This window comes from Melanerpes formicivorus, unplaced genomic scaffold, assembly GCF_026170545.1.
Source record: "Melanerpes formicivorus ecotype bairdi unplaced genomic scaffold, bMelFor1.0.p_v2 SCAF_27, whole genome shotgun sequence".
Taxonomy (NCBI): Eukaryota; Metazoa; Chordata; class Aves; order Piciformes; family Picidae; genus Melanerpes; species Melanerpes formicivorus.
This window is the reverse complement of record NW_027142379.1, coordinates 9,884,363-9,941,599: the sequence shown is the minus strand read 5'-3', so window position 1 is coordinate 9,941,599 and position 57,237 is coordinate 9,884,363. Positions and strand designations below refer to the sequence as shown.

The 57,237-nt window shown below is 40.8% G+C and overlaps 2 protein-coding genes across 4 annotated transcripts; one reads left to right on the top strand and one right to left on the bottom strand.

Annotated features, from left to right (window-relative positions):
* Nucleotides 1–1,372: 1,372 nt before the first annotated feature.
* Nucleotides 1,373–19,827, bottom strand: ABCE1 (ATP binding cassette subfamily E member 1). The gene is made up of 18 exons (XM_068154071.1): nucleotides 19,679–19,827; nucleotides 15,546–15,710; nucleotides 14,642–14,727; nucleotides 14,047–14,144; nucleotides 13,548–13,665; nucleotides 12,512–12,649; nucleotides 11,310–11,379; nucleotides 9,830–9,926; nucleotides 8,901–8,990; nucleotides 7,189–7,310; nucleotides 5,210–5,431; nucleotides 4,665–4,724; nucleotides 4,523–4,581; nucleotides 3,748–3,858; nucleotides 3,518–3,660; nucleotides 3,297–3,419; nucleotides 2,148–2,259; nucleotides 1,373–1,901 (listed from the first exon to the last, which is right to left on the bottom strand). Exons 2-18 carry the CDS (start codon nucleotides 15,646–15,648, stop codon nucleotides 1,854–1,856), a joined length of 1,800 nt encoding a protein of 599 aa, XP_068010172.1. The 5' UTR covers nucleotides 15,649–15,710; nucleotides 19,679–19,827; the 3' UTR covers nucleotides 1,373–1,853.
* Nucleotides 19,828–19,968: 141 nt separating this feature from the next.
* Nucleotides 19,969–52,735, top strand: ANAPC10 (anaphase promoting complex subunit 10). 3 transcript variants are annotated; one of them, XR_010989281.1, is made up of 6 exons: nucleotides 19,969–20,383; nucleotides 22,435–22,551; nucleotides 23,401–23,491; nucleotides 24,269–24,389; nucleotides 43,656–43,787; nucleotides 52,261–52,341. XR_010989281.1 is itself a non-coding variant. In XM_068154064.1 (5 exons), exons 2-5 carry the CDS (start codon nucleotides 22,437–22,439, stop codon nucleotides 52,489–52,491), a joined length of 558 nt encoding a protein of 185 aa, XP_068010165.1. In that variant the 5' UTR covers nucleotides 19,972–20,201; nucleotides 22,435–22,436; the 3' UTR covers nucleotides 52,492–52,735. The 3 variants fall into 3 exon arrangements, 2 of the variants coding, with proteins under 2 accessions (XP_068010165.1, XP_068010164.1); XM_068154064.1 differs by lacking the exon at nucleotides 43,656–43,787 and having other exon boundaries at nucleotides 19,972–20,201; nucleotides 52,261–52,735; XM_068154063.1 differs by lacking the exon at nucleotides 43,656–43,787 and having other exon boundaries at nucleotides 19,972–20,383; nucleotides 52,261–52,735.
* Nucleotides 52,736–57,237: the final 4,502 nt, after the last annotated feature.

Below are 57,237 nucleotides of genomic sequence, written 5' to 3'. Positions count from 1 at the left end.
TCACTGTATTTCAGTTAACTTTTGCTCTGAATATGTGGTGGTGTGAGGCTGTGTGCATTACCTGCATGGAATACCTTGGCTTAGTCCAGGTGAATTTCTGTTGTCAGTTAGTGTGGTAGAGCATAAGGGCTTGACTTGAATTTCTGTTGTCAGTTAGTGTGGTAGAGCATAAGGGCTTGACTTGATCTTGGAGGTCTTTTTCAACCTCAATAATTCTAACATGTCACTGTCAAGGTTATAACATACCCAAATTACTAACCCAGACAAACCACTGCCTTCTGTAACTTGGGGCAAAGATACAAGCAACAAAGCTCTGGTTTCCTGTATCTGTTTTTGGCTGCCAGTGAAGGCAGAACAGACACCTGCTGCATGGAAGACACCATTCCTTATTTTTAAGACACAGAGCTGAAACTTCTTTTCACATTCAAAACTTACATGTTTCCTACACCTCTGTGTAGGAGCCCTTAACTGTAAATGCTTTCCCCTATGTCTCACTGAAGGCCCTTTCTTTATATGGAAATTGATTTTTAACAAGCTATTTAATTTTTGCCTGTAGTACTGATCAAAGCCTGTACTCCAGGCAAAAGTACTACTTGTGTCTTAACCCTGTAAAGAGCTCAGCAAATTACAGAAAGAGGGTGGTGGCCTGGATTCTCACACCTGCTAGTAAGGCTAAGTTGTCTCAGTTTCCCCACCTTAAAGAACTGGTTACCTTTGTCTAAACCACAGCACTGTTGGTGGAAGTGGCATGTGTGTCCCTGGAAAAGGTAAGTTTTGTAGGCTGTTTAATGCTTGATCTTGAAATGCTTGGAAAAAGAGGTGATCCTCATCACAAAGTAGAGGCAGAGTATGGCTTTGGCATATTCCAAAGCAGAACTCGTGCTCTGAAGTGCACTGTGTACAGCTATCAGTCCGGTGCAGGCTGTTCGGTGTGTGCTATCTTTGTCTCTGTGGGGCTCTACTGCATCCAGGAGGGGTTTGTTTTCATGTTGTGGAACAGATGGCTTTGCTACTCAGACACCTACTTCTGTAGTATACTGGTGAGCTTGTAGAAAAACCAACTGTAAAACCCAGCCATTAACCTGTCTTCGCTACACAACTGTATGTAAGAGAAGATTGAAAGGATGATCTCTTATTCTTTAAGACTTCATTAAATGAATTATTCTCAATTTTTCTCCTGCAGCTTGGTCAAAGAAGACAGAAAGGGACAGATGCTTGCAAAAGGTGTAGACCCCTTCCTTTATCTCACCATATAGTCTGTACTCCAGCTTTGGTGTTTTCCTTTCTGCAGAATGAGCTGTGTGTGACAACACCCTAGACATGCTTCTGCATTAGTCATTCCACGAAGTTTTGCACTGTGGCAGAGAAGAGCTGTAAGTTAGGAGGATATTTATTTATGAAACCCTCATCCAGAGAAATTAAACCTTTTTAAGACAGGAGTTGTTAGTGTAGCTTGACATTCTTGGTCACCATCCCTCTTCAGACAGAAAAGAGTTTCAAAGATGTTTAAAATGAAGTGCAGCCAATAGTTGGTACACAAATAAGATATATTGAATTGAAAACCTCCTTTAAACTTTGAAAAAGTTGGAGACTCCGTTTGCACAATTTTGAGGTGGTCTAGTTGGAAGTTACTACACTGAAAACTGGCTTGTGTCACCAAACTATAGAAAGTGGCAGTTTTTCTTGGGCTAGGATTTGGACTGCTACTGGTCTCAGATGTTACAGGCAGCAAGAGATTTTAAGCTCCCAAAGATTAAGTGTTCTAAAACCTGATTGAGCCTTCTCATCCACAAATGTTTAGATTCCAATAAGCATTTCTAGGTGCCAGTTATAAAGATGCTCAGATTTGGTATTTAGTCATCCAGGAAAAAGTAGTTTCCACTCTTCTTTTGTTCCACATCCTTGGGAAGAGAAAAAAGGTCAGTGTTACTTCAGGTGGTCTTTGCCAGACTTAACTATCTTGTAGTTCAGCTATGTTTATCTAGAATAGTTTCTACTTTCATCCTTACTCTCATTAGTTTCACATGCTGTTTTCCAGCACAGCAAAACTACCAGGTTAGTTTTCATTTTGTTCCTTACTCTAAAACCTGGCTTTACCTTAAACAGCCATTGCTTCTTTACTGTAAAGGTGTTGCTTCTCCTCTTACCTTGATTGAGTTGAGTTTGTTTATTCTTGGTCTGTAATTGTTGGGGTCTCTTCTAAAAGTGATTTCAAGTTGAGATAAAAACTTATTCATTCCAGCCAAAAGGGTCTGAGGACTGTGAAGAGAGAAGAGAGAAATTCTTTTGACTACAGACAGCTTTGATCTCCATCTTAAGCTTCCTCAGGTCTGCTAACAGAAGTGAGCTGTGTTTGAGGTAGCAGGATGGGCTACATTTTCAGTCAGAGCATGTCTCAGACAAGAGTCATAACAACTGCTCCTTTCAGCAGTGTCTCAGGGTGGCATTACAAGTCTTCAGACTGCTACCTTGACATTCTTTCACTGTTGTATCTACAGCTGCTGGCACACGATGTTGCTTACATCCAAAAGAAAAAACTGGAGTTGTACCACTAGAAAGCTCTATAAAAGATCAAAATCTATACTGATGCTGAGACATAGTTATGTGATTGTGATCTGACAATTCAAACAAGTGAAGGAATCCCATCAAAACCAGGCTAGCAGTGTTGTAAAACAGTGCTTGACCCATGTGTTCACTTCATCTGGCATGCATTAAGTTCCTGGTCATTACCCTGTCCTAACAGTCTTGTTTCTCAAGGCTGCTCCTCCAAGTCTGTAACTTACATGAAATTACTCACAGGCACAAAAGCAGACACAAGGGTGACTCATCAACAGTCTGTTATTTATTACTGTCAAGCCCTGCACTTCACAAGAGCTGCACCCAGCTACCTTCAGTCCACTGCTTGCTTTTGATGCAGCTGAAAGTTATTTTCATAAGCAGACTATACAATTGGTCCTTTTCTTTCACTCCTTACAATCAATATTATTTATTCATTCTCTGACTGTCATTTAATTGGTATGCAGTTGCTTAAGACCAGTTTAAGCCAGGAGCTAGTCTATTTTGTGAGAGCTTAGGTAAATTGTCCAACTCTGCCTCAGCTCTGTGCCTAGGCAGTCTCTTAAGCCTGGGTCAATCCTATTTTGCCTTGCTTCAAAACAAAAGCTAGAATTCTCAGGACGCTCCTGGATTGCTTTCAATGCAGCTTAGATTTCCAGAGGCAGGGATGTGTCACCTCCTTAATTTACATCTATGTTGCCTTCCTCTACCTTGCCTGCTCATCCAAACGAGTCTCTTACCTGTTGGCAAGTGTGTTCTTGGAAGGGATACCATCAAAAACAATCACACGATCGGCAAGATAGGTGGCCATGATAAAATCATGTTCTACCACAAAAGCTGTTTTTTTAGCATGGAGAATGAAACTGAAATAGAAATCAAACAAGGAAATGAGAGAGCTGAAAGTAATGTTACTGTAAACCCCGTGCAAGCTCCATCTGTTTTCCCCCCAGGTGTACTTTACCGCTTGATGACTCGAGCGGCCATCAGACGTTGCTCAGAGTCCAGGTACGCCGACGGTTCGTCGATCAGGTAGACATCTGCAGGCTTCCCAAGACAGAGAGCTAATGCAACGCGCTGCAACTCACCACCAGACAATGTCTGAACCTAGTGGGGCAGGAGGAACAAAGCCACATTTAGTTCAGGTAGAGAACTCAAGAACAGTTAGGATGTTGTCTCTCAGGCAATTAGTACCTCCTGGTCAATGATATTTTCTATTTGAAGAGGTTTCATCACATCAGTTACAAACTGGGGGTGCGTGTAGGCATCTCTGATCTTCTCGTGCAGCAGCTGACGCACGCTTCCCTGGGAGAAGGAAAAACGCTGCTCAGTTTTGGGCACCATACCACCAGAAAACAAAAACAAACAGAATGTCCAGTTCTGGGCCCCTTAGTTTAAGAAGGACATTGAGACACTTGAACGTGTCCAGAGAAGGGCAATGAGGCTGGGGAGAGGCCTTGAACACAAGCCCTGTGAGGAGAGGCTGAGGGAGCTGGGATTATTTAGCCTGGAGAAGAGGAGGCTCAGGGGTGACCTCATTGTCCTCTACAACTACCTGAAGGGTGGTTGTAGCCAGGAAGGGGTTGGTCTCTTCTCCCAGGCAACCAGCACCAGAACAAGGGGACACAGTCTCAAGCTGCACCAGGGGAAGTTTAGGCTCGAGGTGAGAAGAAAGTTCTTCACCGAGCGAGTCATTCGTCATTGGAATGTGCTGCCCAGGGAGGTGGTGGAGTCACCATCCCTGGAGGTGTTCAAGAGAGGATTGGACTTGGCACTTGGTGCCATGGTCTAGTCATGGGTCTGTGGTGACAGGTTGGACTCGATGATCCTCAAGGTCTCTTCCAACCTTGGTGATACTGTGATATTGTGTGAATAAAGCTTTTTGTTCTGGGAATAAAGACATTCTACCTGTGTATCAAGAACATGCTTTGGGTAGCAAACACAATACTTGAACAAGGCTTAAACGTACCGTAGATTTAGGACTGATCTTCTGTGGTTTGTAGCTGACATTTAGAACTGGGACCTCACCTGTACAAAGATAATGTTTATGATGAAAACAAGGGCCTTCCCACTATCTTACAAATGGCTTTCAGCTAAGGTTTAAGCATTACCTCCTTCATCAGGTGTCAGTCTTCCTGCAAGCATTCGGATGAAGGTAGTTTTGCCAGTTCCTGAAACAAAGTAATATGTAATTTGCATTTTAGGCTTTGTAGTAAAGTCAGACCTCAAACAATTAAGTCACTGACAGAAGGAAAAAAGACTTAATACAGAACGCATTTTAAAAATGAGACTGATTTGAGAATTCCTACATTCACTTCCATCAAATAGCACTTGGAATTACTTGCCTTTTCACATGGAAGAGATATCTAAAGCTACAATGTGCTAAACCTGAGACTAAGCTCATCAGGTCAAACATCATCCTGCCAATCTAAGCTCTTAAAATGGGGTAATAGACACAATGGCATCATCAGCCTTCAGTAACTTCAAGTGCCTGCCATTTAAAGAGCAAGCTCATGGTGTGAGATCTTCAGTAGGAAACAGGCAGTTCACCTTTACTCAAATCCAGTCACACTGAAGCCTGAGTCCCAGACTGAAATAGGGATTTAGAAGCACATTTTGGGCTGTGGAAGCAGTTTCCCATAAGAGCTGCACTTACCATTTTCCCCTAACATCACCATAATTTCAGAGTCAGTGAATTCTCCAGCTACTATGGACAGTTCAAATTCTCCCATCTTTTTTTTCATTCCTGGGTATTTGTACATACACATCTTCTTCACTTCTTCCTCATTAGCTGTCTCAGCCACCTTAAACACCAGAGATGCATCTCGAAACCTTAGATTTTCTGTTGGAACGTAGCCATCTAAGAAAATGTTTATGCCTATGAAGGGAAAGGAGAGTAAAAAAAAAGTAATAGAAGAGTTTACAACAGAGCAAGCCAAGGTGAATTTCCACTCTTGGCTGGAAATTCCAATCAGATACAGAGAATATTAGATTTGAAAGGGCTGTTCACTCTGGAGAAGAGAAGGCTCTGAGGTGACCTCATTGTGGCCTTCCAGTATCTGAAGGGGGCCTACAGGAAGCTGGGGAAGGACTGCTCCGGATCTCAGGTAGTGATAGGACTAGGGGGAATGGAATGAAGCTGGGGGTGGGGAGATTCAGGCTGGAGGTGAGGAGGAGGTTCTTCCCCATGAGAGTGGTGAAGCCCTGGAATGGGCTGTCCAGGGAGATGGTCGGGGCCCCATCCCTGGAGGTGTTTAAGCTCAGGTTGGAGGAGGCTCTGGGCAGCCTGATGTAGTGTGGGGTGTCCCTGCCCATGGCAGGGGGGTTGGAACTAGATGATCCTTGTGGTCCCTTCCAACCCTGAATGATACTATGATACTATGTTAAAAGAAGCAACTAAGCCTCCAATTTGAAAGCTTATACATTGTGCAAAAAAGTCTTACTAACATTACTGAAAGGCTACAGCTCTTCCTGAAAATCCAGCATTGATTATGTATGTAGAGTTTAAAACTACTGCAGTGGGACCCATTCTCACACTGATTATAGTAGTACAAGTGTGGGTGGTTCAGCGGAACTCTGCAGCCCTCTGTAACTGCGCAAACAGTGGCGTCGGAGTGGCTGGAGAGCTCCCAAACAGAGAGGGACCTGGGGGTGCTGATCGACAGCCGCCTGAATATGAGCCAGCAGTGTGCCCAGGTGGCCAAGAGGGCCAAGGGCATCCTGGCCTGCATTAGGAATAGTGTGGCCAGCAGGAGCAGGGAGGTCATTGTGCCCCTGTACTCTGCATTAGTTAGGTCACACCTTGAGTCCTGTGTCCAGTTCTGGGCCCCTCAGTTTAAGAAGGACATCGAAACACTTGAGCGTGTCCAGAGAAGGGCAACAAGGCTGGGGAGAGGCCTTGAACACAAGCACTATGAGGAGAGGCTGAGGGAGCTGGGATTGTTTAGCCTGGAGAAGAGGAGGCTGAGGAGTGACCTCATTGCCCTCTACAACTACCTGAAAGGTGGTTGTAGCCAGGAAGGGGTTGGTCTCTTCTCCCAGGCAAGCAGCAACAGGACAAGGGGACACAGTCTCAAGCTGCGCCAGGGGAGGTTTAGACTCAAGGTGAGGAGGAAGTTCTTCACCGAGCGAGTCATTCCTCATTGGAATGTGCTGCCCGGGGAGGTGGTGGAGTCATCGACCCTGGAGGCGTTCAAGAGGAGATTGGACGTGGCACTTGGTGCCATGGTCTAGTCATGAGGTCTGTGTTGATAGGTTGGACTCGATGATCCTCAAGGTCCTTTCCAACCTTAGTTATACTGTGATACTGTGAAACTGTCCCCTGCCCTGGCTCTAATATTGAAAGACTCTTTGGAGTAACTCCACTGTTTACAAAACACTTGGAAGTATCAAAACTATATCCACAGAAGGAGACAAAGAACATTTCATCAATTAAGACTTTTGCGTTGAGATATAAATTTAGGATCATGGAAAGCAGAGATTCTGCAGAAAATAAACCAGTAGGTTTTTAGTTACTGTAAGTGTGACAGGAAGACAACATGTTCATGTAATAGACAAACAGCATCTTGGTACCTCCTTTTCCTTCCACAGAATTTTTGGGGGTATATTTATAAAGAGCAATATGGCAAGAATTACCTTCTCTTACGCTGAAAGGCATAGTAACAACACCATAAGCACTTGGCACACCATACAGGCAGCAGATAAAGTCAGAGAGATAATCTAATACACTTAGATCATGCTCTACAACAATAATGTACCTGAAAAAGAGCCAGAGAGATGCTTTTACATGTCAATACAACACACTTCTTTCTTACTCTAGTCTTGCATAAGCAAAAGCTATCAACGTGGGGTTTGTGTAATGTGGTTTTTAAGCTTCAGACTAAATGAAGACAGTTCAAATCTCTGATAAGCATTTCTTTTAAGCTGTCTAATAGACATTGTGAATGACAAGTTGAAAGTCCATCTTTGGTGTAAATTGGCAGCTTATCTACAGTAAGTGGAAGGACATTGACTGATTGGAGAAAAAAAATTATTTAGCACATCTGAAAACAAACCAACAACCAAAACCAACCAACCAACACCCCAAACCACCACCACCCAAAGCCTAACAACCAAAACAACTCTGAGAAGGGGATGGAAGAGCAACGTTCACACAGTCTCAAGCTGCGCCAGGGGAGGTTCAGACTCGAGGTGAGGAGGAAGTTCGGCATTGGAATGGGTTGCCCAGGGAGGTGGTTGAGTCATCGACCCTGGAGGCGTTCAAGGGGAGATTGGACGTGGCACTTGGTGCCATGGTCTAGTCATGGGGTCTGTGGTGTCAGGTTGGACTCGATGATCCTCGAGGTCCTTTCCAACCTAAGTGATACTGTGATACAAAAATGTTCACTGGCTGGAAAGCAGCCCTGAGGAGAGAGACTTGGGGGTGCTGGTGGACAAGAAGCTCACCAGGAGCTCTCAGTGTGCACTTGCAGCCCACAAAGCCAATCAGATCCTGGGCTGCATCAGGAGAAGTGTGGCCAGCAGGTCAAGGGAGGTGATCCTCCCCCTCTACTCAGCCCTGGTGAGACCCCACCTGGAGTACTGCCTCCAGTTCTGGAGCCCCTATTACAAGAGGGATATGGACATGCTGGAAGGTGTCCAGAGAAGGGCCACAAGGATGAGTAGAGGGCTGGAGCACCTCTCCTATGAGGACAGACTGAAGGAGTTGGGGTTGTTCAGTCTGGAGAAGAGAAGGCTCTGAGGTGACCTAATAGTGGCCTTCCAGTATCTGAAGGGGGCCTACAGGAAGGCTGGGGAGGGACTGCTCAGGATCGCAGGTAGTGATAGGACTAGGGGGAATGGAATGAAGCTGGAGGTGGGGAGATTCAGGCTGGATGTGAGGAGGAAGTTCTTCCCCATGAGAGTGGTGAAGCCCTGGAATGGGTTGTCCAGGGAGGTGGTCGGGGCCCCGTCCCTGGAGGTGTTTAAGACCAGATTGGTTGAGGCTCTGGCCAGGCTGATGTAGTGTGGGGTGTCCCTGCCCATGGCAGGGGGGTTGGAACTAGATGATCCTTGTGGTCCCTTCCAACCCTGAATAATACTATGATACTATGAAAAAATAAGCACCTGCATTTTCACATTTCACTGCCTTATTACAAACTTTCCCCCAAAGCTGACACAGCAGAGAAACCACTGGAAATGTGTTTCTAAAATGCAAACAATTGAATTTTAGCACCTTAGAATGTTTTCTGTTCATGTACCATACTGAGATGTCAGCTCTTTTTGGGGAGATGAACTGGGTGTTGCTTCCCTCTGTAAACAGCCACTTGTTATCACAGTCCAGCAAAACATTTGAAGTTTGCATTTACCTGTCAGGGTTTATTAGGGATCGAATAGTAATGGCAGCCTTCAAGCGCTGCTTGACATCCAGGTAGCTTGAAGGTTCATCAAACATGAAGCTAGCCCCAATAGAAAGAATGAAGTCTTAGTGAATGCAAGCTTTCCACATGTTCACACCTAATACTAACATTACAAACTTAAGATACACAGAAACAAACAAACAAAAAGTGTTTATATTGACAAAAAGGTAAACATGAGAATTATGTACTGACACAGCCATGAACCTCTGATGGCTGTCACATGAAATCATTAAATGGTGCAAGTCAAGAACTTGCCAAAAGCTCTGATAAACTTATCAAATGCTAGGAGAAATCAGCAGTTAGGGATCAGGTGCCCTCAGTTCTGATGCAGCTTAAATTTAACATGAACTGAGAAGTGCAAAAATACTTTATAAGACTGGAAGAAGGAAGTCTTCCAAGTGAGGGAAGAACCAGCACCAGAACAAGGGGACACAGTCTCAAGCTGCGCCAGGGGAGGTTTGGACTCAAGGTGAGGAGGAAGTTCTTCACCGAGCGAGTCATTCGCCATTGGAATGTGCTGCCCAGGGAGGTGGTGGAGTCATCAACCCTGGAGGCATTCAAGAGGAGATTGGACGTGGCACTTGGTGCCATGGTCTAGTCATGGGGTCTGTGTTGATAGGTTGGACTCGATGATCCTCGAAGTCCTTTCCAACCTCAGTTATACTGTGATACTGTGAACCTATCCCAAACCCACACTACCACCAAAAAAGAGGGGGTGGGGTGGTGTGGTAAAAAAATCACAACCTAAACAAAAACTTGAAGGTTTTTTTGCTTAAATGTTTCATAAGTATTACTTCTTACAATAAATATGAACTAAAGGGCCACATTCTGAGACAGACTACTGGAAGCAATGTGTAGTGGAAGTAAAGGAAGCATACATATCAGCCTTCTGAATGCACACCACTGCGCAAGCAAATCTCTGAAGCTCTCCTCCTGAAAGGTCCTCAACGTTTCTTTCTTTCAGATGGGTTAAGTCTGCAAGTAAGTGTTTGACTTTAGATATGACACAACAACACAACCATTTGTATTTTTAATACCTACAGAAACATGCACAGTCACAGCAGACACCCTACACAGAGGACAACCAGAAGGTACTGTAACTGCTCAGTTTATACAGAAGCAGCATAATTCTATCAGTGGGTCTGCACGTTACAGCTTCTCTGCAGCATTAGCTGGCTAATTAGCATGGCTGCTGCTTATCATGCAGAAGGATTACATCTCCATTTTATTTTCTACCATGTACTTGGTAAAGATTTCTGGTCCTAAAAAGAAACTATATCAGTCTTAAAAGTGTTTCTTACCACACCAGGCTGAAGAAGTCTGATTTTCAGGGAAATCAAGTTCCCTAAACCTTACAGCAAGTGTGCAAAGCCAGTATTTTCTCATCCAAATAAACATGTCAAGAACATACTCTTTGACTAATAGGTGGGACCCAAAGACTGTGTTCTTGGTGGTGGTTGCTCTCTACAACTACCTGAAGGGAGGTTGTAGCCGGGCCTTAAGGGGTTGGTCTCTTCTCCCAGGCAACCAGCACCAGAACAAGAGTCTCAAGCTCAAGAGAACAAGACCAGAACAGTCTCAAGCTGCGCCAGGGGAAGTTTAGGCTGGAGGTGAGGAAAAAGCTCTTCACTGAGAGAGTTGTTAGCCATTGGAATGTGCTGCCCAGGGAGGTAGTAGAGTCACCATCCCTGGAGGTGTTCAAAAAGGGATTGGACGTGGCACATGGTTTAATAGCCATGAGGTCTTGGGTGACAGGTTGGACTTGAAGATCTTTGAGGTCTTTTCCAACCTTATTGATTCTATGATAATGCAGTTCCACCTTCATGACCCAGATCTACCAAAAAGAAGCCAGCTGTTACTTTAGCTGAATTCGAAACACTTACAAAACCCACCAGGGCTGGACTATGCAGACATTAACTGCATTGTTCTCAGAAGTTGCTATTGCTCCCATTACAGATTTTTACTGGGGGAAGAATAAAGGGAAGAATAAAAAATGGTTTTCTGGTACCTGGGCAATGTTTTCTATAGGCAATGGCTCTCACAAAAGAGGCAGAGAAGATTTTGCTTGAGTTGAAAGCAAGCAAGAGGCAAGAGCAACAGATAGCAACTGGAGTTTGTCCAGATTTAACGATGAACACTTTCTACCGTGAAACAGAAACTGCATTAGGTACTGTTAGCTATCAAATAATTTGCCTTTGCCACTACAAGGTGTTTTTTTTTGTCCCAGGCTTTAAACTACTATTATTATTTTTTCTTTTTTTAATTGGTATAAATGACATCTACTATCACATTAATATTAACTTCATTTCAGTAAACAGCAATTTCTGAAATCAAGTTGGACTTCCCCAAATTACTTACCAAGCTGCTGACATACAACAGTTTGTGTCTTGGTTTCATCCTTCCTATCCAGAATTGATCCCACTGTTCCCTGCATGAGAAATAAAGCCCCACAATGTCAGGATCAGTCCTGGGACCTGTCTTGTTCAACATCTTTGTGGGTGACATGGACAGTGGCATTGAATGTACTCTCAGCAAGTTTGCTGATGACACCAAGCTGTGTGGTGCAGCAGACACGCTGGAGGGAAGGGAGGCCATCCAGAGGGACCTTGACAGGCTGGAGAGGTGGGCACAAGCCAACCTCATGAAGTTCAATAAGAGCAAGGGCAGGGTCCTGCATCTGGGTCGAGGTAATCCCAGGCACAAATCCAGGCTGGGCAGTAACTGGCTGGAAAGCAGCCCTGAGGAGAGAGACTTGGGGGTGCTGGTGGACAAGAAGCTCACCAGGAGCTCTCAGTGCGCACTTGCAGCCTGCAAAGCCAATCAGATCCTGGGCTGCATCAGGAGAAGTGTGGCCAGCAGGGCAAGGGAGGTGATCCTCCCCCTCTACTCAACTCTGGTGAGACCCCACCTGGAGTACTGCCTCCAGTTCTGGAGCCCCTATTACAAGAGGGATGTGGAGGTGCTGGAAGGTGTCCAGAGAAGGGCCACAAGGATGATCAGAGGGCTGGAGTACCTCTCCTATGAGGACAGACTGAAGGAGTTGGGGCTGTTCAGTCTGCAGAAGAGAAGGCTCCGAGGTGACCTCATTGTGGCCTTCCAGTATCTGAAGGGGGCCTACAGGAAGGCTGGGGAGGGACTTCTCAGGATCTCAGGTAGTGATAGGACTAGGGGGAATGGAATGAAGCTGGAGGTGGGGAGATTCAGGCTGGATGTGAGGAGGAAGTTCTTCCCCATGAGAGTGGTGAAGCCCTGGAATGGGTTGTCCAGGGAGGTGGTTGGGGCCCTGTCCCTGGAGGTGTTTAAGACCAGGCTGGATGAGGCTCTGGGCAGCCTGATCTAGTGTGGGGTGTCCCTGCCCATGGCAGGGGCGTTGGGACTAGATGATCCTTGTGGTCCCTTCCAACCCTGACTGATACTATGATACTATGATTTCACCATTACAAATGTCAGGCAAAAGTGGATTTTTGTCATTAAGTTATGCTGCTAAATAAAATCTTTAAGCACAATGGAATATTACAGGAGAAGCTTCCAGCTTTATCTCACCTCATGAAATTTCTCACCTTTGCAGCTTTAGGAATCTGGTCCACATATTGAGGTTTAATGATAGCTTTCAGGTCATCTTCCAGAATCTTGGTAAAATAGTTTTGCAACTCAGATCCTCGGAAATAAGTCAAAATTTCTTGCCAGTCAGGTGGATCCTGTGACAAAATTAAAGTCAGCAGTTACTTACACCATTCAAAAACACCATAAAAATTAGCTACTTTTACAGTACAGCAACTAGAATATACTTGCAAGATTAAAAAAACTAGCCTGGATAAAAGCTAGTTACCCAACTTCTGTTGCTTCTGCACTTTCCATTGAAAAAAAACCCCAAACACTCACAACAAGCTAAACAACCCAAAACAGAACAACTATAAAAAGGTAAAATGGAAGGCAGAAGGTGAGGCACCATTTTTTTTTTCCCTAGATGCACTGCCACTAGACCTTTCAAGAAAAAGCATTTTAAATTTGCTCCTATGACATCCAAACCTGTGCTAAGACAGTTCAGAAGCTACAAGTGGAACGACTTCCTGGGGAAAATGATAGAATGGATTAGTGTTAACCACACTCATTTGCTATCTCATGCAGCTAATCCCAAAGGAAAAGACTGAACTGATAAAATCCAGTTGCACAAAAGATGCAACACAATTTGGGCATTTCCTCTGATTCTAGCCAAAATGTCAAAGGATACAGAAGGACAAGACAAAGCTGGGGGGTGGGGGGAGGGGGAAGGATCTGTTCCAAGCAATCACACAAGAAAAAGTCCCAACCTGGCCAGGTCTGTTTCATGCAGTGACACAGCTGAATTTCCAACCCAAAAAAATAGAGGAGACACTTCCTAAGCTTTAGAGAAGAATCAAGGTGGAAGATTCAGTTCATACCACGTGTTGCTGTGGTCACAGTGATTTGGCTCTTCAAAGGAAAGTCTGATTTTGGACTTCCCAGAAGTGCCAGTGTCCTCACAAATTCTATTGTGCTCACAGAGAGAAAAACTCAGCTCAGAAATAGAACCACATTTCTCTATAATGCCAACTCTATTTTACTGCTGATACATACATCATATTTTCCAAGATTTGGCTTCTGCTTTCCTGCTAAAATTTTCAAGGCAGTTGATTTTCCAATACCATTGGTTCCAACCAATCCCAGCACTTCCCCTGGACGAGGGATAGGCAACCTGTACACATCAGATTACATTAATGCCATCAGACAGCAGCATTTGCTGGTAAAGTCAATGCTGTAACCTCTCTCTTTTCAGACTTTCACATTATTTCAACTTACTTTGCTGACTTTCAAATATATAATTCAAATTAAACATTCCTGCAATACAGGAACATAAGGAAGACTTAAGAGCAGTCTGTTCTATAAAGAGGAGCTCTGTAAAATGAGCACTCACATGTTATTTCATTGTCATGGTTCTTTAACAAACAAAAATTAATTAGCATTCAGGAAGGAAGCTATTGAGATCATAACCAAAAACATCTTGACATGCACTTTGCTTAGATTATCAAATCCTTCATTTGTTTGCTCTCCTTTATAGATTTGAAAACTGCAATACCTGTGAAGTTTGAAGGCATTGGCACAATATCTATGTGTTGTTTCTTTCTCCAGGTTGCTAGGTAAGTTAACAATTGACAAGGCTCCAAAAGGACATTTCTGTAACAGAAATAAACGTACACATCACTAGCGCACACAAACCACTTATTAACAAAAAGCTATGCTTTCCCCTGTACCCAGGAGCACATTTAAATACTTGTAAAAAGGACTTTTACCAAATGACTCTATTTGCTTTTCCATAGGTGACTTTCCAAGGAACTTGCACACCACAGTTTTAAAACTCAACAGTTAGCAATTCAGAGTGTAAGTCTGCAAGCAAGGCACACTGCATATACTCTCTAGCTCTTCTACTGCTGTCTACTGCCACAAGCAGACAAAACCAAACAAAACCAAAGCCATGAACAAAAAGTTACAACCTACACCCTGCAATCCAACCAGTTCAGTGAACAGACATGGTACTTCACTTTGTATAAAGAGTAACAGCTAGCAAGGGCTGATTATCCAGGGAAATAAAACTGCCCTTTGAAGTTACAGTATGCATTACTAAATACAACGAAATAAGGAGGAAAAATTTATCTCTTAAAGCAGACTTTTACCTTGATGCAAATACCACAACCAATACAAAGTGTTTCGGAGATCCATGCTATCTTGCTCTGTGATGTGACTTCTATGCAAAGTTTTCCTGGTGAAAAAGAATAAGATTAACTCAAGAGAGTTTCTGACAAACCAGAATTCTTGTCAGTAGTACTAAATCCCACAGAGGAACATGTAAACCCTGGACACTGCACTGGTTAGGCCACACCTCGAGTCCTGTGGCCAGTTCTGGGCCCCTCAGTTTAGGAAGGAGGTTGACTTGCTGGAACGAGTCCAGAGAAGGACAATGAAGTTGGTGAGGGGTTTGGAACACAAGCCCTATGAGGAGAGGCTGAGGGAGTTGGGGTTGCTTAGCCTGGAGGAGACTCAGGGCGTGACCTTATTGCTCTCTACAACTACCTGAAGGGAGGTTGTAGACAGGCGGATGTTGGTCTCTTCTCCCAGGCAGCCAGTACCAGAACAAGAGGACACAGTCTCAGGCTGCGCCAGGAGAGGTTCAGGTTGGATGTTAGGAAGAAGTTCTATACAGAGAGAGTGATTGTCCATCAGAATGGGCTGCCTGGGGAGGTGGTGGAGTCACCATCATTGCAGGTGTTCAGGAAGAGACTTGATGGGGTGCTTGGTGCCATGGGTTAATTGTTTAGGTGAGCTGGATTGGTTGAGGGGTTGGACACGATGATCTTGAAGGTCTCTTCCAACCTGGTTTAGTCTAAGTGTTAAGGTTCACTGAAGCTTCAGATCATTTGAAGGCCTGAAATGTGGCCATTACTACTAAGAACTTCCATGCTTTCAGTGCTACTTCTTTATGAAACAAAGCATGAATGACAAACATCCTCAAAATTATAGAAAGTAATGCATTCTAACAGAAGACTATTCCAAAGTCCTTTGTTAAATGACATCTCTTACCCATTCGAACCACAGGACAACTCTTCTTGCATTCTTGACGGCATTTCTTTGGCTTACACTTGTCATGGTTGACAATAGCAATTCTTGTTAGCTTGTCTGCCATAATGCACAGCTCAGGGTTAAACACATGCACCAGTTAGGAGGAGAAGTGGGAGTCTTCCAGATCTTAAGGGTGAAAAAACCCCCCCCAAAGAGAACATAATTACTCCCAGCACAGAGAAGAACATACATATCTGAAACCATTACTAGCAGAGTTCAGTGATGGAAAAAAAGCAAAATTATTAGATTTTTTTCTCTCTTTTAATTAAGATACCAATTAGAATGTAATTACTAGTCACTCTACCAACCTTACTGTGGCAGTTTCTGCTTTTAATATTTCAACTTAATTGTCTTTACTCTTTCAACATTTCCTACGCCAAAAGGTCTTAGTGACATAGTTGATGATTTCCAATAAATGATTGGTTTTTTAAAAAGTGATTTTACACTCCTGTGTTGTCAGTGCAGACTGACAAAGTAGGGCTGATCACTGCAATTGCATCTACAGACCAGGCCAACAGGCATGGAATGGCGAGTCTGCAGTCCTCACTTTAAGACATTTTTCGTACCTAAGAAACTGAACATCCAACTCTTAAAACTCTAAGATGCTCGGGTCAGGGTAGCTTTCTACCAGACAGACACTGGATATTGTCAGTGCTTCAAAGAAAGATACATTATTTGGGAATATATCCCAGTGCTTTCCACAAAAGCCCTGTCATTTGCAGTGCATACAGTATTTGGGTGAATCACTCACCCTCTCTTTGGTTTCCCAAGGGAAGTGCTAATCTGGATCTGTTGTTTCTCCAACAGCTGTGTGGTTGTGTACCCTGAGAAGACAGACCACACTGTCTACCTTCTGGGCAGGGCTTTCCCTGCTGGTTATCTAACTAGCATGCAAACTATTTCTATGGGGTTACAACAGCAATCTCCAGAAGACAGAGCTGCTGCACTTCAGGAGCTTGCGTCCCCTCCTCCAACTTCCCACACCTCTGGTTGCGGTCACTGCCTGAGCAGTACTGACAGCCAACCAAACTTCCCTCAGCCATCCATCCAACTTGCAGCCTGGTGTGTGGCTTGAATCACCAAAGGAGGAGTATGGGGCAGGGGTTGCTCTAAAAGACCAAGTCAAAAATGGCTTAAAACAATTCAGTTTTGCCATCTACCTCAGCAAGCTTCCCACCCAGTTTTGGCTAGATAACAGGACCAAAGCTTGCACTACCACCCATTGCTGAAGCAGGCTGCAGTTGGCAACTAATAAAACAGCCTAGGGTTTGGTGTTTCTTTTTTTTCCCCTCCCCCTCCCTAACTTATATGAGAAAATGCCCAAAATGCCCACTTGTGTTGAAGAGTTTTGAAAGGCCTATGGAACTTAAGTATAGCAAAGTACTTAGTGGTGGAAAACAGAACTGCATGAAGACACACAGTTTAATCCCTCCCTGCTCCCATCAAAATGATGGAAGTGTGAGAGTTTGACCAAAACCCTGCAATTTTCAGTAAAAAATATTTGTGACATCTGTCACTTCTGCATTACTTCCAGGACTGTTCTGATGTCTACGATGGCCACTACCCACAAAAGGAAGCAATACTTTCTACTTTGAACTGACAGTCTAGAGCAAATGAAACCCAGGCTGAACTCAAGTTACATATTTATATGCAGCTACTTTGGTGGAATTTAACTTATCAAATAGGATTGGCTGATTTCTAGGTGCAGACAGCAGAACTCAATACACTGGCATAGGTCAGCAACATGCAAAACATGCATAGGCTACTATGCAGCATACCAATAACTGAAGTACAGTCAGCAGTTTAAGGGCAGGAGAAACTGGTATTCAGAAGCATTTGAGTTTGTGTGTGTATTTCTGCTTTCCAAACTAAGAAGAGCAGAACAAAACCTGCAAAAATATCAATGTATTAAAAACTACACAGCAAAATATTATTTTGACTGAGAGAATTTTCATAGAGTGACAACAGAAAATCTTTCCAGAACTACGGACTGGCAACACAGGTGAAAGAGTAAGAGACAGCTGCTAGCAAAAAGTTCTATAAACCTTGACATCAAAAGCTGTTAAGCCTAATTACAACAATACAAACACTAAAACACTTCTGAAAATAAGACACAAAGCGTGTTATCAGAAGCACTTTCAGCCAGTGAGTGCTCTCTGACACAGCAGAAGAAATTGAAACCCAGAAACAGGTGAGCAGGCCTTGCTACCTGTCACAAAAGGCAACACTAATGTACAATTTGCAGAATAAATACTTGCCTTAAGAAATACCAATATTTGTATCATTCACAGGCATTGCCTTACTGCAGAGGAGGTTGGACTAGATGACCTTTGGAGGTCCCCTCCAACCCAGCCCATTCTATGATTCTATATCAGAACTCACAAAGTCAGTTACGACCCAGGGTTTGTAATTGCATAGAACTACTCAGACAAAGAAAGAAACATCCAAAAAAGTAATTGAAGACTGAAACATAACCAGAGACAATTAACTGTGAGGAGGAGGTCTGTGTTCAGAATTGAACCATACCTTAATTATTTTTACAGAAAAAACAGCTAACACTTTATTGCTGTATCAGCCCTCAAAGATAAATGCAGCGACTATATACAGCCACTCCATAATAAGAATAAATAATAATAAGGAAAAAAAAATAATAACTAGGATACCTTAAAAAAAATTAATGACAAAGAAGAGATTTTCAAGCTGGACATGGAGATCACTACATGTCTATGTCTCAAAGGACAATAGCAAAAGCTACAAGCACAAACAAAATCAAGTAAGAATTAAGAACTGGTTTGTCTCTAAGCCTTTTGACATCGTTATAGAAACTAAGCCAGTGATCAAAAAGAAGTTTAAACAAGCCCCAAATCTCCCTGCTGCATTTAACTCATTATATTACTCATAAGGTATGACACAAATATGAAAATACAGTGTTAACATGAAAAGCATATGGTCAAATATACTGACGCAGCACAAGGAGTGGGTGTGTATAGCTGGTCCTGAACAGCCTTAATTATCACTCAGTCTGTAGCACAAGGCAAAATGCACAAGACTAAACCCATAAATTAGCCATCTACCACGTGAAAAATACAGAAGTATTTCACGACCACTTGTTTAGAACTAGAGTTCAGAAAAACCATCAGAACCTGAAAGCTGCCGCAGAAACTTGCAGGTGAAATAACTAAGTGCATTCCGGAGAGGAAACACGACCATGGGCCCAGAGAAGAGCCCTGCCGAGTCTGGGGTGGTTTTGTGGGGTGGGTTGGTGTTTTTTTTTCGGTTTGGTCTTTTTTTTTGTTTTGTTCTGCATATACCTTGCAAAAAACAGCCTCATCCTATGACGTTTTCAAACCTGCAGGGAGTCTTGATCTCCTCACCCCACAAGCATGCACATGGATAGCAACTTTCCTCAAAATGGGGCAAAGCATGGCTTTTCCCTCCAGCAGGGGCAATCCTCCCCATTCACAACACACCGGCTTTCTTTCCTCTCCTCAGACCCCGGCCATCACAACGACAAGAGCCCACACAGGGTCTCCACACGAAAACGGTTCCTGCGGCTGAACCCAGCACCAGAAGGAATCGTTTTCTCTTTATCCCCCTGCTGCTACAAGCACAGGACGGCCGACAACCAAAAAACCCACCCCCAAAGCCCTGGAAGATGACGTGCAACCGACCAGAAACGACGAACCACACGTGCGGGCAGTGCCGGTCGGGGAAGGCCGATCTTTCCGCCCGGGCCGTGCCTCGAGCCCTCGATTGAATGGAGCGTGCGGCCCATTTGAGCCAGGGAGACCAGGCGTTCGGGGCGGCTCGGCGCTGCCCACAGCCGGCCCACCGCCGAGCCAGGCCCGGAGAAGGCGGCCCCGAGGCCCAGGCGAAGACCGGCACAGACAGCCCCGCTCCCCTAGTGGATGAATGGCAAGTCCCAGGCCCCATGGGGAGAGATGGCCCTCTCGAGCCGAGTGACAGGGGCAGGGCGCGTAGCAAAGGAAACGGCCGGCGGCTCCCGGCAGGGGGAGGGGGCCCCTTTTCTTGCCCCTCTTCTCACATGCGAAAACACCGGTATTCTCTGACCCACCCCATCGGAGGCTGCTTACCGGGAGATGAGGGGGAGAGAGGGAGGTGTCCCCGCTCTCCGGCCGGGCCGCAGCGGGGAAGCGAGTCCCCTGTCCCGCGGACCGGCAGCGCGCAACGTGCACCAGCCGCCGCCACCCGGCCAAGATGGCCGTCTCCCCTGCAAGGAGGAGCCTGGGCCGCGCACCATAGAGAAGAGGGGAAGGAAGGGAAGAGACAGCCTTACCATAGAGACAGCGCGGCCGCTCGAAGACAGAACGGCACAGCGCGGGCGGGGCCAGGCCGCGCGTCGATGACGGCGCGTGGGTGACGCCATCTCTCGGTGCCTCCTGCGAGAGGCGCGAGTGTCTTGGCTGACCCGGCTCCGCGCCCTGACTGTGGTTCCCTCCGTGAAGTGGGACTGGGGCCATTACAGCCCCACACCGAACGCAAGTCTCCACACCGACTCTCCCCACCCGGGGGCGCGCCAACGCTTGCGCCTCTCCCCACGCAACCACCTACGGACGAACTCCATAGCCCCTCTGCACCGCCGCTCATTTAAACTGCGTGAGTGCGCGCGCGCCTGGGTGTGTGTGGCGGGGCGCGGCGGGAGCCGGCCCAGGAGCTCCCTCAGCGCACCGGGCGGGAGGGCTCGTCTGCCTTTTGCCCGCTCTGAGGGGACTCGCGCAGGGCTGGCCCCGCTGCCCTTTCGCCATCCCCACACTCGCTGTGGCGCCTTGGAAGAACAGGTGGGGACGCTGTGAGGATACCGACCCTTGGGGCTGAGGGCGGGAGGAGCAGGGAAAGTCGTCTGTCGCCATTCTCTTCTGTCTGGGGACGGAGACTGGGCAAGGCGGCTTCTGCCATGTCTCGCCTCCCAGTGTCAGGGCAGAAGCTCTGCTGAGTGCTGAGTTTTGGTATAGGATATGCATTGGACTAGATGATTTTTGAAGCTCCCTTCCACCAATCCATACCATTTTGTGATTGTCTGTTTTCCAGGTAGCTGTGAACTGTGAAGTGCGTTGTAATTCCTTCCAAGACTCTTTTAAGTTGTTAGTGGATTACAATATTTGTGACAATGTGCTTTATTGAAGTTGATATAAAAAAAACCTTGAAGTTGTATTAAGTAGCAAGTAGGTTAAGTTATTCCCTATTCTAGTCTACAATGTGTTCTATAGATATGCAGGTTTATGGTGTAGCATTCAATTCAACAGAGAACGGCTGTGTTCCAAAGAGCCTGTTGTAAATACTGCTAAAAGTGTTAGATAATGCAGTATTTAAATATAGTTTCTAGGGAAATTATGCTAGTATCTTGTCCTGGGAATGGCTAACTGTGTTATCTGTTTAGTTTTTTTAATAGTCTGATGTTTTTTTTGACCCAAACTTCTGAACAAGCAAGCACCTTGTTGCTTGAAGTTTGTTTGTTTGTTTTTTAATTGGATGCCATTAGGATTCGTATATTTGTGAGTTGTGTGCATATATAGCTGTAGGATTGGCTGTGTAGAGTTCCATCTGCTTTTCTGAGGCTGGTGTTTGAGCATGCTGTTTTGAGGATGCTGTTTGTGGCCTTTTGTGTCACTATTGTCAATACCTAGATTTTACTACAGGTTTGTTTCTTCAGTTGTTTTTTTTTTTTTTTGTTTTATGGTGGTCAGGACTGCAGCTTTGTATATGAGAAAGCAGCAAGGCCCCCCTGGAAGTCTGGCTCAAATCTGCATTTGCAAAGCACACAAAACCATCCGAAGGCCCTCTAGGAAGTGTTTGGTGTGGACACTGCTGAATTCACCTTTTTGTGTCCAACAGTTTCTGCTGCAGTTATTCCTGTATAGAAAATGTGGTCTCTGCCATGTGTCACTTCTGTACTGGGTGAGGTCTGGATACTGTGGATACCAACCTAGTTCAGTGCCTCATGTGCCATCTAGGTGAGGTACTGGAAGATTAGCAGAGCATAATACAATGTCATGCATGTCAGCAAAGGATTAGAAATCAACTCTACTTCTCTGACTCTTGAGTGCTTTATGATTGATTTTAAGCTTTAGTTTAGTTCCTTGCATGGAACTAGTTTCTTTTTAGTACTTTTTTAATTGTCTTTCAGGTTGCTTTCTAGGAAGTATTACTATGCTCTATAGTATGTGAACCCCAGCATGATTGTATCAGTAGTCTAGGCATTGAGACAATGTGATTACTTGAGCAGTGGAAGTGACAGGTTGACAATTCCAGGTGAAGTTGTGAAGTTAAGGAAATGGACCATGGCAATAACCACTCCTCACCAAATTAGAGCCTATACTGTTTGTTTAAACTCTTTATTTCCTTTTCTTACGTAGAAATAGCTCCAGGAAGACAGGTTTGCTCTAGCTTCTGAACTTACAGAGGGTAAATGAACTTGCAGGGGGTAAATGAAATTGTGTTGCTAGCCTTTAAACCATCAGGGTCTGTTTTAATTTAACATAAGTGTTTAAAATAATAATCCTGATATCCTGACTAACTCTGTATGTATTAATTAGAATGATAAAAGTAAAATAAGTCTTACAAATGTTCCAGATGTGTACTGAATTGAGGACACAATTTACCTATGTGAAACTTCCTGATGAAATATAAATAGTTTTTTACTTTGTGTCTGTAGAAGTCTTATTTTTATATAAATGCAAACACACATGCATTCAAAAATGTATACATCTAAACCACATATTCTGTAAACTACTATACAAAAGCTAAAGAATTAAAGTGTAGGAACATGACCCTTTAATTTTCCTATCAAGCTAAATGTGTCTCAATTACCTTGCTGCTTTTCTTTTGCTAGGAATGACTACCCCAAACAAGACACCACCGGGTGCTGACCCAAAGCAGTTGGAGAGGACTGGTACTGTTAGAGAAATAGGCTCACAGGCAGTTTGGTCTCTTTCCTCTTGTAAGCCAGGTAAAATATAACAAATGATGTAAAAATCAAATGTACATTTTTCTACTTAAAACTTACAGTGCTTTGTGTTTTGCAAAGGAGACGTGCATACAGAGTGTGGCAGCAAACCTGCTCTAGTGTAAGCTGTATGGGTAGCTACTACAATTAATTTTGGCCTAGTCTGTATTTGATGAAATATAGAATCATAAAATCCTTTTGGTTAGAAATGACCTTTCAGAACAAGTCCAACTGTGTTAGCCCAGCACTATATCAGAAATCCAACAGTGAGGAAATCTCTCCTATTAAGGAAACAGATCTTTTACCAATGTCATACATAATGTTGTGGGTTTGTTTTGGTTTGTGGTTGGTTGGTTGGCTTTTGGTTTTATTTGCACAGTGAATAAAGCCATATGACACCCTGCACTGTCTAATTTTGCTGTGTTCTGGCATTTTTCCTGAGTATCTTCGAATTTTAACTTGGAAAAAACTACCTGACAATGTTATTTGCCTGAAATTTTATGCCAAATGGTCTCTGCTAGTGATCTTCCTTTAGTTCAGCAGTTAAAAAGCCTAACTTTTAAGTCTTATTCTTGCAATTAGTATGAATATCAATACATTGAATGGTTTCAAACCCGATACTTCAAGAGGAGATAGTATAAGGACAGTCAAGTACTGAGTTTTATTAACTGACAGATTCCCCTCTTCCAGTTTCATCACAAAAGCATAGGCACAGCTTGGATAGAAGATCATGCTTCTTCATGTTATAACTTAGAATACATACTTTAGTTTGTAGCAGCTGAAGAAGTTATGTCTGTGATGTCTGTATCACAGAAGGGAACATTCAAAGCTATCATATTTTCTTTTTTATAGGATTTGGAGTTGATCAGTTACGAGATGATAACCTAGAAACTTACTGGCAGTCAGATGGATCACAGCCTCATTTGGTGAACATCCAATTTAGGTAATAAAAATTGCCCTGTATAGAGTATCTTGTATTACTTGGCACTGATTGCTGTTCACCAAGATGGGAATTTTGGAAGTGCAAGAACTCCTGGGTTAATCCTGTTACCCAACTGTTGAGAAGCCAGGCAGACAGCATTTATAAAAAGGAGATTTTTTTTTTTCCCAAAGGTTATGGTTACTAAATGCCTAAATAACCAACAAAAAGGAGTGCTTAATAGTATGTGATTTGTAACAGCTTCTTTCTTATGTACTTAAGGTGACATTTCTGTCCTGACTTTCTGCCCTTTAGGGCATTTTGAAGGGTAGATTACTGTTTTTAAAGTAGCTCTGTACAGCTTAACAAGTGTCTATTTGAGTAACTGTTTACTAATCTACTGTGTGTAGGATGCTGTCAGTCCTTTTTCTTTAACCAAACTCTCAAGAAGAGGTTAAATATTTTTCACCTGTTTCTGTTTGCTTTCTGGGGACCTCTTGGGTACAGTAATAGAGCCCATATTTGATAAGCTGAGCAAATGCTTCATCATAAACATCTTGGGCTTTTACTGTATTTGTTGCTTTGGTGATGCTTCTGAAGGCGAAGGAGAACAGTGAAAAATCAACTATGTAAATAGTTTCATGTAGAAAAAACACATTTAGGAGGGAGGGTCCTTATAAATCAGTAGACACAATTGTCAAGTTTCAGAACATCTAAATCCTTAAGTTATCATAAACTAGCAACAAACTCATCCTGAATATTTTATTGTGATGCTTACACAGCTGTTGTTTCTGCTTGCAGAAGAAAAACAACAGTGAAGACATTATGTATTTATGCAGACTACAAATCTGATGAAAGTTACACTCCAAGCAAAATCTCTGTCAGAGTAGGAAATAACTTCCATAATCTCCAGGAAATCCGGGTAGGTCGATGACCCTTTGCTTTTTGTCCTAAAGTAGTGCTCTGTAATTAGGCATCTGATACAGTAACATTGGTTTTGGAGGTAAAATACAGCATTGTGCTTGGCATGAGAAAATGTTTGGGTTTATTTTGATGTTTGCTTTAATTTTTTTTATCTTGTAAATTTACTAAGCTCTTTTTTTGGTTTTGTTAGGTTCCATTACCAACATGGGTATACCAGAGTTGATATATAGATCCTGTAATGTAATAAAGAGTGAGGTTTTCCAGAACAGGACTGTTGAGAGTTGATTAAAACTTTGATCTCATTTAAAATACCTGCATTGCATAGACCAAAAGGGAGACATAGCTTTTTAATACTTTCATTTTTGGAGTCAAAGGCATGAATTCAAGTTTTCATAAATGGATTGCTCAGCTCTTAGGTCTCACTAGTAATCAGAATTTAAATATATATGTTTTAGTTATGGCTGTGTATAGTCCATAAATATCTTTGGAGTCTGGGTTTAATTTTTGGGAGGCTGCATGTGCTCTTAGTAGCTAGTAGCATCTGATTCAAACCTTGCTTTGAGACCCTGGCAGAAACAAAGTAGGGAGCAGGGCCTGATCATCAATTAAGTAAAGGTTTCTTCACATTCTGCTGCTTAGAGAATCTTCACCTAAGGGAGAATCTGTTGTGCATTTGCTAATAGCTGACTCCAGCCACTACTGATGGTAAGAGCTAGTAGAATTGCAACACTAAAGGTTCCAAAATGATACACAAAGTGAGCAAGGTATCAACTTAAGATGGAAGTCTGTTACAATCAGATGTAATCATAACTGATGTTTTACTTCTAGTATAGTTTCTGATTTTTTGCAGTGGTTTTCTGTCCTGGGCAGTCACTGAGAGGTAGACATTTTGAAAGGAATTCAGTTATTTCTGTATTATGTTGCAAAATCCAATTTCTGTTTGATGCTTAAGACTTTGAACAGGACATAAATTTGTAGTATTAACATTTTTATTTACAAAAGTCTGGTAGTCAAACCCAGTATTTGTTTCTGGGTAGAAGTGTTAGGAAAAGTTTCTCTGGTGGCACAACTGAGATTAGATTTAGTTGCTTGTAACTGCTTAGTTTTGCTAGCCTTTTGGTTGATAGCAAAAGCAGGTTTAAAATAACCCATGATCTCGGTAGAAGTCCATCTTGTGAACTAATCAGGTTACCTATGAGCTGATCTTTGCTGATTTTGAGTTAACAGTAGCCTCTTGTTTCAGATTCCTCTTCTTGAGAACTCAGTAGCTACTGGCTGATATATTTGGAATGTTTAACTTAAATCACTTATGGCAGGTATAGCAATAACAGAAGGAACAGAATGATGAGAGAAGGAATGTACTAAATAGTAGCTTGAATTTTTACTTTGGGGTTTTTACTGTTTTAACTTTTTCAATGTTTGGAGTCCCAACATGAGCAACTTGTAAGTAGAAGGTAGTAAATGCAGTGGGGATAGAAAGTGTAGCAAACTTCTATGCTTTTATGATATTGGCATTATGTGTCTATCTGCATTCTTTTAGTGATTTGTGATGTTCTCTCAAGTTTTGACCAAGGCTTTTATCCTGAACCTTAAATGGAAAGGTCTTGACGTTTTAAAATTAAATACTCTTTTGAAAGAAATGAGTCATCATTTTACTTTGACTTTCCTCAGCTGCAATTCTGTCTTTTAATCTTCTTAATTGCATGGTAGTAATTCGGGAGTTGCACATTGTGCAACAGTACCAGCAGCTGGATCTCTTCCTTGTGTTGTGCTACGGGTTTCTCATTCGATTGTCCACTAGATGTCATCGTTGTCCTTAATTACCGGTTCGATTTTGTGTTTGCACTCTTCTCTTCGGATACGTTATCCTTTTGTAATCGTGTTTAGTACAGCTTTATACACATAACTGCAATAACTCAAATTTCCTACGCAGCGGTAAGCTTCCACCGTTGAGGATATATGTTAAAGATCTATAGAAACAGGAAAATACGTAGTGAGCGTATTCATCTTCCTCAATTTCTCAGGCAATGTTTCTTGGCTTTTCCTGCCAAACACAGAATTCTGTACATAATGTATTTATTTAAAAAGGCAATTTTAAATGAAACAAGTTGCTAGTATCTTTTATAGTACATCAGTGACTGTAATAAGTTGCATGAGAGCAGTAATTTTTATACATACCATATGCTCATGTGCTTTTTTAACTTCAAAACTGAGTTGAAAATATGGTCAAGTTGTTTACGATGAGAAGCATTACTCTGATGATGTACAATAGTAGTGACTAACTTTGTCACCACTATAACGCTAAATATTGCTATCAATTTCATATTTCCTGAACTGCTTGCTGCTCAGAATGTGTTTCTTAAATGTTCCTTCAATCCTGAAACTCTTATTTTTGTCAGCTTCTCTGGCACATAGTCAGGTTATTAAAGCAGTGTGAACTGCTACAAGCTCTTTAGAGAAATCTGCTTAATTATACAGTGATTCCATTGGCTTCAGAACTGATTAACTGGGTGGAAAATACAGCAAAATCATTTTATATTTTATTGTGGACACTTGCCCAGCTCATAGTGTCTAATGAAAGTCCTGTGATGCCTCCATGTGTTCTTTTCCTAATGGTCCAATTGTCAAAGCAACACAATGCACAGTTCTTTCACTAATAGAAGACTAGTTTTAGTTTGTGGTCTACTATGTAGGCATGTTCTTTTTGGAGTTAATATTTGGTGCTTTTCCCTTTGAGAAACAAGTAATTTGTACCCCGTCCTATGGGTGAGAGCAGCCATTGTGATCTGGCTCAGCTGAAGGAATTACAGCTAAGCTGTGTGCAGTAAGCCTTCTCTTACTTAGGTGCCTTTTTATCACAGCTGTCAACTTCCAGTCAGGGAATTCTCCCACATAGTGGTGCAAACAATCTAGATGGATGAACTAGTCTATAGAGGCATTTTTAGAAGAGCAACCAGACTATTCAGTATGTGATTTCAGTTATTATGCTTTCTCCTAATAGGAAAACACCCCACTACAAAGGATGTGTGTCAGGTGTTGGTCTCTTCAAATAATGCTCACCTGCATGTTGCCTTACTGTTCAGATACTCAGCAGTTTATTTTGCCATAAAATAGTTGTGTTGTGATGCTAAGTGCAGGCAGGATTTTAGGTTCTATTCCTGCAGTAGTATCAATGGCTTCTGCTGTCGACCTATAATGTAGGGACTTTGTGGGTGTCTTGCTTTGCTGTCTAAGATCTTATGTTAGCTAATTCTGCACTGTATAAAAGACACTCCAGGAAGATTTGGGTCACACTTTATGAAAACAAAATTATAGAATGGTTTGGTTTGGAAAGGATATTAAAGATCATCTTTGACATGTGGTTTAATGGCCATGCTGGTGTTAGGTCAACAGTTGGACTTGATCTTAGAGGTCTTTTCCAACTGAAACAATTCTATGATCTAGTTCCACTCACCCTGCCATGGGCAGGGACACCTCCTCCTAGAGCAGGGCACTCTAGGCCCCATCCAGTTTGGCCTTGAAAACTTGCAGGGGTGGAAAATAGCTGTGTACTTCTCTCATTAGTTCATATTGCGAAGCTGCTGATGTTTACTCCTCAGATTAAAAGTGCTTTAAGAGGCAGAACCCCTCCTGAAAGAGTAAAAGTCTTCTGTTCTGCTGTGCCCTGTAGAGGACTCAATAACAGAATGTCACATACATATCTTAGCTGTAACTAGGTAAGACACTGCTAAACAGATACATTTTCTTTCCTGTTCCACTAGGAACTGGTTCTTCCAGTGTGTTTTTTCATTTCTTTTTTTGTATGGTTCAATAAAAAATGGCAAGATTTGTGACAGGACTGAACCATTGATAGTGCATGGCATGACTATGTGTACTTGGCAGTGCTGCTGGAACAGAACTCCCCTGGTTAGTGTCCTGTTTAAGCATATAATGCCTCATCACTGGATGGAACGTCCTTATGTAGGAAAGACTAATACTATTTAGTATTGCTAAATACTAAATGCTTTAGAAGAAGCCTAGTTTAATTTGATTGCTGTATGCTTTCCTCCTGCCCCAAGACTTTGCTTAACCTTTCCAACAAGGTGTGGTTCTGAAGATGACTTCAAAGACTCGGGTTAAAGCCCTGTCATCTTAATACGTCTTTGCTGGCAACAGTGAGAGTCCTGTGTTTCTGGGGGTTTTGTCTTTTGTTACATTTGCTGTTCAGTTGGTTTACTAGCACTTTTGGACTCATGTTCTGTATCAAGGTTCTCCAGAGCTGTTGCCAGCAACACAGCCTCCCTGGTGGCTGGTGTTGTGACCAAGCACCACGGACAGGGCCATGTCCTCACTGCTTCAAGAGTTTGCTTGGGAGTGGGGAATTATTAGCCAGAAATATGCCCTGCTGTGAGCTATGCTGAGAGGTAGCTGAGGAAGTCTGACCCTATTGAGATCTCTTCATTCTTACAGTGTTCAGTGGCTGTGGTGAAGAGGCTAGAGTTCTTTAGCCATTTTCTGAAATTCAGTAGCTGGCAATTTCAACTTGCTTTCTGTGTGTGGAGAAAACTTACATACTGAGGAAGGAGGAGATGCTAATTTGTCATAGGACTGTTGTAAACTAATGAAGCAAGAAAATGTACTGCTGCTGAGTCTCTGATCAAACATCTCTAAGGTGCATTTTAAACTGCTTTCCTCTGAAGACAGAGTATTGAGTTGTTACTGCTTTATTTAGATTCCTGACTAGCCTCTACGTATTTCTGTTAACAAACCATTCCTCTCTGTTTCTTCTATGTAAGTAAAGATGCATTTCTGACTTCTAGTTATTCTTTCAGTTCAGAATGTCAATTAAAAATATTTGGTCTACTTTCTTCAAAGTACATTTGATGGTAAGAAAAAAACTAAGTAAACTTTAGTTTTACAGAATTTCAAATTATAGTCTTTTTTGTCAGATGCTCTGCAGATGATATCATATCAGCTCATTTACTGATTGCTCTTCTACTAGTTGGGTGTGGATTTAGTTCATGAGGATACACAGCACATGTTCCTTACATCTCAAATTTACCAGTGCTGGATGTGTGCAGAGCAGAGGAGTAGAATGATTGAGGTCAAGAGTTGGAGTCACATTTAGGAAGCTGGATTATTTCCATTGGATGCAGTTGGTACTCACTCTGTATTTCCACCTTCCAGCAGAAAAGATATCTTATTAGTTACCAGCTAGGAGGTTCACATGAACCCCTCCAAAAAAGAAAGGCCATTGACATAACATCACTGTTCCCTGCCATTTTTAGTATCACTCCAGATAGCACCTGCTTATTATTCTTACGCTTGTGGAAATAACCAGTACGTGCTTCAAACTGTGGAAACTCTAAAGGGGATTGCAGTATTGCTGCTTTTTATACTCTGGAGGAGATTTTATACTCAAGAGGAGATTGGACGTGGCACTTGGTGCCCCAGTCATGGGTCTGTGGTGACAGGTTGGACTCGATGATCCTTGAGGTCTCTTCCAACCTTGGCGATACTGTGATAGTGTGGTAGCCTATTGGAATGGAACTTACTGTGAAATCATGAGAAATGCAGTTATTGAAATAGCCTTGTGTACAAACAGAGATCTGTGTTGTGTATAGAAGAATTCTGAATAATGAAAGTTTTGGGGTTTTTTGGTCCACACAAAATTGTTAAGCATTTTTATCTTACCTTTCTCCAAAGTGGTATTTTAAGATAAAGACATGCCTCTTCTGTTGGATCTTACAGTAAAAAGAGGAAGACTAAAGACTGGATTTGTGCTGCATGTAGAAGGATTTTCCCCTCCCTCCCACTTGTTTTGTATCCCAACATTCAAAAATCTGTGAAGGAACTCCTTCTTGCCACAGAGGGAGAGAATTAGGCAAGGGTATTTTTAATACTGTCAGTCTGTCTTTACCTTCAGAAGCGCAGGAAAAGCCATGTGAAAGAAAGTGGCAACAGTTTCATGGAAGGAAAAAACTTGATGAAGTACAGAACTTTTCTCAAGGGAACTCAGTATTTAGAGGCTAGGAACTGATCGAAGCACATGGTCTTACGTGTGTGAAAGCCTCAACTGCAATTATAATCCTTACATGATTATTCTGTCTAAATTTTACCATGGAAAAAGAAATTAGAAAATGTTCATGACTTTTTCATGTAAAAGTGAAAGATCTTCCACTGCCACTGAGGAAAGGCAGAGTAACTTGCTAATCCATTTGACACTAGTCATTGATACTATGCTGTGTAATACCTGTTTGGTTACGTGGTTTCATCTCTCTCTGCATGAAATTCTAGCAGGAGGATTTGAATGTATGCTTTTTGTATGTTTAAGAAGTAAAATACATTTCTTTTTAATCTGAAGTTTGCCAATGCAAGGAAACTGTTGTGCAGTATGATGGGACAATTTTTCATATCCTTTAATGCAAACCTCCACTAGTGTATTCCCATAACAATACTATAAACCAATTCCAGTCTTCTTTGTGGCAGGCAATGCAGGTTGCAGGTAGTGCTCTGTGAGGGGTTAGAGAAACAACTATATTTGAAGTTTTATGTTTAGTATTCTTTGAAAAGTAGGAAAAGATGGATAGATTTGTGGCCTTTCAGCAAGTATAGAAGAGTATAGGAAAGCAACTGCAAATTTAGATGAGTATGTTCTCCAGCACTCTTTGGAAGCAGGTAGGCTGCTAATACTGTTGTAGGATAGTAATGCTATTGGTCATCTTGTAGGAAGATGTAAGTAATTTGTTTGTATTCTGTGCAGATTGTCTATGCTATTGAGCCAATATCCCAAGCCAGAGTCTACCTTGGGTTGTGTCCAGTTTATACCTAACCAACTGAAACTTAAAATCATGATGTTCATTGGTGTTAAATGGTGAATGCTCAACAATTGTGTTGGAATTAATTAGTTCTGTCTAGAATTGCCTGGTTTACACTGGTCTAACTTGCATCTGCCTGAAAAAGCCCACACCTCAAACCCAAGGTAAAGCACCAAACACACTTACGTATAAACTTTTAGTTAAGCCAAAATAAAGCACTCTCCCTTGCAGTCCTTGAACTTGTGTTTCCCGTTTACTCATCAGTTTATTATACTGACTCGGTAACATTTTTCAGAAAAGCTGTTTTTCAGTGGTGCTTTAATATTTATTAAAAGGCTATTAGAGATTTAATATACTATATGTACTAATGTGGTGTTAAAATTCATTGCTTTAAGAAATCCAGATTTCCTTATTGATCTCTGTGATTCTCTCCTGTACTACAGACTACCTGATGGTTTCAGGAGGCTTCTCAGTTTTAGTAGCTACCCAAAGTGGTAGAATATACCTGTGAAAGACTTATGTTTTTCCATGATAGTTTCTCACCTTCTTTGTGTCCCTGAAAGATTTGTTTAGGGAAGACTTGAATAATAAAGAGCAGATTAGTCCATTTACTAGTCCTAATTAGTAGAAATGAATCTTTCATTTGCAAGAAGTTTTTTTTATGAAGGGATTGCATATACGTGGTGATAAGTTCTGTGGGACCAGAGCCTCTGAGTTTTCCTCTTTGCACGTTTGCAATATTTCTAGATAGAGCTATGGAAGAGTCCTCTTCTAAAAATTACTTATTTTTAACTCTACCAACTTTTGCAGCTGATTTCCACCCCCACCCTTGGGCTTCTGGCTGGTGTGAAAGCATTTTATGTAGCCTTTAACCCTTAGTACTACATACAGCATCTCTTAGTTTCTTTTAAACTATGTCTTTTTTAGTTTTTAATGCCTCTATAGAGCAGAGATGCTGATCTGTCACTTGGATAGCATTACCAAATTCTTGGAACTCCTAGAGAGATCAATCAAATGTTTCTGTTCTCTAGCTGCTAGGAATTGGTCCAAATATGTATATTTGGGTACCATAGATCATATGTATTTAAAATAGTATCTTGCCTTCCCTCAAATTCAAGTTGTAATCAAACTTCTGTGCTATCAGGCTGAAGGGAGAAAAGCGTGTTTTTCTTTTACATGCCCAAAATGTAGTGAAAATCCCTGTGGACAGTCGTGTTTACAAGGGTAACTGTCTGCATTCAATTGTGGGTTATAAAAGTGCTTGCTTGAATAAATACACTGAGCTATCAGACAGAACAACCAATAGTTCGTTGGACTAATTGACCTTGTCAGTAGAATAGAAACACTTGCAAATAAAATTCCCATTGCCAGTGAAGTTGCAACTGAAAACCCCTGAAGAAACAGTGTATATCCTCTAACTATCTTGGAATGCAGTTATTCAGGCAGCAGACATGTGTAGTGGGGGGGGGGGGGGCGTAGAAGGGGGAAATCATTAGCTAAGAAAGTTTTATATACCAGCATTTCTCAGTGATCTTTTTTTGTAGTGTGAGGTTACATGTGTTCCTAAAATTGTTAAATTAAGTCCTTCACTTTCCATATTCAAAGTAATGTTTTCCAACAGTTGCTATTGCTTTTACCCATATCTTAGGTCCCCATGTATTTTTTTGCTGGTCAGCTTTTATTATAACCTACCCTTGTCAGAAAAGGCAAAGATGTTTGGCTAGTAACCACCGTCTGCTGTAATGAGGGCAGAGTGTGTTTGTTGTCCTACAGCAATGGTTGACTTACATGAATGCCAGTGTCTATAACCACACATACTGTGGCAGTTTATCTTTCTGTGAGTATATTCAGATTGCATGACAATGGAAAAGTATCACAGCAAATAACAGAATGTCTGGTCTTCTAATCCAAAGCACGGTGGAACCGTGTTTTGCTTTACCTGTGGTGAGTCATGTAGTTTGTTTAAAAAAAGGAAAATATTTCACTCATGAAATAAGCTTTCATGAATGAATTAGTCATCTATCAGACATTTCCTTTTAGAAAGTTGGATAATGTCACACAGGTGGAAGTAGTATTAAGGGGAAAAAAAAGGCAGCAGTGAAAGACATAACAGGCTTCACTGTGTACTATAAAAACATGATTTTATTTTGGTTAGAAAACAAACCAGGAAAAATGGTGTGTGGAAAAAGGTCTGAAAAACAGTCTAGTTAGCTGCTAAATAAACTTCAGAGACGAAGGTTTAAAAAAACCCCAAGATTTGTAAAGGCAGGGGGGGAGATAGTGTATTTCACCTTAAGTAAGGGACAATGTGTAATAAGGGATTTTGTGGTTTTACAGCTCGATGCATGTGTTTGAAAGCTGTTCTCTCAGCAACGTGGGTGGCAGGTTATGCTACCATATAATGTATTGTAGTTGGCTCTCCACACTTGTCAGGGTTAGCGTTCAACCATTCGGAAAATTTTCCCATTGTTCTATCATGTGAACCAAGACTAGTGTTGAATTCCCAATAACCTTCTGCAGGAAAAAAAGAGGTTTAATTAGAAAGTTTGAAATTTGATTACTTCTGGTATTGTCTTAATGTACTTCTCTCTTAGTTTAGATGCTTATCTAGAAGTGCAGTCTTTTTTCTTTCCTTTTTTTTTCCCCCCTCAGAAAGATGAAAAACAAACTTAACACTGTACTGCAGTTGCTTCAGCACTTTTAAAAGTAAACTTGCATAGCCAATTCTGTCTTTCTGCAGCATTAACACTCTATTTCCATCTTAAACATGTTTGCTTTTAGATGGATCATAGCTTTTGGCAGCTACTGCATTTTCAGCAAATAATACTGTTTCTAGTAAGAGTTGCAAAAAAGAAAAAAAACAACCAAAAAAAAAAAAACACCCAACAAACCAACTTTGTGTGAGGTCCTTGTAAACTGAACCTTGGGAACGTTATGTTATTTCTGTATTTTCCCTTCTTTTGTGCTTCTTCTGTTTGTGTCATGGTTATAAATTACATCACTTGAACCAGAGAATTAAAAACATTTTATTTTGTGATTCCTGTAATTTTTAAAAAATGGCATGTTTGTTTTAGGTCTTGTGTGTGTGTTTTGGTTTTTTCTTTTTACCTGTTATTTCAGAGGCTGGCACACAGAAATAAGCAATTATGGTATTGAGATTCCATTGTGCCAGCACCTCCAGGGCATAATCCAAAAAACCCCAGAAAAATCGCCTGCTGGGTTGTATGCAGTATGCTTGTGTGAACATCAGTGTCTGCTGTTCACACATCATTTTTTACTGAAAGTTCCTGTTTGAATAAAGGTTCTGTGTTTGGAGAGTGCACTGGGATATTTGTTGGTCAATGGTTTTTCAAAGTTTGTAGGGATTTCTTATTACAGTTTCCCAAAGTAGGCTCACTGGATGCTGCTTGTGGATGATCACTAGTGCTTGAGAAGCAGAGATTGGGTTTTGGCAACATTAAAACCATATCAAGAGTGAGCTTGATGCGCTTCTCTTTGTTTAAGCATTCTGCTTGAAGACTGAACATGGGAGTGAGGAATAAGGTGGGTGGCTGGTGGGGAAGATGACAGCATGACAGAAGAGATTCAAATACTTAGTAGCACTACTGCAATTTTTTTTTAACCCTTTTCCTTCCTTCCCCTTGCCCTCTGTTCCCCTCCTTTTTAATGCAAACACATTGTCTAGTTGATGCTTTAGAACGGGACAAGTGCATCCAGCACTACAGCTTCTGTAGGGTTTGAGCATGTAGGCTCGTCTAGAATGTCTTCATGCTGCTGCATCAGATTGACCTCCTCATTTTGGCCAGTGTTCATTGTAATTGCAGTTTACAAAACATTAGTAATACTATCACTTGCGAGCTGTAGTGTGTAGCATTTACGTTTTCATCTGTTTGTAATCTGTTTGCACTTGGGCATTTTGCTGGAGAACATCATAGGCAAACTGTTAAACACAGGGACACAGTATTACAGACTTCTGCTAGATTCATAGAAGAGAAAAGGAAATGATTCTAAACCAGATTATAAGGTTCAAGCTAGGTGAAGTGGGATAGTTTACCTTGATATTTAAGATAATTATCTATCTGACTGAATAAACACTGCTAAAGCCCTTCTGCTGGTATAATTGCCACTGGCAAATGATGTAGCATAGAAATTACAGGGTTTGTTATTTGTCTTTAAAACAGAACAAAAAACAAACAGAAAAAACGCCCCATAAAAACCACTGGACTGACTTCACGTGTGGATTATAGCTTTCTTATTCTTCCCTCCCAATTGGTTAAGATCATGTCATATGGCCACAGAATTATATGCATGTGTGTCTGTCTTTCACTGAAGTAACTGCAGTAAAACTGCCTTTTAACTGGTATCAGCATGTTGATGGACTAATTCTTTCTTTCTCCAATGAAAGTATAATGTTTTTCCACCTGAGTACGGTCTTGTACATTAAACAGCTATTTACTTTACAAGTTTATAGTGCTGTTTTTATAACTTTTCATGAACAAATATCATAGTATCAGTCAGGCTTGGAAGGGACCACAAGGATCATCTATTTTTTAGAATAAACCTTTATTTAGAATAAACCAAACCAGGTTGGAAGAGACCTTCAAGATCATCGCGTCCAACCCATCAAACAATCCAACCCACCCAAACAGCTAACCCATGGCACCAAGCAGCCCATCAAGTCTCTTCCTGAACACCTCCAATGACAGCGACTCCACCACCTCCCTGGGCAGCCCATTCCAATGGGCAATCACTCTCTCTGTATAGAACTTCTTCCTAATATCCAACCTGAACCTCCCCTGGCGCAGCCTGAGACTGTGGCCTCTAGTTCCAACCCCCCTGCCATGGGCAGGGACACCCCACACTAGATCAGGCTGGCCAGAGCCATATGCTGGCCAGAGCAATATGCCACAGTTGATTGCAGAAATTAGGTAGTTTGAGCCTAGAATTAGTATTTTGGTCATTGCCAAGGGGAACACCAAGCACTCTGAATTTCCATATAGTGCTAATTTTTGTAACATCTTGCATCTCTTTTAGCTTTCCTTGTTTGTAAAGATTTGAAGGGAAGTTTCTACTAACAGTTCTAGTTGATTGTGTTCCTGAGGGGAAATTGATCTGTGATTGTCCATTTATTTTATTTTTTCTTGGGTGTTTGATGAGGCTCCTGCTTTCAAGGCTTGAGCTAAGAAATACTGAAAATCTTTTTCTTTGTTTGACTGTTGTATCATTTATTGGCTTTTGGGGAAGTGTGAGGAGAAACGGTAAGTATTCTGGGAGGAATTCTGATACCTGACATTACCAGTTACCTAACAGAGCAAGATGATAGATGCTATTGGAGGAACTATCTGGAACAAGGGACTGTTTAATCTCTATAGAGCAGCATGCTAAGGAGGGGGTCTTGAAGCGCTTTCTGATGTAAGCAGACTTATATTTGAAAGGCAAATAATGTTTTTCTGTAGTAAAAGGCCCAGGAAATGGGTAAATTGCCCTAAAAGCCCTCTTCCCACCATTCTACAACAATGCTTTTTCCCCATCCCTGAAGTTCCCCAGAACTGAGAAATCCAAAGTTTTCTGCACTGGGTTTGGAACTCATATGTAAAAGAACACTAACATCTTGAAAGATGTAAAACAGTTCTATGTCAAAGGTGATAGGATAGTAAGACACTTCTCACTCAATCCTGCTTTTTTGTCTTTCTGGAGAGGTTGTTAGTCAGTTGGAAATACCTTGCAGTGGTGTTTGAGCTCTGTTTTTCCACAAATTGGATTAGGGCTGGGAGGATAAAGTCAATGAATAATCAGCTTTGATTTACCTGATTGTCTTTGCAGACTTAATTATGAAAAGTAATCTTTAGAGATAATTTCAAGCAGTGCAAAGTGCTAAATATGTGCTGAAACATAGAATCAAAGATAGATTTTGATCCCTCTGGGTGGTACTACCAACACAGGATTAAAACCCTTTCAAGACAAAAGCTGGCACTTGACATTTAATTTGGCTTAATCATAAGAAAAGAGATAAAAGGAATGAGAGCTTTATAGGATACCTGAGAACTAAAAATCTTGTGCTGTCATCTCGGCTGGTGCTGGTCAACTGGGTGAACCACACCTTGTTTTGTTTCACTTAACTTGTAGGCAGCTGCACCTGGGAACATCTTAACCACTCTTCTTTGACAGTTTTAATCAGCAGCCAGTTGGTCCATGGTTATTATTTTCTGGTCTATGTGTGGCTTCTGTGTTGTTGTCATTATTTTCATCCATATAAATTCAACCAAGTTTAACTATTTGTTGTAGATATTGCCTTGAGTGGCAAAGTTACCAAGCTGCTGATACTAAGTAAGATTTTAAAAAACCCAACCAACCAAAACCCCCAAGCAAACAAACAAAATACCCCACAAAAAAAACACCCCGAAAAACCCAACCCAACAAACCCCCAAACCTCAAAACAACAACAAAATAAAAAGCCACCCAAAACAAATCAGCAGAATGCACTGGACAAGTCATGCATTTTTGGGCCAGCAAACATGAAAAAACCCCCAACAAACCAAAACAATGAAAAAACACACCAAAAATGCCAAACAAATTGCACCACAAACCCCACCACTACTCAAAAAAAAACAAACCACCAACAAAAACCCAACAGAAAGAGCCAACCATAGTTTCCATAAATTCACAAGTAATGTTAGCATGCATAAAGACTAGTAAGAATATATCTTGTATCTATGAAAAGAAAAAGCCAAACTTTTTTTTTCTAGTAAAAGTAGATGAGCAGATGTAGTTCATGTAGGTGTGAGAGATCTTTGCAGTAATCCTTTTTTTGAAGCTTAAAATTTTAGTGGAAGACTGAGATTAATCACAGTACTGAGTTATAGGAAGAAACGCTGTTCATGTGGCAATTTAAAGCAATCCTTGAGGTTCAGAAGAAAATGCTACCTGACAAATGGCAGCTGTCTAGAACAACTGCAGGGCTCTTGAACAAAAGATTCAGTTGCTTCAGAGTTATCATCATGACCTTTTTAGGGTCCCCTCTGAAGTTATATACTACTGCCTTGATTGCTAAAATGTTATTTTGGTCAGGGATCATGTCTGCTTGGAGCTTTGGGAATGCTGCTGGGAAGGAAATTTTGTTCTTTATCAAGTAGCACATGAAAACATTTATATAGATCTGAAGTAGAATTTATTTCTTTCTGGGGACTGTTTTCTCTCTTAGTCTGTCCTAAGATAACGAAGATCATGTATTTGAATTGGAAAAGCTTTTCCCAGGATTTTCACATTTTCTGTAGGAACACATACAGAGCGTGGAATGAGAGTAAAAAATGTAGCCTATGGGCCTGGCTTGAAGGCCTTAGCTCGCTAGCTTTCTTCATCCAATTCCTAAACTAAGTTTGTTTCACACTTCCATTGTATTTCAGAATGACTTCTAGAGTTTTATATCTCATGTTAAGGGAATGTTAACAAATACAGTTTTTATTGAGGCTTTTATGAACACTTGTCAGTAAGCCTTTGAGTGAGCTATAAGAGTCTAGTCCCTAATACTTACCATGTTCCCTTTTGTTGGTCTTTATTTTTCTCCCTTTTTTCCTCCTTTGCCATATCTGGGGGATGTCAAAGTCAACTCTGTATGAAGGATTTTTTGGATAGTTTCTGTTAGCAAATGCAGGAAATCCTAATTTGATTCTCTGATGTTGAGAAGAGACAAATTGAGATTTCTTACTTCTTAGCAAAATGGTGTTACTGAGGATAAACAGTAAGGTTAAGTCACATCTATTTTTTTTTTCTGTTGTGAAAAGAGCTGCAGTTCCATACTGGGATAAATTATTTAGTAAAATTTTCAAGGAGGCTTCCTTCTGTTTGAACAGATCTGTTGTGATTGTGATGCTCACTGTGTTTAATGGAGAGGTTTACATAAACTGGTTTTGGGTAGATCCAGCACTGCTGAGATAAGAACTTCTGTGGTGGAATTATTGGACTTTGTTTATTTACACTGTCTGTCATGAGGAGATAAAGATTTGGTCACGTAGCAGAATTAAATTAAACAGAGGAGCATATGTACCACCAGGACTGTAAGATACACAGCATCACATATTTGTAGTCCAGTTCCATTAGTCTTCATATCTCTAAGCAGTAAGATTATATCCCAACAGCAGCTGTAGATTTAAGACTTAAGAATCCTATTGGTAAGCAAGTTTTCAATTGTGATGCTTGTTTTGTTGGGTGGTTTGGTTGTGTGTGTGTTTGTTGTTTTCTTTCCTATGGCCCTTTCATTCTTCAGGAGAATACATGATGTAATTTTATTTTGGTTCTCATATGAAGAGCTGATATTCTCGCATGTCTTGAATGTGGTATTAAGACTATTCAAGGCTGCTCTATATAGTAGATGTGCTGTTACAGTACAGTAGTCATTATCCCAAGACTGTATAGCTCCATCAGTATCTTTTTGAGCTGTATGGGCTTTGAATGAATGGTGGCTTGAGAAATCTTTGACTCTGAGAAATAAATCAAGAAACTGAATTCATCTAGATTGGGAAACAGAATCCAGAGTCTGGCTTCAGCATTAAACATGGGCACACTTACATGTGAATTAGTATAAAGCACAAGCAAAAGGTGAAAACTCTAATGCATTTGTTCCAGCATGTTAAAGAAAAAGAAACTGTGTTTAGATGTAAAATTAAATGCTTCCATCAGGCAACCTGATGCCAGCTTTGCAAATTTATGACAGTGTGTTCTGGCTCATACAAAACCACCCAGCTGAACTGCTGACAGAGACACTCCTATTTCTTCTCTTTAAAGTTCAGTCATATGAAAATATATCTTTAGTGAGACATGTTTATGAATTTGGGATCTTTCTCAGCTTTGCATTTTTAACTTTACACTCATAGTTTTCACAACAGTCTCTTGCATTTATTTCCAATGAGTAAATGCTCTTTGATTTTAGCATTACATGTGCTCTGGATCCTGTAAAAAGTTACCCTGCTTTTGCTTATTGAAGTCTAGCATGCTCTAACCAACCTGAGAAATGTTAACAGTTTATCAGGTTTTACCCAGTGTGCCTTTACTGGGTATCTACATCCACAGGGTCTTATCCAGATGCAAAAATGTTTTACTTGCTTGTATAAGGTACTGCTGCAGGTTTGGGGGATTTATATAAATTTTGGGTATCTAGTTTTAGGAGAGGCAACCCTCTTCCATTCTCTACTTCCTGAGAGGTTCCTGTGGAACCAGGAGGAGCATTTTCACTTCACCACACTGTTTAGCCTTACAAAGCAGCAGCTTGTCCTCTTGAATTTTTAAGTTGGTAGCACTCAGTATAATTTATTGCAGGGTTTTTTAAACAAAGTCATTCAGGAACTTGTTCTTGTTTTGAGTGTAACAGATAAAATGAGAGCTGTGCCATTTTGTGGGCCCATCTTTTGGAAGATGATAAAAATCTGGTTCAATGGAAAGTAAGAACTCTTTTGAGTGAAGAGAATGTTTCTTTTGTTTTAGATGTATTTATACACCTATAAAGGGTGCTTGAGAGTTAGCAGCTGTCTGCTTCTGCTGTTGATTTTATTTTTTTTTTTATATCTCATGATATTTTCTTTTTGTTTGTTTGTTTCCCATATTAATTTAACATTCTGTAGGATGCAAAGAGCAAGGCCTGAAATGCAGTTAGTAGCCTATCTCTGATAAGTTATACAAGGTCATTTGCTACAGAATTAGCTCAGTGTGGCTAGTTTTCAGACACTAAAATCTTGAATATTCATTGCATAATCAGATTTTTTTCAAATACTTTGTATAATTTAACTGTAGCTATGTCTAGACATATTTCCTGGATATGCCTAAACAATTCTGAAGGTAAATTATGGGCTGCTTTTTTTTTCTTTGCACTTTCACACAAGCATAATAACATTCCATCATATACATTGGAATAAATGGAAACTGCAGCCAGTGAAAGTAAAGTTTTCATCCATTTTGCAAACCCTTGCACCTTTGTAGAAATGGTTATTTCCCAGTAGCATTTTCTGTCATTTAACTTAGATTTGCAATAAACTTACACATCCAAACAATTTGTGTTGTTCTTTCATGTGGTTCTAGTTCAGATATATTGATAGGGCCTTCTCCTTTATGCTCTTCTATCTCCTGATATCTTAATTCTATTTGCATTAAGGTCATCTTGTATAAGGCCCTCACTTAACAAATAATGATTGCAGAATTTTCTTTTATAGCACTTGTTTCTCTGCCCTCAGGAAATTCTGCTTATTCTCCCCTTTCCTGTAGGATTCTGTGGTGTTTTGTTGCCTTTCAGGAAAGGCAGCTGCCAGTATTAGCACTTTGTCCTGTTCTTTGGTCAGCAGTCCCCTTTGTAATCACCTGAACTTCAGAGGGTTCTTTATATATTTTCAGACTTTTTGCTGTACTGCATTCCACTGCTCATTCAATCTATTTTCTGTTCTTTGTATAGCTGCCTGGTCTTCTGCTCTTCTTAGCCTTTCTGCCATCCTTTGTGGTTTCCCCTAACTCTCTTCAGTAGATGATTGAAGTGCTGCTGTCTTCCCCTGAGAGCAGCCTGACTCACCTGAGAATTGTAGGACACAATGTCCTTATTTTGGATGGATGCTGCTTTGAAAAGGAAACAAGGGGTTTGGATCTTGGTAGAGGAATTGGAAAATCTTGGGGCTTTTCAGTGTTTTTGGAGATTGAGGAGAAGCTGAGTCATGACTAAGATAAAAATGTACATAAAAATGCTATCTTTGGTAATTTTTGGTGTCATCTTTGGTAATTTTTAAGAACTTTATGCCTTCTTTCCTTTGTTATGAAAACTTTAGTGCACATAGTTGCAAAATTATCCAAATAACCATCTAGTTAACTATTTTGTGTTGTGACTAGAAAGTTTGAATGTAGACAGCATCCTTTGTTGGGGTGAACTTGGGAAACTGTAGGAGTTTTTGTTTCATTCCATTTGACACTTGGTAAGCAGCATCCCTCTGTGTGGTGGGTTTTGGTTTTTTCCAATCCTCTGATCAGGTAAAAGTTCCATGAAGAATTTTCAAGAAAACAGTTGTATGAATCACATTTGCTATGTTTATGCCATCATTTGCTCTATTTTTATGACAGCTGATCCTTCAAACATGATTTTTAGAGAACCCTCTAGTTCTATTCTGTACTGTCACAAGGCATGCCAAAGATGATTTGTATCAGTTGGTCATCATCTGCAGGCTCCTGCTTAATAGGATAATTACCTCTTACTTTGTGTATATGGGGCCTCCTGCTTAGTTACTTGTCTGAGAAATGAAAAGCACATTGCAGTGAGGCAAGCTTTTATCTTTTGAAGTGTTTCCTAAAAGGTACAAAATGTCTGATTTCACTAAACTTTTCTTCATTCTAAATGTGTGGTGTTGGCTATATATGTTCAGTAATTTTTCACAGTGTTTTTTTAAAAATACAGTTTCTTTTCTGCCATCTGCATCTATAATGCACAGAGGTACTGATAATTTTAGTTGGCTACTACCTTGGTTTTTAAAACAACACTTATAAATAAATTCCCTCATTCCTCTTTCAGAGTGCCAGAATTTGAGGAAATTTTCAAGATTTGTAGCAAACCATAGCTTTTCTGCCATTCATTCTTAGGACCAGACTGTATCATAGTATCAGTCAGGGTTGGAAGGGACCACAAGGATCATCTAGTTCCAACCCCCCTGCCATGGCCAGGGACACCCTACACTGGATCAGGCTGCCCAGAGCCTCATCCAGCCTGGCCTTAAACACCTCCAGGGGTGGGGCCCCAATCACCTCCCTGGACAACCCATTCCAAGGCTTCACCACTCTCATGGGGAAGAACTTCCTCCTCACATCCAGCCTGAATCTCCCCACCTCCAGCTTCATTCCATTCCCCCTAGTCCTATCACTACCTGAGATCCTGAGAAGTCCCTCTCCAGCCTTCCTGTAGGCCCCCTTCAGATACTGGAAGGCCACAATGAGGTCACCTCAGAGCCTTCTCTTCTCCAGACTGAACCGCCCCAACTCCTTCAGTCTGTCCTCATAGGAGAGGTGCTCCAGCCCTCTGATCATCCTTGTGGCCCTTCTCTGGACACCTTCCAGCATGTCCATATCCCTCTTGTAATAGGGCCTCCAGAACTGGAGGCAGTACTCCAGGTGGGGTCTCACCAGAGTTGAGTAGAGGGGGGGATTCACCTCCCTTGACCTGCTGGCCACACTTCTCTTGATGCAGCCCAGGATCTGATTGGCTTTGTGGGCTGCAAGTGCACACTGAGAGCTCCTGTTGAGCTTCTTGTCCACCAGCACCCCAGACTGTCCAGGCACAGTCTGTTCCAGTAGGTCTGCAGCTTAGACTTTAAACTACTCAGGTACCAGAACCAGGCAGACTGAAGCAGAAAGTTTGTTTTGGACTGCGTTACTTATTTTTGACACTGTCAGTCAGGCCACCACTTTAGAGCATAAGCTCAAGAATTTTATTTTTATTGTTGCTTTTTCAGCTTCAGCATACTGTTTGCCAAGCTCAAGGGAAGTAACTGATATTGACGTTGGAGCCAAATCCCTGTAGGTCTGAAGGATTTCCCCTGATACCAGGAGCCTTCTCAAAGTTCAATAGCAGTGCACCTGCAAAGGTATGGCGTTCCTATCTATTGTGACAGCTGGTTCATGAGGCGCAGGGCCCAGCAGGAGAATGCTAATGAGCTTAGGATGTGTGCCTTCCCTTCCTCCACTCTTGACTGATCCCTAGAGGAATTACAAAGCCCTTTTTTCATTAAATCAGAGGTCCAAAATCTCATAACTGTTACGAGTAATTTCAGTTGGAGGCAGTATTTCTTCTGTAACAACAGGTTCATGTTAAGATGGCATCTGTCTTAGCTGAAACCAAACTCAGCTTAGATGACCTCCTGCTGTGGGTTAAAGGCTCACTTTGGAGTTTTAGACCATATTTCCATACATGCACATAAGCAAAACCATGCTAGATTGTGGTGTCACTCTACTTGCTGTTTTGAGCACTGTACTTCCTGAAGGGATAGGAAGAAGGTTTTGTATTTTCTTTAAGTTCCCATGGACAGGTTGGCTGCCACTTAAAACAGACAGGCAGTCATTCTCCAGTGAGGTTTCATTTATGGATGTGTCAAGGATAAACTCTGTTATGTGATAGTTCAAGTCATCTTGCTCAACAGAAAAATGAGATTTTAAAGGTACAGGGTTTGGGAGCAAACTGTCCAAGTCTACTTAACATTTCTTCACTTTCTCTGAAACATTATCTACTTCTTGAGACATATTATTGTAACTAATGTTGAGCTGCCTGTGCATAACTGTCCCTCATAGAATGTACTAAAAAAAGTACATATGGCACAACAAATGTAAAGAGTTTTCCCTTCTTTCCAGTGACTTCCCTAGCAAACAATTAGTGACAAATTGCTGATAGTTTCTGCAGATACACTTTCTAGAATGAAGAGTTACAATTAAGACCAGTTTGGCTGACAGATCCAGAGTAGTTGATCACATGACAGGCTATTTATTCGTGTCTCGGGCTGTGTGTACCTGATTGTACAAGTTCCTGGCCAGCACGGGGTGCAGATAAAGCAGTATGTGATGAGCAGGGTGGTGGCTGCTTAAGGACCATGGACAGGATCCAGTCCATCCCTATATCCACCTGTGGGGCTTCTGCCAAAGTCACTTCATCTGGCAGGAGATTATGCGGATAGTTCAGCACAGTCTTGACACTTTTGCAGGCACCAGTACTTATGATTCTTTACCACTGATACTTTGGAACTGCCTGTTCTTCCAATGAGTCTCTCATAAAACTCTTGGTGTTCCACAGCATGTGCAGTTGTACCCCATTTTCTCCCGTTTGAGTCTTAACATGCATATTTATTCACCAGTCATTTTCCTCACCTCTAAGACTTAAACTTGCAAGTTTTCAGTGATGCTTGCATAGAAGCACTATATTTTTAGTTCCAAGCATTACCCTAGCCTCCAATTTAGTGGTTTTATGCTATTTACCAAGCATTGTCTTGTTAAAGCTTCTGTGGTTTGAATCATTTTTGCACCTCAGTCCATTGCACTTGACAATGTGAAAGAGCATTTAAAACTTGGCCAATCATATTTTACATGATGAGATCCTCATAATAGGGGTAACACTTTCTTAGCTGATTCCCCTTGTTCATCAGAGCCTGTAACTCCAGCTTTTAGATGCCTGCCTTTTACCAGTTCACAGTGAAAGATCCTCAAGATGATTCTGAGCTTCATCTGCTTGACATAATAAAGCAGCAGTGTTGCATTTTCTAAAGAATACTCAATTTTTTGCAAGCTTTCTTGCCAATTCAACAGCTCAGAAATGAGTGCAATGAAGAGAAGCCATCGGTGATTCTGAACATGAAGAACAGCTTAGCTGCACAAACTGAGTTGGCACACTTGGTGCATTGATTGTTTATGAGGCCAAACTTAGCAAAATGTATTGAGGACTTATCTGGGCAGAATGAAGTCAAATTTAGTGTGCCCATGAAAATGGGGCCTAATGTATTTTGTCATTTTTTTTCATAGTGCTTCCCTGTTACGTTGAGCTGCTTGAGCACTTTCCTAGCATATTTTCAGGGTCTAGTTGACCTCTATGCTATTTCTAGGCTCAGATGGGTATTCTCTGACATGTTTTGGTCATCTGTATCTGAAAGTTACTCTTTCTAGCCCGGATTGTGTGTTTAATTGTCTTTATTTTAATTGGATACAAATTTCTCACCACCTGGGCATTGGTCAGTTTTTACCATTTTAATCTGGAGCAGAATAGTCTGAAGGAGGAGGTTCTATAAAACTTATTCTGCAGCTAATCTCATGTCTGCCCAAATCCGTAGCTGAATCTTCCTGAGAGATGGACTGTGCTCCTCTAGACTCTTCAGGAACTGCTATTTGGAAGAATGGAAAACTTCTCTTACCTAATGGACTGAAGTTTGATTTCTTGACCATTTAAGGAGGTGACTGATTAAGACCACAGAGCCACCTCCTTAGGTGGTCGTTGCTTCGTTAGAGCGAAGAAGTGTGCTTTTCACAGTGGATCCTTTGAGCATGTTCCTGTGTTTCTTGTTAAGCTGCTAATGTGGTGTCCCTCCTTTGACTCACTTGGAACTTACAAAGTTTCTTTTGGACATGCTTCATTTTTCTGCTGGAACTGGTGCATCACTGCTATTAACTGGTTCTCTTCCTTCCTAAGTGAAGTGATGGCTGAAGCCCAAGCTCTGCTGCTCCGTGTGTTGACAGTTCCCATACTTGGAAATATGCAGAGGTCTACTGATTCTGAATCCTGGTAGCTATATGGTAGGATATGGCAGCTGTGAAAAGAACTTTGGAAATAGAGCCAGCCTTTTTTCTCCTTGCCAGTTGTTGTGAAAATATATTTGGATAGCTGTAAAATAATGGCTAAACAGGGAAAAGCCTTTCCCATATTTCATCACTCAACTCTGGGAAGGTCTGTGTATTGATAAATACTTTTTTCTTTGATAGTGTTTATTTCTTCCAGAACTTAGCTTTATAATCTTGTTCTGCTTGGAAGAATACATTTATTAAGAACACCTGCTTTGAAAAGCTTGGGGGTTTTAGGTAACTATAGTAAGAACAAGTTAAACACATAGACAATTTTTTTTGTGGAGAAGAATCTAGATCTCCTTTTAATTTCAATTTCAAAGGTGGCTGAGTCCCTACAATAAAAAGGATCACCTTTAACAGCTTTATGAGAAAAGTAGGAGGGGTCAAACCAAATGCTGTTTGGTTGCACAGCCTGGTTTAGAAGCAGGCACTAAAAATGTGGGTTGCTATTTGGAAGTAGTAGTATAGTTGATTAAATGGAACTGTGATGAAGTACTAACATCTCAGAATCGTGTTATATCAGGATGAAGCTGGGATGGCAGCGGTAATTATCAGTTTTCTGTGGGTACATGGGTGTAGAAAAGGCTTGCTTTCTTTAGAAGGAAGAAAACAGCCTGCTGTTCCTTCCCAATTTATGCACAGTAACTAACTCCCCTGATACCTGTGAGCCTTGTCTAGCATATATTCTGGGATGTTTGTGATGACCCTGAATATGAAACTACTTAGTGGTTTGTTTGGTTTTTTTTTTTTTCCTTTCTATATCTTCACAAAGATTTTCATAGGGCTACAAAGATCATGTATGGCTTCAAGGGTGGTAGCCTACTGTAAATATAACAAACAGCAGGTTGGATTTATAAGCCTAGTAGAAGTAGCAGTTTAAGTTATATGCTACTTTAAGGACACCACAGAATTTAAGCAGAATATCACTGTGTATGGAAAAGAGATCAGTATTCAATTTAAACAGGATTAAGTGGAATAGAAAAGTCTTCTTTGGATAAATGATTTCCAGCAACACCACTACAGAAAAAATGTCTTCTAAAAGCTCTGTTCTTGTGTTCAGTCATCTCTCTGAAGTGTAGCCTCAAGTTGATTGTATTTTTTATGTGGCTTACATCTGTGGTACAACACCCATCAGTTGCAATAGGAGCCTTGCCAAATGTGTATGGAATCCTCTTGAACCTCTGGACTATACAATGAAGTGAAGAGACAGACCTATTAAATTGGCTGGAGAGGAGATTTCCATTGAGAAGATAATTTCTGCTTTGGCTTTCAAATTAACATAAATTAATGGAGTGGGAGTATATGTCCATAGGCAAAGCTGTAGCGTGGAGACGACAGGAAAATAAGAAAGCAGTGGAGAAGAGATAGATAAGACTATGTAATAGCAGCAAAGGACATGTGAGTAATTTTTTTCCATTTCAATTTTTATGCCTTTGTTCCTTTATTTTTTGACTTTAATGCATTTGTTTACTATTTGTCACAAAAGATACACTGTCAAAAGAAAATACTAAAAGCCAAACCCTAGGCTTTTAGTATATTGTATGTAAGATTAGTCTAGAGCCACAAGAACTGATCTGAGTTGCTGATACCAAACTTGCATTGACTCTCTCCTGGGTTTCCATCTTTTTTTTTTGGTTGTTTTTGTTTTAAGCTTTTCTGGTAAAACACATAACAGAAAAACATCTAGTTTTTAATTTCACTTCATGAGTTTCACAATATACCTGGTTTTGAAAACCTGCCTGGAAGCGAGTTAATTGTGACTGATTTTTAATGACCATAGATAGAAGGAAAAAATATAGGAGGAAACTTAATCTGGTATTTTCCATAGTGGACTTACCCTGTACTGGGGTAAAACATATGTATGTATGTGTATGCAGTGGCTAGTGCTTTTAAAGAGCAGGGCTGACAGTGAAGTGAGCTGAAATGGTAGAAAGTACAGTAGGTACTGCAGGTAGAGCTGGTAGTGCCACCTGTACTTCAGGTTTTGTGACCCTTTCCGTTTTGAGGCTTAACTCTTCCTTACTTTATAACTTTTGCCAGAGTTCAGCTCAGACAGATTTTTCCATGCCAGATGTCTGCTTTGGGTTGATTTTTTTTTTTTTTTTAAAGTTTCAGCCAAAGCAGTTTGGTTCCAAGAATAAGGCTAGTGAAAAGTATGCTGTTTTGCTTGTGTGAGAATATTCTGGTGTCCTTCTTTGATGCTCCAGTGCCCCCAAGCTCTGAAGCAAGGATTTGAAATTTGGCATTAGTTCAGCCTTTGTGTTGAGGATGTGCCTTTTGCCTCCCTGTAAATATCCACCCAAATTTCCAGACCGGTTTACAAGGCTTTGAAAGATTGCCATGTTGCATGGGCTTAATAGGAATTTCTTGAAACTTCACAGTAAGTTTCCTTTAGATTCTGTTCACACTGGGAATGCTCCAGGCAGAGTAGAGTTGCATATTTCATCCTGCTTCTGGTAGGAATTGTAAGGGCTGGATCTGGGTGCTGACATGGAACTACAAATGGGCAGTATTTTGTCTTGTACCACCACTGCCTATTCCCATGTCCTATTCCTTCTCCCTGGTGAAGGATGTGAGCCCTCTGGAAAAAAACTGTCTCACTCATCTGAAAGAGCATGACAGATGTGGAGGGGAAGAATGTAGGAGCATATGTATGTGTCTGGTTTGTACCATTCCTTTGGTCACAGAAAATGTGTGTGTCATGCTGGCAAAATATTGCTTCCACTTCTGTTAGATGCCGAGATAGTAACTATTAGATCTTGTTATATTTAAGCTTCAGTAGCTGAATGGGTCTCAAGGTTTTAATCATTTTGCTGAATTATGTAGGCAGCAATTTATTACAAAAAGTAAGATTCAAAATATTGCAGTACAGTAATGTTATTTAAAAGGCCAAAATAATTTCATTGAAACTTGGACCTCTTGCACTAAATACACCATAGTACAGCCTCTGACCTTGTCCCATGCTTGGTCCAGGAGGGAACTGTTTGACTGGAATGGGGAAAGAGCTCTATTCTGAGGATGAGCCCAGGATTTGTACAGGAAAGGCTGTGCATTCATCCACTACAGAAGTTGGAACGTGGAGTAAGTGAAGCAGGGAGTTTATGAATAAAGTTTTGTGTCTAGGACAGTTGAGCACTGCCTGATGAATTGTGTGCAGTCTGTGCTAAGTTGTGGTGTTTTGACATGATGCACTCAAATAACTGCTCCTAGGTGGCTGCTCGTACTGTGTGTTCCAGGGGCTGCTTTCAGAACTCTTAGCAGTGTGCAGTAGTGCAGACACGTATAACTGCAAGTGAGCTCAGTGGCAGCTAAACCTCCTGTGAAATACTGGATGTTAATAAGGACAGTAAAAGGCAGGTCCAAAGTATGTGAAATTCAACATCTGGAACTAGGGAATATTTTAGGCTAATTAACCTAATGCCTCAGTTGCCTGTTTTACAGATGTAGAAATGACTTGTCCTACCCCTGTAGAAAGGCTCGTGAAAGAATTGTTTGCCTTTAACAGAACTGAAAAATACTGTGCTATAAATCATATGACCACCCCTGGCTGACCAGGGATGAAACAAAGCACTGATCAATACATAATCAAAAGTAAAATTATCTTTAGCTCATAGCTTGCCAATGCTTTAATATTTGACCCTAGTAATTCTCATAATTTAAAAGATGTGCTTTTTCTTTGTGAATATGATAAACATCCAACTTCCTTTTGTACAAATAGTTTGATTTTTGCCAATCCCTTGGTAGCTGCTTTGGTTTGGGAGGTGAAGTCTGCTTCTCTCTTCTCAATTTCTTTCCCAGTAGAGCATGAAAACCTGAACTATATTGGATCTGTCTAAACCCAATGATGTCAACCTATAGAAAGTCGTTCTGACTGTATTAGTTAATCCATTTCATACTGATCCATGTATAAAAATCCCAATACCATAGCTCTGGAACTTAAATTTTCCACTTGGAATTAGTCAAAATTTGCAAGGTGTGAGAATAATATTGAAGTGCAAGTTTAACTAGCAATAACCCTTCATTACCATAGCCACTTTACCATGGTACTAGGTGAATGAAATTACCAATATCTGCATCCTTTCTGTTCACTGTGGAGATGGAAAGCATATTTGCTCAAGCTGGTGACTGCTGTCTCACCAGGATAAATTTCCCCTTTGTCAAGCCATCACAACAGACAGTACTTTTATCCCTTTGTAAAGCCAACCATTACCTGAAGTTTCCTAGGCAAAAAAAAAAGGTTGTGTAGGTGTTTTTTGAAAGAGACAAGGTTACAACAAATAAATTAATGTGTGTTTGTGGAAGCATGCAGCTCCCAGAGTGAGAAGATTTGCTGCTATGGTTTAGTGAATTTACTACTTTGGAAATTACTTGTTGGAAAGCCTGAAGTAGTGGAGACTTCTGGGTTTTATTTTTCTAAGTTGGAGGTGTGAGAGGTGGTTTTGTCTCTTTAAACTCAAAGTAGTCATCAAATTTTTTTTTTTCTAATTTTTTTTGGTCATTCCCTCAGGATGTTTGCTGCTTCTGAAACAGTAGATCTTAGATGAGTCTTTTGAATACTCCAGCAAAGGCAGGGCATTTGACAGGATGTTTGTCATGCAGTATTTTCAGGAGGAAGACAGGAATTATGAGCTGCTCAAAGCATAGATCTTCCTTGGAGGAACTCTGCTGCTAGGAACAGCAGTCTATTTGCTTAACTGTGTGAAATCCACTTGCTTGTGGACAACTGTTTTGGGTTTTGTTGTTCAGGGGGTTTTGTTATTGTTTTTTTCTTCCCCCCCAAGACTTCCGTTTGCTTGTGTGCTTTTCCATATGTGTTTTGAGCTGTGCTTTGAAGTTGGGCAACTAGCTTTTAGACAAAAGCTGTTACCACACTTCTGCATAGCGTCTAGCTTGATTTCAGCATGCTGATGTGTCAGTGATGTGGTTTTGAGTTAATGAAATGCAATTCTTTTGCTTGCTTTGACATTAGTTTCTGTAGGATTAAAAGTAAAAAAGAAAAAATAGTCATGTTACACTTGAGTTAGTTGTGTAAAAGCCAAGTTTAAATGAACTTTAGAATGTGATTAAATGGCAGTGCAGTAATTATTAATTGGCCAGGCATGTGTCTTGACACAAGTGACTTGGAGTCTGTGAATTATCCTATATTTTTTCCTCCTGACACTTCCTTCCTTCCCCAGTCCCCCTTATGCTCTGAGGAATATGTGAAATACCAAAACTTCATGTGGATTTAGTTTCTTACATAAATTATTCCAGCATATTTTAGTTCAGAGTGCCTAGATAAAATGTACATGTTAAAGTTAAAACATTTTCTATTATCTTTGCGCAGTGTGGTACTTAAGTAATGAGATCCAAATAGTACTGCTTTGACTTCAGTGTATGGTCCTCTGTATTTTGTTGTATTGATTTTTAAAGTGGGTTGAGTTGGTTTGGTTTGATTTTTGGTTGTGTGTGGGAGGTGGGTTTTGTTTGGGTTTTGTTTGGTTGGTTTTTTTAAGGTAGGAAGGGTAGATTCTAAAAGGCAAAAGCAAACACAGCTCTGGTCGACCAAATTAACTTGTAGCCAATTACACCAGCAGTAAATTAGCTATGAGTATTCAACCACAGTATGTCATTAATTTGAAAAAGTGACTACAGTCTGATTTGCAAGACTCTGCTCTATTGAAGAGGTTTACTATGTGATCATTTCTGTTCCATGTGTTAACTGTTTCTGAATGTTTTGCTTTTTTGTCTTGTTTTTGGCAGCAACTTGAATTAGTGGAACCGAGTGGCTGGATTCATGTTCCTTTAACAGATACTCACAAGAAGCCTATTCGCACGTTTATGATTCAGATTGCTGTTCTAGCTAATCATCAAAATGGAAGAGACACTCACATGAGACAAATCAAAGTGTACACCCCGGTGGAAGAGAGCTCTATTGGGAAGTTTCCTAGATGTACAACAATTGATTTTATGATGTATCGCTCCATAAGATGATAAAGGCATTTCTGATGACAGTATTGTTGCTTAAATGTTTGAATACTTCAAGCGGGGTTCACTTCAATGTAATTATATCTGTTTATACTTTGTATGATCTTGAAATAAAGATAACCTTGTGTTGTAGTATTGTAGTCTGTAACTTTGTGTTACATTTGGAGTCTGCTTTTTTACCACCTGAGAGTCAAAAAAGAAACTGGGCAATTTAAACTTACTTGTACTGAGAATCAGTAATTGATATAATTGGTTTGTTTCTGGGTGACTTTCTTCTCCTAATGATCATGCATGGAAATAGTTTGGTGTGTAATGTTACTAGTCATTCCTTCACCTAAAAGTTGCTCGTTTTAGAGAGCATTATTCCTGAATAGACATGGTTTAACACATTACCAGTACTATTTTTCCATGTTTCTTATGTTAATGTGTTGTACCCTTCTTGTATAGATTTTTATTTTTCTGCTTGATGACCAATGACTTTATGCATGATTTTAGACTTAACTGTGAATTAGATCATAGAGGATCTCAAGTTGCAAGGGACCCATAAGGATCATCAAGTCCAACTCCTTCTTTCTTGCAGGACTATCTAAAGCTAAACCATATGATTAAGAGCCTCATCCCGATTCTCCTTGAACTCCTGACAGCCTTGCTGCTACCACCACTTTCCTGGGGAGCCTATATTAGTGACCAACAATTCAATGAAGATGACAATGACATGAAGGAAAAAACCCCAACTTTCCAAATTACTTAATATAGTAAGTGTATTAACAGAGAGATGCTGAAGTCACCCAAACATGATAGCAGGAGAGTTAGGATTACTCCAACATAATGCAATAACAGTAGGAATGAATCTGATTTCTGCCCTGCCTCCATAGGCATCATTTTGGATCTTTAGAGAGCTATTCCTGCTTTTATACATTTTTCTGATGCAGTCCTTTTAGTAGATATGAAGGTGCACAAGAGTCTTTGAACATTAAGGCTGCAGCTGCACTTTATTCTTAACATCAACAGCAGAGCCACTCTGAAGTTGTACATTTCAATATTAGTTCAATACATTTCTCTACTGTCAGAAATTACCATCTCTATGGTTGACCCTCTTCATATTCTCCCATGACTGTTAACTAAACTGTAGCTGTGAATGAGTTAGATCCTTGGCTGTTCTTTGGCCCTTTAAAAGAAATATAATCTTAGTATGGGGTGGAAGCAAGTAATCTGTGGTAAGACTGTGGGAATGAACAGTCGAGTCATGATGATGAGGGTGGGAGTGGATTAAAAGGGAGAGTGCAACTAGTAACTCCTTCAGCTGCTGCTGACAAAATAATATATGACCATGCCTGAAAGGCAGTATAAAAATGCAAACTCATTGCTGTCTGTCCCTTGCTCTTTGATGTTCAGTGGCCATTCAGAGTCAATCTTAGATCTTTTTCTTTGTTCCATAACAATTGTAGATAGGGTATATTGGCATTTAACATCTGTGCAAGTACATTTGGGTTTTAACATTTTTGGTGCTTAGTCACATAAGGTTGCTGACTTTAGAATATTGAGATCCTTGAGGGTTGTGTCTGAAAATCAAGGAAGTTTACTGGGCTTGCCTACTAATATAGCACTTGGTATTTGAATGGAGATAAGCAAGCTGGTCTGCCAAACCATTGCAGGAAGTTATTTTACATATGTTGTGTTTAGCTACTACTTTCTTTTTTTGATAATTTTTTTCAGACACACAATTGACTGTGATTTTATCACGTGGAAGAGTGGTTTTATTTGACTAAGTACTGAAATTCTTGAGCATATAGGTTTTGTTTCTTTTATTCCTGAAACTGGGTTTGTGGACAGAATGTCCTCATAGTTCTAATTTAGTTACAGTTTCTATATTGTGTAGCCACATGCTTCTTTGGAAGGTGTCAAGAAGGGCTGTAAATTACAGTGAACTGCTGAGGTGTGCTGGAGATCCTAAGGAAGAGCCAGAATGAGTTACCATTGCAATGCACATTCACAAAAATAAATGTTCTTAGACTCATGTATAAATAGTGCTGATGGAATACTAGAACTGTTTTGATACTGATGGTGAATTTGCAGGGTTTTAGTAGAAACAGGAATAACATTTGAGCTCAATATGCTTGTCTCTCATACTAGCTTCCTACTTGGTCTGAAAAAACAACAACTTCCTTTAACAATATCTAACATTCATAACTAGCTTCCTTCATTTTTCCCCACATGCACACTAGGGCTGCTGTTTGGAAGGAGACAATTCCTGTCTGTAGTCTTTGTGTCCAAGCTGTCAGGTTCTTAGTAAAAATGAATGCAGAGCTAGGTCTCTGAAAAGCACAAAGTCAACAACTGACCTGTTTGCTTTTCAAGGTGGTTTTAACCAATGTTAAATTGAGAGGATGCTAACAAGAGGCAAGCTGTCAACTTGTTGCCCACTTAAAGCATACTCTATCTTCTTTTATTTTGTCTGAGCAAACAAGATTGCTTCTTCAAAGCAGTGAGGAAACAACAGTCACAAATATGGCCTACTGAGAATTACAGCTGCCAAACCTTAGGCTAGTTATGTGTGTGCTTTGGCTTGCATCTCCAAATATGAAAGAGCAAGGTGTACTGATGACAAAGACAACAGGTCTTAAATAATTTTGAGCCATGGGGAAAAAAGAGAGAATAAACTTTATTTAGAATAAACCAAACCAGGTTGGAAGAGATCAAGATCAGAGCTCGTATAAAAGATCAATTTTGCAAGGTGTGTGCCTGTATTTGTCAAACTCATGCAATATTGGCATATTTAGCAAGCTGACTGTTGACTGAAGATAGCCAGAATTTAGAATTGAATTGGAATTGGTGACATGTCCAATCTAAAGGTTTTAGAAAGAGTAAGGAGGTGGTAGAGTTGTATTTAATACGGGGCCAGTACTTTAGGCTAATGAAGGTTAAAAGGTTCCTGAGTAACCATTTCCACTACACAAATGATCAGAACAGCATACTGTAGGTATGCCCCTATGCTGAAGATCTTTCCCTCTACCCCAAATCACAAGACTTTTCCAGCAGACTCATAAGTAATTTCCCCATTTGTTTTTCAAACCTTGTCTGTAAAGCCAGTTAACATTCTTCGCACTGGTGCTCTTGAGCTGGAGACTAAGATTCTAGTGGATGGATTTGTTTATCACTGTAGCTGTCTCAGAATTGACTACTTTATCAAGTAGCAACTACCCAAGAAACTGAAGCAGGGAAGTTCAGAATGAGGTAATTTTGCATTCCGAATTGCAGCCTTACTATGAAGCCTTAGCTTTCCACATTTTTGTGGTAGCCTGACTAGTAGTGTTATGATGGCTTGACCTCATCTTTTAAGTTTTGCTTTTTTTTGAAGAAAATATTTCCTTCACTTGCTAATACTAAAGAGAAATAGAATTGCAAGTTGCACCATGGCTGAGAAGTTGGCAGTTTTCTAACTTCAGGTGAGCTGTAAAAGTATATCCTGAACTTTTATGTTTAACTGCAAAGCAGAATTATTAGGTGGATGAGGAATGAGAGATAGGAATCGTCTTGGTTTAGCTTGTGCAATGGGGATTTATATTTTTTCTCTTGTAATTAGAGCATTGTCCCTCACTATCAAAGCAAGCAGCAGTTTATAATCCTAAATGAACCTCACTGGAAAACTAGTGCCATAAAATGGATGAATACCAGACTATTAGTAGTTTGTGTGTATTGCTTGATTAGATGTATAGCAAACACCACTCTTTGATTACAGGATTTATTTTCCCTATCTTTTGTTATGTCATTATCTTTTTGCTATTGCTAAGTAGTCTTTTTCTCTTGTATGAGGAACATCTGATATTTAGTAGTAGATAAAGGCAATAGAGAAACAAAGGGCAGACAAAATGGAAAGACGTGTGTTTTCAAGTCAATCATGGCTTGGCAGTGATCTGAGTCACTTCAAATAGTAATTATTTAAGGGTGTAAAAAATTTTGTTTGGAAGATACCACACTAAGCCTTCACAGGCTTAGTGGAAGTGAAAAAGCCTTTCTTTAAATTTAACCTTAATTCTTTGTAGGCACTAAGGAGAGGGAGGTAACTGAGTGATCAGCATCTTGAGGAGGAACTCTTGTTGAAATGGATGGGAGTATCCGTGTTTTGACTAAGTTGTGTCTGTGTGTCTTCTTAGTGCTGCAGTGTAAACAAAAAAGGCAGATAACAGGAGAGGGAGAAAAGAGGTATTTGCTGCTCCTGCTTTCTAAAATGGAGAACAGCAAAACATTTATGTTTGGCTTATGCTTACATTGGGAGCCTCTGGCAGAGTTGGAGGTTGAAGCTGTATCTTCTTTGTCTAGCTTCTCTTTCACACTGTGAAGCAGATTTTGAGATAGTGATATGGTTTTAAAGACAAATTTTTGGGTAGTGGAATTTCTGTATGTAATTCCAGTATCACATTTAAATTGTCTTTCCCTCTGGTCTCACTCTTCTAGTTCATGTATAGGGGAAATACTTCTGCCGGCACTGTTTCCATAGGTGCACGACTGAAGCTCTTCAGTATCTGCCTTGGTGCTTTCCCTTGCCTTAGCTAAAAGGCAGTGTCCTGTTTACAGGAAGAGGGATAAGCTGCCTTACACTTTGTATGGAATACTTGCCATGAGATCAATAGTAGCTTGCAGTCTGGCTTGAAGATGTGCCATTTTCTGTGCTTTGATTGGTGTAAATGTTTCATAGTTTCATAGTTTCATTCAGGGTTGGAAGGGACCACAAGGATCATCTAGTTCCAACCC

Excerpts from the sequence above, each read along its gene's own strand:
- ABCE1 (XM_068154071.1), bottom strand. The coding sequence starts at position 15,648 with ATGGCAGACAAGCTAACAAGAATTGCTATTGTCAACCATGACAAGTGT. Across the intron at positions 14,145-14,641 it reads GTTGTGGTATTTGCATCAAG|AAATGTCCTTTTGGAGCCTT; the intron begins GTAAAAGTCTGC and ends TTTCTGTTACAG. Across the intron at positions 4,582-4,664 it reads ACTGACACCTGATGAAGGAG|GTGAGGTCCCAGTTCTAAAT; the intron begins GTAATGCTTAAA and ends ATCTTTGTACAG.
- ANAPC10 (XM_068154064.1), top strand. The coding sequence starts at position 22,437 with ATGACTACCCCAAACAAGACACCACCGGGTGCTGACCCAAAGCAGTTG. Across the intron at positions 22,552-23,400 it reads TCTTTCCTCTTGTAAGCCAG|GATTTGGAGTTGATCAGTTA; the intron begins GTAAAATATAAC and ends TCTTTTTTATAG. Across the intron at positions 23,492-24,268 it reads TTGGTGAACATCCAATTTAG|AAGAAAAACAACAGTGAAGA; the intron begins GTAATAAAAATT and ends TTCTGCTTGCAG.